This window comes from Phragmites australis, chromosome 19 (genome assembly GCF_958298935.1).
Source record: "Phragmites australis chromosome 19, lpPhrAust1.1, whole genome shotgun sequence".
Lineage (NCBI taxonomy): Eukaryota > Viridiplantae > Streptophyta > Magnoliopsida > Poales > Poaceae > Phragmites > Phragmites australis.
Window position 1 is genome coordinate 4752294 of NC_084939.1, and position 71752 is coordinate 4824045.

General features: G+C 51.2%; 2 protein-coding genes across 2 annotated transcripts; one reads left to right on the plus strand and one right to left on the minus strand.

The window, feature by feature from the left end:
• The first annotated feature begins 23979 nt into the window (after nucleotides 1-23979).
• On the plus strand, nucleotides 23980-25854 carry LOC133899915 (probable glycosyltransferase 6). Its single transcript, XM_062340949.1, has one exon. The coding sequence runs from the start codon at nucleotides 24194-24196 to the stop codon at nucleotides 25622-25624; it is 1431 nt and encodes a 476-aa protein (XP_062196933.1). The 5' UTR covers nucleotides 23980-24193; the 3' UTR covers nucleotides 25625-25854.
• Nucleotides 25855-50187: 24333 nt separating this feature from the next.
• LOC133900779 (uncharacterized) lies at nucleotides 50188-54537 on the minus strand. Its single transcript, XM_062342014.1, has 5 exons — nucleotides 54256-54537; nucleotides 52437-53373; nucleotides 51966-52061; nucleotides 50788-50924; nucleotides 50188-50600 (listed from the first exon to the last, which is right to left on the minus strand). Exons 1-5 carry the CDS (start codon nucleotides 54459-54461, stop codon nucleotides 50432-50434), a joined length of 1545 nt encoding a protein of 514 aa, XP_062197998.1. The 5' UTR covers nucleotides 54462-54537; the 3' UTR covers nucleotides 50188-50431.
• Nucleotides 54538-71752: the final 17215 nt, after the last annotated feature.

A 71752-nucleotide genomic window follows, 5' to 3' on the forward strand; every position in this document is an offset into this window, starting at 1 on the left:
CAAGGCTTGGTACCCACAGGCTCAGAAATTGCTGTACGCCATCATGATAACCTCTCACAAGCTCCGACACTACTTCTAGGCTCACAAGGTCAAGGTGATCTTCTCATTCCTAATTAGGGAAATTCTCCATAATAGAGATGCAATAGGGAGAATAGCAAAGTGGGCAGTAGAGCTCAGGGGATTCAATCTCCAGTTCATCCCCCAAACTTCTATCAAGTCCCAGGTGCTGGCTGATTTCGTAGCCGAATGGTCGTCCTTTGAGCCCGAGCAGGTGCAGCGACCAGAGGCGGACGAGCACTGGACCATGCATTTCGACGGGTCATTCATGCTAAAGGGAGCCATAGCTAGGGTGGTTCTGACCTCACCCACTGGTGACATCCTCAAGTACGTCGTTCAATTGTATTTTCCAGCGACTAATAATACTACTGAATATGAGGACCTCTTGTCTGGAATGCGAGCAGCCTCCACACTTGGGATTAAACGACTGTTAGTGATAGGGGACTCGCTACTAGTTGTAAACCAGGTGCAAAAGGAGTTTCAGTGCTCTGACCTGACAATGGCAGCATACCTCACCGAAGTGAGAAAACTAGAGTGACGCTTCATCAGCTTTGAGGTCAAGCACATCCCTCGCAAGGACAACTTCCTGGCCGATGAGCTGGCCCGTCTAGATTCTTCTCGAGAATCTTTCCCAGTCAGAATCTTTGAAGAAATACTCTCACGACCATCCACTGCAGTCTCGGGCCAAGGTGAAGGGGATGCTCTGCTCGAAAACAGAGCACCCGAGGCAACACCTCCATCGGTGCCGTCGACCTCAGGCGACCATCATGTGGTCGCCCTGGTCAGTTCGGGTATGACCTGGATGGATCAGATCTTGGACTACCTTCAGAACCGAGCAGTCCCTGACGATGATGTGTCAGCAGAAAAGGTCTCGCGATAAGTCCGTAGATACTCCCTGGTAGAGGGACGCCTCTACCGCCGAGGGAGCAACGGCCTCTTACTGAAATGCATCACTCAAGAAGAGGGGACGGCAGTGCTCTCTGATATCCATAGAGGCATATGTGGTAGCCACGCTTTATACCGCACTCTGGTCAGAAAAGCATTTCGGCAAGGATTTTATTGGCCCACTGCCCTCCAGGATGCCTGCAAGCTGGTGAAACAGTGCGAGTCGTGTCAGTACCACGGCCAAAATATCAACCTACCAGCCCAGGCACTGCAAATCATACCACTCTCTTGGCCTTTCGCTGTCTCAGGGCTTGATATCGTGGGACCATTCCCTAAAGCCCCAAGCGGTTTTGAGTTTCTATTCGTGGCAATCGACAAGTTCACTAAGTGGATCGAGGCCGAGCCTGTCAGGAAGATCACCACCACAGCAGCGATTAAGTTCATACGAGGACTGGTAGTGCGGTTTGGTAGTCCAAACCGCATAATCACGGACAACGGAACTCAATTCGCCAGTAGTGCTTTCCAAGACTACTGTGAGGAAATCGGGACCAAGGTTTGCTATGCATCTGTGGCTCACCCCCAAAGCAACGGATAAGTCGAGAGGGGAAATGGGATGATACTGCAAGGGATCAAAACCCGGGTCTTTGATCGGCTTAAAAGCTATTCAAGACATTGGGTGGACGAACTCCCCACAGTACTTTGGTCGCTACGGACGACCCCCAGCTGGGCCACAGCCGAAACCCCTTTCTTCTTGGTCTTTGGCACGGAAGCCATGCTCCCCTTCGAAATCGCCCTCCAGTCACCCCGAGTCAGCAACTACTCGGATAACGACTAAGTGGCGCAACGAGAGGACGACATAAACCTGATCGAAGAGTTCCACGATCGTGCTTTGATTCGAGCCGCCTGGTATCAGCAGAGCCTCAAATGCTACCACGACTGAAGGGTACGACAATGAACACTGGTCGTAGGTGATCTCGTCCTTAGGTAAATTCAGAATAAGGCCGGTCGGAATAAACTCTCCCCCAAATGGGAGGGACCCTACAAGGTGGTCGATGTCACCCGACCTGGTGCGGTCAAGTTAACCATGGAGGATGGCCATGAATTACACAACTCCTGGAACATTGCCCTGTTGTGCAAGTTTTATGTGTAGGGTCGCTCGAAAATGGGCATGTTTTTTCTATTTTGTAGGACCTTCTGGACAAGCATGGAATACGACCTGTAAGTTCTCAAATTAAAAAATCGGACTCCCTATTTTGCAGGACCTCCCGACCAAAAACGGACTCCCAGCAAATTGGTCCTCCCACCACAGCGCCCGACCACAGCGCCCAAACACGCTTGACGACCACTACTAAACCTGGTGACCAGGGCGACAAACAACAAAGTGGCCACAGACTCCCGAAGAGGGCAAAGCCCCATCCTGTATGATCACGCGAATACAGGGGTACGGGCGGCCAAAAAAACGATGACTGGGCCACGAGTCCTCACTCGGGTCGAGCGCTGGTTGCCACCGACAGACTTGTCGAGCTATGGCCGTTCTACCCGCCAAAAGCCCCACTAGCGAGCAGGATGGGACAAGCTGAGCCAATTTTCCGCATCGACACCGAGAAAGTTTTCCAAAAAGACTCCAAGCAGTGGTCAAGGCCAATCCATCCGAGAAACTGCGGAACTCCATTTTTATCCTCCGACCATTGGCAAGGGTCAGGAAGGGGGCTGGAAGGAAGACGGACACCATATGACCCTGGTGAATTCCATTAATGAGGAGGATAGGTTATGAGCCGACTAGTTACACCCACTCGGGCTAGCTATCCCAATACTTACGTGCCCCATCCTCCCTAATTCTAGTGACCAGCGCGAGATTGGCATGTAAAACCCGCCGGACACTCGCCCCCTATCTGCCCCTGAACGAGTCAAGAAACCTCTTATACTCCTCCTTGGGACGGCAGCTCACCATTCTGGGGATCAGACGGTGACCAGCGTAAGGGCCAGGATGCGCGGCTGACGCAAAGGCCCTGCTGGAGCTGTTGACCAGCTCCAGCGCGCCCCGAAGACCTCCCTTCCGCTTCTCCAACTCTTCCTCTTCATCGATCTCCTTCTCCAGAAGGCTCCAGTCAATCCCCTACTCGTCATCAGGAATATCAATAACATCAGCCGGGGGAACCGCCCGGGTAGGAGAGCAGGATGGCCCTGCAAAGGACGGCTTTCTGTAGAATGGCATAAGCTTGCTGGTCGTGAGCGCCATTCGAGCAAGTATCAGCTTTGATCTTGCAATCACAACCGTGACAGAAGCCTTGACCGGAAGCACCGCGACAGGAGGATCCTGGGTGGGAAGTAAATCCCCCTCCGCCGGTTCATCCAAAATCATCAACCTCTCCGGTAAGAAGGGAGGGGAGCACGCCATGACCTCTGGGTCTGTCTACACTACAAAGCTGAGTGCGAGATAGGATAAAGAAACTGGACTCTGGGCACAAAAGGGCTTGAAGGAAAGAAAGAATGCAAAAGGAGGACTCGAATGACCCTCAAACACCCATCCTTTAAAAAGACTACAGCGGCATCCCAACCAACACAACATTCAAACTGCTCGAAACCCGAGGGGGCAAGAAGAAAGAGCCAAGAGTCCTTTAGGTTCAACAGCGATAAATGTGCCTCCCCCTTTCTTCTCTCCCAGGGCACTTGAAACCTCCCCCTGTGATGCGAAACTCAAAAGTTGAACTTTGAGGACGGACGGCGTCAATAACCACTCCTGGGGCGAACTACGTTTGGCCTGGGACCCAAGTGGTAGGATCAGACCGAACTGCGATCACGAGTGAGCTTGGGGGCTACTGTCGGTGTATCAAGCAAAGAGGTATCCCGGCTAACAAGCCCTACAAAGGGTGCAAACAACCAGGGGATCATCTTCTAAAAACACTAATCGGTCGATGAGCTATCCCGACCAGTGCAAGGCCTCCAGCGACCAATCTCGCTACGCCTTCACACAAACCCACGACCAGCCCCCCTGGTCGCGAGATTGGATTGGATACTCGCCCGAACGCTTCTCTTCACCAGGCACCGGCCCTGATGGATAAGGTCGTGGGCGGTGCAGGGGGTGTTGTCCCATTCCGTAGCATTAAAGGCTACGGAGTGAGACTCTACAGGCCGACGTAGCGCCACACGACAGATGGGATGTTGTCAGCCATCCGGCAGGGCAAGTGGACGGAGATGGCGCAAAGAGGCAAGTGGATGGAGATGGCGCAGAGAGGCAAGTGGAAGGGGACGACGCAGAGGCAAGTCGACGGGGACGGCACGGAGAGGCAAGCGGACGGGGACGGTGCAGAAGGGCACCGTTCCGTCCCGTCGCATTAAATGCAGCAAGATAAGGCTCTACGGGCTAAGCAAAGACGGCGCGCAGCAGCACGATATACAATGCCGTCAGAGCAAGTTGCATGCCTGGTACTCCGTAATGATGATTTAAGTTATATATTAGAATGAGCAGAGGCCATCTGCGTAGAGCCCGCATGTAAGTGCTCCCTCTCTGTCAGTGTATCAGGAACCGGGGGTCCTCGAATCCCGAGGCCAGGCCAGCAATCCGCCACATGGCGCCATCCCGCGGAGTCTCCTCCGCAAGGTAAAAAAGATTAAGTCCCGGAAGAGGGCGCTCGGGGCCACAGTCGGTGGTCCCCGGGTACCCCAGTTCCCTGATGATCCACGAAATCTAAGTGCCGGGAAGAAAGTGCTCGGGAAGGTGTACGGTGACCCCCGAGCACCCGAGTCCCCCGACGACCAGGAAGGCTAAGTACCGGGAGAAGTGTGCCCGGGGCCGCGAGCAGTGGCTCCCTGGGCGCCCAAGTATCCCGAGGACCCACGAAGGAAGTTCCGGGAGAGAGTGCTCGGGGCTGTGTGCAGCTGCCCCCGAGCACTCGGTCCCCCGAGGATCCGTACCAGTGTGCCCGGGAGAGAGTGCTCGAGGAGGTGAACAGTACCCCCGAGCACTTGGTTCCCCGAGGATCAAGAAAGGGCATTCTCGGGAGAGAGTGCTCGGGGAGGTGTACAGTGACCCCCGAGCACTCGGTTCCCCGACGACCCAGAGAGCCCCCTGACAGTGGCCCCCGAGGGGCCCACCGATGAAGTGTCAGCCAGTCAAAGGCCCAAGACCGCATTTAAAGAGCGTGTGTGGCCTGTCACCTCCAACTGCTCCCGCCACGCTCGGTGTCAGTTCCTGCCACATTCTGGCAGAAGGGCGTGGGGTCATTGAATGCACGGGTCCCATCCCGTGCCATCCGGCCCGTCTCGGGATAATGTCGTAAGGGTCGAGGCGTTCCGTCTGCCGCGCTGCTGTGGCAGGGGAACAAGACAGGATGGGCACGCCGGGCCACTCTGCAGCTGCCCGGTGGGCCCTCTCCACGGTGCCCGTTGCCAGTGCATTTATGGTGACGGACGACCGGGCGTGGGACGCATTTTCCACCCCCGGTCACTTCGCCCAGAGGTAATAATGACGCCCTTTCCATTTATGGTGTCTTGGAACTCATGCCCCCCTCCCGTTCGGGGCACGATGCTGCCGACAGATATTTAAAGCAGCTGGCGGCACAGAAGAAAGCAAGTGTGGGAAAAAAGAAAAGAAAGAAGAAGAGAAAGAAACAATTGCTCACAAGCAGAGAAGAAAAGATCGAGAGCACCCAAAGCCGGCGGCTACACGTAGACCGAAGAACAAGGAGCCCCAGGCTCTAAGATAGTTAGACATTCTTGTAACTAGCAACATCCTTGAGGGACTTTCTCAGGGCATTTATAGTATCCATACAGGAGTAGGGTGTTACGCCCCCGTGCGGCCCGAACCTGTCTAAACGCCGGTGCATTTACTCCGTTCTGCATTAGATCGTTCCACCCTACCGGCCATCGCATTCATACCCATTTATTTCTCCGGCGAACATATTCAGGATCATCCCCCCGGTCGAATCTATAAAAAGGGGTCCCTCAGGATCCCTGCGACAGGAGTTAATCCTCCGATACTCTCCCTACTATATAAAGGGATGAGAACCCCGTCTGTATCAAGATAGATCAATTCTGGCAAACTGCTAGAATACCGTTGTAACCAAGTAAGATCTATTATAATACACACAGGACGTAGGGTTGTTATCCTTCACGAGATCTGAACCTGTATAACCCTTGGTGTCCCCGAATCCTTTATCTACACACAGACACACTCAATCCCTGAAACACCATTCACGCACTCACTGTCCGACATACCCCGAAAGCACTGTCAAGAATTTACCCTCGATATGTCTATTATCCGTTTACTAAGATAATAGATAAATGTCTACAAAACACTGGAATTGCTGCATTGTTACGTGTTGGATCATCATGCTTCAAATCCTAAATTCCTAGTCGGATATAACTAAAAAAGATGTCTATAAATACGAGCCAACTCTTATACTTCTAACATGTACTATTAATAATAAGTTTGTCTCCCATGTTTTATTAACTCCACATTAAAAGGTTTTTCCATGTAAAAATATTGTGCCTATCGCGTCCATCTAATTCCTAGCAGTACGCTTGTTCCTTCCTTCAATACTGGGAATGCCTTGGCAATGAAGAACACAAGCAGACGCTCTCTGATGGCGCGACGACTCTGCAAGAGGCGGCGGCGCTGAGTTTCCATCCTTGCGCCAGATCCTTAGGTCCACAAGGAGATGCAGATGCTAGAGCAGCGCTTGAATAGCTGAAGACCCAGAGGAAACGGAAGCAGAGGGGGGAGGATCAACAACGGGTTCGCTGATGTCTTCTGCGGCGATTACTGAAGTTGCTGATGATGGGGTATTATTCAACTAGTGTTGTTCAGTACTCTGTAAAAAAAGAAGCGCTGATTCAGTCATTCAGTGTAAATATAGCTCCTGATGTCGTTTAGAACTGCAGCCCTATGTGCTGCGCTATGTTCAGCTTGCATTTTTCTTGTTTTTTCGTTCAGTTTCACTTAATGTCAGAAGTGAAAACACAAACACTGTGATTTCGTTGCTTTCGGTAATGAAATTAGGGAGTAGCCCTTTATGGAAAAATAGACTGAATCTAATGAGTAAAACTAGCCATAAGGTCGATATCTTGAAATCTTGATGTCTAAATTTGGCTAATACGAGTACCACGTGTGGCCTGCTATAGCCGATCATGAAAGGTCAAGCAATGTGTCTTAAATAATTGTACTCCACAATTCAGGGAATTCATTTAATTACTTCCCTTATTACGTCCCATGAAGATAGCTTAAGAATCCAATCTAATTCCTTGATCACGGTTGCAATTAGAACCAGTGTCATTTGTATATTCCAAACTTCATATAAAACTTTGGGTTGTACAAAAGCTTTAGCATACTAATGACACATTAGAATATATATATATATATATATATATATATATATATATATATATATATATATATATATATATATATATATATATATATTCATATTATAATTAACGGGACGGCCCGCGCAATTACACGGCTAGAATCAAGAATCCAATTGTGCATGTATCGTTGCATCACTCTGGTTTTATTATCAATTTATATTTTACCTTACCATCACTCTTCCTTTTGTCGCTATCGCAACTATACCTGCTCATTGATAGACATAATAAGAACATGTGCCTACAATAATAAATTTTTCATCTGTACGGGTACTATATCGTCATCTCTTTGGTCTATTTCATGCAGATTATACTTTCGAGGTACTTATTCTTGTTTTGCTATTCCAATCTAATAGCTTTTTTTTGGGTTGGTAGGTCAAGATTCATCATCTGCACGGTTTGTGGACTGCGCCTTTGCCTGTTGCCTTATTAACATTGTGGCCTTCAGCTATATGATTAAAGCCTAGTGCAGCGGAGCCAGTATCCTCTTATGCCGATTCACTCCCGTATCATTCTCTGCAGATCAATGGCTTCGCTGGTGTCCTTGTTGCTGGCAGAGGTTGCAATTCCACTATTAGCAATTTGCGGGCTACATCTTGCTCTACCGCTGGCTGATTCCCGATTTGAGCTATAGGTCCAAGCTAGATGCAGCAGTGTTTGTATCCTCCCCAACCAAATCTTATCTCCATTGATGTCGATAGACATATAGGACGTTGGGCTTCCCTTTTTCCTTGCATCCACCTCCGGTCATTTGGCGCTAGATATGTAGTCTGAGATCGTCTTCCATTTCAATATCACTACGTTTTATGACATCTTTAGGGTAAACATCTTCTCGCTTGACATTGCATTCATCCCTTTCGCTGTAGAGCGGGCAACAACATTTGCTAGTCAAACCACTAGCTCGTCGACGTTGTCTCTGAGTCAAACCTGTTCAATCATATGCTGCTTTGTTCCCATGTACATGACTAAAGAGGTGATGCTAGAGAAAAAAGACATTACGGCGTCACTTCATAACACATATAATTTTCAACTAATATTCTACTAACTATGGATTAGTAATAGTATTATTTCTTTTAGAGTCTAGTGTACGTGCACCAGAGTAGCTCACCTTGGCTTCGCCCACGGCTATTCGCGATTTGAATTTTAGATTCTTTGCGTTTTCTGCGGTCTAGTTTGCTGGTGCTGCGATGCGAACCAGTCCTATCTGCTTCCTTTTCATGATATATTCATATGAATAAAATATGTAGATACTTACCATGTAGCTATAGACCAAAAAGAAATTTTGACCATGCAGCCTTCCTGTGTGCATTGGTTGTTTCGCGGATTAGCTAGTTTAATTTAAGGCCATTGAATCTTGCTATCTTTAAGTTGGGTGCATATCTAGTGAAAACTAGGTATAAGTTGGAAACTTGAAAACCCCATTAAAACACGTAACTTGCAAGATTTGATCGTACGGTATGTATGGGAGTAGTTAGAGTTCGAGTCGGAGTCGGATTGTGGGATGACAAGATTCGTGTTAAGGATTCGGAGTTAGTAGGTCGCTATAAATATAAATTGTAATCTCTAATTTTTTTAAGCAAGACACAGAGTCGTGCAAGTCACAAGTTAATAAAGTCGAAAATTCCTCTAAAGAGCCTCACGTGTTTTTGTTCCTGTTGATTTTCATTCTCGCCGAGTAATACGCGACTCAGGCGTTGCTGGTCGATCGGTGTGATCGAGAGCAGCACGTACACAGCGGATAGCCAGACTAGTCATGGTCGAGCACGTACGACTGGTCGCTCGGGTGGTCGAGAAGCATGGTCACTTACGTTGTCGCAAATCCGGAGTGATCGCGCTCGTGATCTAGTAGTCGGACCCAACAGCTATGCTCCTTGACCTCGAGCCCTTGGAGAGACTCCGTCTGCGACATCAAGCTATTGTTTTGGCATGCGAGACTCGAACATGTCAACTTCATTACTATGAAGCTGCTCATCGACAAGGGGATGGCGGCAGGAGTGCCGCCGATCACACACCCGAATGAGTTATGTCATGGGTGTTTGCTGGCAAAGCAGGCGAGGCAGCCGTTCCCAGCAACGGCAAATTTCAAAGCGGAGAAGCCACTGGAGCTGCTACATGCTGACCTTTGCGGGCCGATCACAACTTCGACTCTCGTCGGTAACAGTTACTTCATGTTAATTATTGATGATTACTCACGGCGGATGTGGGTGTTCATGATCAAGTCAAAGGACCAAGCTTGCTCCGTGTTCAAAAAGTTCAAGTTGCAGGCCGAGAACACGAGCGGACAATGCATCAAGATGTTGAAGACTTATCGCGGTGGGGAATTCCTCTCTGCTAAGTTCACCCGGTTATGCGAGGAGGCCGGGATCAAATGGCACCTCACCGCGCCATACACGCCACAACAAAACGGTGTGGTGGAGCAGAGGAATAGGACTGTGATGGCGATGGCGAGGTCCCTCCTCAAAAGCATGAACGTGCCTGGAAGGTTTTGGGGGGAGGCGGTGCGGCACGTGGTGTATCTACTGAACCGCTTGCCGACGAAGGCGCTGGATGAACGCACACCATTCGAGGCTTGGAACGGAAGGAAGCCGCATTTGGCGCACCTTCGTGTGTTCGGTTGCACTGCACACGCGAAGGTGACACCACCACTTTTGAAGAAGCTCAACGACCGAAGCTAGCCGATGGTGTATCTTGACGTCAAGGACAGCTGCAAGGCGCATCGTCTCTTTGATCCAAGGCGCGGGAAAATTCATGTAAGCCGAGATGTTAAATTCAATGGAAGCATGGAGTGGAGCTGGTGTATAAGAACAAGTGGCGGAGAGCCGTTTGATTTCAATGTTGAGGAGGCGATTAGCACTGAGCCGGCGGTGGGTGGTTCTGTGCCACTCGCAGGTGGTCTAGCAGGTGTGCCAACGTCTGGGGCACATGATGATCAAGCTCCTTCATCGATTCCGCTGGCCGGCGAGGTGACGCTGGAAAGGCCAGCAACCAGGACACGCGCTACGATACGCAAAGGAAAATTGCCAAATTTGTGGAGTAGTCCCTCATTTAATTGAAAATGTTCTTTCAATTCTTCAATATGCGGATGACATAATTCTTTTCATGGGTTATGATCTTGAACAGGCAAAAAATATGAAGCTCCTGCTCTATGCGTTTGAGCAATTATCAGGTATGAAGATTAATTTTCATAAAAATAAAGTATTTTGCTATGGAGAAGCCAAAGACTGTAATGATCAATATATACAAATCTTCGGATGTCAACTTGGGGATTATCCATTTAGGTATCTGGGAATTCCAATGCACCATAGACGCATAAGTAATAAGGACTGAAAAATGATAGAAGATAGATTCGAGAAGAAATTGAGTAGTTGGAAAGGAAAACATCTATCTTATGGGGAAAGGCTAGTTCTTATTAACTCAGTTTTGAGTAGCCTTGCCATGTTCATGCTATCCTTCTTTGAGATACCGAGGGGTGTTCTCAAGAAATTAGATTATTATCAGTCTAGATTTTTCTGGCAAGGCGATGACCATAAGAAGAAATATAGGCTGGCAAAGTAGAGCATACTATGTAGACCGAAGGATCAGGGTGGTTTGGGTATTCAAGACCTTAACATCCAAAACAAATATCTACTAAGCAAATGACTCTTTAAGTTAATTAATGAGGATGGGATATGGCAACAATTGATTAGAAAAAATATTTAGGTAATAAAACAATTGCTCAAGTGGTTAAAAAACCTGGTGACTCACAATTCTGATCAGAATTAACGAATGTCAAAGATTTATTCCTAAGCTTTGGGAATTTTCGATTGAGGAGTGACACTCAGATTAGATTTTGGGAAGATAAATAGCTAGGGACAACCACTTTAAAAGAGTAATACCCAACTTCATACAACATTGCCTATAGAAAGCAAGAGTCTTTTTCGGAAGCTCTTCATTATGATCCCCCTAATATATCTTTTCGTAGAACTTTAGTGGGGGATAAGCTACAGGCATGGCATGATCTTGTAGCTAATATTATTGATGTTGATTTAACTGAGCCTGACTTGTTTATATGGTCTTTACATCAAATGGTCAATTCTCAGTAAAGTCAATGTATAGGGCAGTGCTAGATAGCAACATAATATACAACAACTGTTGATTGTGGAATTTGAAACTTCCATTGAAAATCAAGATATTCATGTGGCACCGGTACAAAGGAGTGATTTTAACTAAAGATAATTTATTAAGAAGAAATTAACATGGGAATGAAAATTGTTGTTATTGTGGTCGCAATGAGACTATTCAACATCTTTTCTTTAATTGTAATTTTACCAAATTCATTTGGAGAATAGTTCAAGTTTATTTTGGATTAGTTCCTCCTATTAGTGTATCTAACATGTTTGGTTCATGGTTAAGTGGAATAGATATGGAGCTAAAGAAACAAATTTTGGTGGGAATCGTAGCTTTTTGTTGGGCAATTTAGCTTAGCCAAAATGATATAATTTTTGATAAGGACAACATATTTACTCCTATACAGGTTGTCTACAAGGCTACACACTGGATTTGTTTTTGGGCTCTACTTGAGAGGAAGGAGGACCAAGAGAATATGAGGGCAAGATATTGTCAATTGGAGATCACAACGATAGATATCTTCGTCAGGTTTGGGTGGAGGTTTAGCAATATGTTAAGTGTTTAAAATGAACATGTGCTATTTGTTAAAGTTTCAAGAATCTTATGGTGTTTGCTGCTTAGGTGGTAGACGGAGTCTACCTTTTGGGTTTGTCTTTTGTAATAATGAGAGGCCAAATACATCTTATGATATAGAGGCTGGGACAATTTCATTGGTTAGATGAAATAAAACTACCATTATCTAAAACATTCATGCCACAGTTGGCCCAAAAGAAGAAACAAGCCTTGACTTGGATGGTGAGTGAAGTTGGTTGTACCCCTAACAGCTAGGGATAAAACCTCTGTTTTGCTCTTTGCGTATCTTATTAACGTATAATTTTCTTTCAATGGTAGGTAACATACCATCAACAGCGATCTTCGGTAGGCTCTGTATGAGTATATGTGTGGTAATGTGAGTATATACGTACGTGTATGAATTGTACAATGTATCTAAAAAGATAGCTGGCCCGAAATCTGACGACCTAGTGGGCAGCTCATTTCTCCCCACCAGCTAGGGATGAAAACGGTTGGGAAAACCCCCTAACTGTTTTCATTTCACATTTTCTTTCGAAAACGGGAAAGCCGAAAATAGGTACGAACTCGGGAATGTCAGGATATAAAAAATGAACCAATTCGAACAGAAATACGTTGTTATCTGTTAGAAATAGATAATTCAAACCGAGAACACCAGCTCGTAGAACTATAACTTCAAGCATCGATGCGACACATAATTAATTCACACTAACAAAAGTAATTCATACCATACACAAATGGACCATGTAATAATATAAGTCTCAACTGAAAAACAACCACTATGTCGTAACTCGAGTAATCGACATAACATACAATCACACAAATAATATGGTTGGAGATGGCGTAGGAGCTTGAACAACATTGGTAGGTCTACAACCGACTGAGACTGGACCACCGGGGTCTGGGTGAAGTTTGGGATAAGGGTGATGTTTGGGCTGGCCGGCTGGGCTTCGCCTGTGGGCTACATTGTGATTTGTGAAGTTTGGTCTCAATTGGAAAAAATAGAAAATTCCTGATTAAAAACAGAAAATCTAAAAACGGTCAGGAAAACAACAAAACCGTTTTCATCTTATTTCTGTGTAAGTCCCGTAAATCTGAAAATGACCAGAAAAAATGTAGAAAACAGATCAAAACGGGACGGGATTTATACCGTCCGTTTTCATCCCTACCACCAGCCCACATGAGCTTGTGGAGTGGCCCGTGAGTGGAGGTGTTTTTCTTTTCTTTTCTTTTCATCTCTGTTTTTAATCCTTATAATTAATTAATTTACAGTGGTTTAAATTTATGGTCACGTGTGCAAAGCCTAATTCAACAATGCGGAAATATATATTCAATATAAAATACATGATTTCTTGATATTTGAATTATTGAAGTAATATTGAATTGTCTAGTAATTTAAGAAGATATATAAAAAATATTGATCCTATTTTGTTGTATTACTAAAAACATCATGATTCAAACCGCTTTCAAAATATACGCATGATTTGACCGAAAATATGTTTTGAAACCAAAATTCAAAAACACCTTCCCACCCACCTAGCATCCTCCCGGGCTAGTCACGCAGTGTTACACGCCTGTGATCTTAAAGAAAAGAAATCGGAACTGTTCTTTTTATGGCCATCGGAAGGTTCTTCCTCCTGTGAACGGGTTTGACTCAGAGCGGATGAGGCTAAGTGTTCACGTGGTACCAGCTCAGCGGGAATGGCAACGAAGCCGCCAGCGTGGCGCCAAGCACTATACCCGCCTGTTAGGGGCTTTATTCCGCGATTAACCTCCATGAGGAAACTGAGCGGAGCGAAGTTCGAGTGGCTTCCCCTTTCTTTGAATTCATTCGTAAAACTTTCAATACACACCGAAAACTTTGAATCAAGACCGAACACTTTCGATTCAAGCCAAAAAGAACTTTCTATTCGAGGAACAAAACTTTGCTTCTAGGCCAAAAAGCTTTTGATCTTGTGGGAAAAAAACTTTCAATTTGAGGGAGAAACTTTTGATTTCGAGGAAAAACCTCTGACTCGGCGGAAAAAACTAAGGGTTCAAGCCATAAACTTCCGATTTTGACTAGGAAATTTCTGATTGAGGGGGCAAGCTCGCTAGGCCTTGCCATGGCAGGTGGCGCGATAGCTCGTCGTGGTTCAAGGTCGGGTTAGAGTCTCGCCATAGTTTGGAGAACCGGTGTGAAGGAGACAGAGAGGAAAGGAAGATGACGCATGTGACAAGGTCAGCCATGTTCTCTCTATCCCTAAGTGCACCACATGTTTGTGACCTTCGCGGTGGCAACGTGTCACGCAGGGAATGGTGACCGTGAGATGAGTTGATAGAGGGCAACCTCAAATAAGAAATCCGAAGCCCTTAATTGTTCATGCATGTGACAGTTAGCCCAAAAGGAGAACCAAGCCTTAACTTGAATTATTAGTGAAGATGATTGTACCTTCTACTCATTAAGATTAAACTCAAATTTGTTTATTGCATGTTTTATTAACGTGAAATTTTCTTTCAGTGGTAGACAACGTACCGTCGACAGTGGTCTTCCGTAGACGTTGTATGAGTACATGTATGATAACGTGAGTGTGCGTGTACACTTACAAGTTGTACGAGTATTTCTCACGCATCCCATTTCTCCCCACCATCCCACATGCGTGTGTGGAGTGGCCAGTGAGGGAGGTGTTTTTCTTTTCTTTTCATCCCATCTCTGTTTTTTTAATCCTTATAATTAATTCACAGTGGTTTGAATTTATGGTATGGTGTACAAAGCCTAATTCAACAATGTGGAAATATATATTCAATAGGCAAAAATACGAATTTATACAATATACTTGAGCGTATTTATTAAAATAGACAATATTTTTCTGTATTCACCAATCTAGCATCTATATTCGGCACACGGTGTGCCAAAAATCACTTTTTGGTACACGGTGTATCAAAAAAGGCATTTTCGGCACATCGTGTGCTAAAAATCACCTGTATTTGGCACACCGTGTGCCGAATATAGCGAAGTGTGTATCATTAATCATCTCAAGATGGCGGCGGAAAGTGACGACGTACATTAGCGAAAGAATGCCAGTTGTGTCAGTCAAGGCTATCAGGGTAAGATGGTTGTCGTCTTCGATGTGGTGGTTGAAAGTTAGGAGGACGGGTACAAGGAAATCCAACATCATCTTCACGGTCATCACGGTCCTCTGGAGATGGAGGCCTCGGAGGGATGGGTTGAGGTGGCATGAAATCGTCGTTGCTGTCGTCTTGAGGTATCACGGTAGGAGCATGCCCTATTTCGTTGTTGGTTGGACACCATGTCAATGTGGTGTGTGAACGGCCTTTTGTAGTGTTCGTTGAACCTTCTCCTATATGGCTGGTGGAACGTCGAGGCATTGGTGGCATGAAATCATCATCAGCATCGACATCGTCATGTTCAGGTAGAATAGTAGAGGGCGCTCTTGTACCCTTTAGGTTCGCTGATCTTTGTCGTCTTCTACGCGAACCAGGTACCACACCCTCGCTGAAGAGCATATGCATTGCCAAGAAGTGTGGGATTTCTTTGTTGATAAACTCTGTGTCTTCTAGGAACGCCTAACGCAGAAGAGGAGCATTCAAATCAATTACTTTAACACTGCAATGCATAAGGCACAGCATAGATGAGTACATAATATAGTGAATAACACATAGTACAGATGAGTACACATAATAGATGAGTACACAATATACTGCACTGGCTCATTAACGACGCCGACGCCGCAAGCAATCCCCAGGAGTGTAAGCGTCTGGTGGGTGTGTAGCCCTCATCCCAGCGGCCTGAGCTGGCCCCTGCCACGTGTGCCCTTGCTCATCATCTTCATCGTTATATTGTGTTGCAACTCCATCGAATGTGTATGCAGAATCGCTAACTCGACCCTGCATATACTACGATGTAGGATCGTCATGAGGGAGTGTGGATGCCGGTAGTACGTGCTAGGATGGAGTTCGAAATGCTGAAGTCTCAGCATGCTGGTACCACTGTGAACCCCAGGTGCATCGGGATATTGGGGGTACTTCGGTGAAGCTGCCCACCTACAATGCAGCAGTCCAGTCAAAATCTTGTGTGCCGCTCTAGGTTGGCATCTGCTGCGTGCAGTCAATGACGTCCTCGTGATGAGTTGATAATACTGGTGGAACTGTCTGCGTAGCCTGAGTAGGTTGTGTCCACTGAGGTGGTTGGGAACCCAATGTACACTGCTCAGGAACAGGAGCCTCCGTGACCTCCTCGGCTTCAGCACAAGAACGTGTCACATGATGGGCCACAGACGAAGGTGCCTCCCGTGATTGTGCCTCACGAGCACTGGACGAGCGTCTGCTGTGGGAGGCACGGGAAGGGTCCATGGCGGGTACGTCGTACCCCATTGAACGCGGGGCATAACCACCTAGACCACTGCTCGGGAACAGGAGCCTCCGTGACCTCCTCGGCTTCAGCACAAGAACGTGTCACATGATGGGACGCAGACAAAGGTGCCTCCCGTGATTGTGCCTCACGAGCACTGGACGAGCGTCTGCTGTGGGAGGCACGGGAAGGGTCTATGGCGGGTACGTCGTACCCCCTTAAACGCGGGGCATAACCACCTAGACCACGTATCGCGGACAACAAGCGAGATCCTCTCGTCCTGATGTAGTCCCGGAGAGGGTTCTAATCCCTTCGTGTGAATGACCCACTTGCTTCCCCACATGCTTGCTCCGCATGCGTATGCATTTCGTACCCCGCTTCGGTCTGTATTTGTTGAGGGTTATGTCAGTAATACGGATCTATAACTAATGAAAATCGTTATAAGTACAACATCATTTACCACCATATGAAGAAGCCAGACACGATACTTGGGGAAGGGTCTGGGGGCTGGCGGTACGTTACCGCTGAGTAAGGTGACACGCGTGCGTGAACGGTACCACGAAACGTACTCCCAGTACGTGCTGTCGTCGTACTGTCTCGCAGGAACGACGACATCCACTGGGCCTGACTCCATCCACCTGGTTATGTGCTCTACATTAATCTTCGACCAGTCATGTGTGCCTGCATTCCCCTGTGCGCTCCTCCTGTACGTAACATAAACAATTATAATTTCGTAACATGGATCACCTAACATAATAATGGTACCTACAATAACACACTTACTCATACACCCAACCAGCGTCTCGTGGGAGAGGTACTGGCACAACTGTTGATGACCGAACTGCCTCTGTACACGGTCAGGAGAATACACTTTCCACATTGTTCATGTACATCAAGAAGCATCTGGTCATCCATAAGTCCGAGCCACAAAAACAAGAGGATGCGATGAGGCCTCCGATCGTAATTTTCGGCCACTCGTTCCATACGCCATGGATCCCACTCCACGAGATCGGCGCTGAGGACGTCAAGGTCACTGATCACCCGAGAGTAGTTTTCATAGTCTTGATGGTGAGTCCATCGCAGCCTGGTATGAATCCACCGATACCCCATCATAGGCCTCATGTCGTCGGCAACGCCATCGGAGATGGAAACTGGATAGTAGGTCTTGCTCACACACGATCGACAAACTGGGAGATACTCCCAGCTCTAGAGCTGTAGAAAGTGTAGGCAGCCAGAAATAGATCCTATCTTCGTTGACCGCTGGGTAGCGGCACACAATCCTTTGTACGTAGCGACCAACACAGCAGATCCCCAACTGTAAGGTATTAGCTCGTACGTACGTAACGCGAGTTGACCCGCTAACCATACAATATGAGGAAGTACATAATCGTCTGTCGTGTTGTATAACATAATACCTCCCAACAAGATGTACAAGTACACCTCGTAATGCTGCATAACTGTAGCCTCGTCCGCATTCGGTGGGCAAGGACCGAACTGTGGTAGCCCATGAATCCATGACATGGAGAGCCCAACATCCTTCATGTCATATTGCACATTAAACCTACAAGATGCAGAGACTCAATGAAGCACGAACAACACTGCAACATATGAAGTGTTTTATGTAACAAATAATTACCTGCCCTGAATATAACCCTTCCACTGCTCCTTTGTTGGTCGTGAAAGTACTAACAGGGTACCCCTTATCGGCAGCCCGGTCAGCATGGCCACATCCCGCAAAGTTACGGTCATCTCTCCACAAGGAAAGTGGAACGTGTGCGTCTCAGGACGCCAGCGGTCCACGAGGCCTATGAGCAGTGACACCTCGATCGGCGGTAGGGGAGTCCTGCCACCGCCCTCCATGGGAGCTCCGGCCATCATAAGAGCGAACTATAGTAGTCCTACCTGTGCGAGTGGCTCGTGGAATCAAGGGTCTAACTCCTTAAGCTTGCGCACACTCCTGGAACGCAACGGGACCAACTGCAAAGGTATGCAATACATTTATTGAGTAAGTACCAAGTTACCAGAGCAATTGAAATTCACGTATTATCGTTGTACCTGTTGCCCTGCAAAAATTATCCTTCCCCTGTGGTTCTCGTCGTACCGAGCTGAAGAAGCTCGGGAAGGTGAACGTGTGTCATGCCAATGATTTCAAGCCTCATGGTTCGATTACAAAACAACGTAAGACAACAACTATTACAAAATAGGTACAACAACTAATAGGTGCATAACAAATTACAATAAAACCTATGTTTGCAATTAACTTCATAAAACAAACTCAATGGCAACAAATCTAATACATTCCAGTTCGATCATAGCCTAATAGTTTATCGCTGGGTCGGATAAGTCCTCTTGTCATGGCCAGATTGTTTGCATATTTTGCACCTACGTAGTCCATCAACAACATCTGCTGCATCCATGTCACCTTGCAGCCTCGTGGCTCTAGGCTTTCCAGGATCCATACGTCGAGCTCTGGGATAAGGTACCCACTTAGACCCCTCGATTGCTTTGTAGCTGCTTCCGATGTTGAAGGAACACATCTTTGGAAGCTATGTGCTCCTCAGTGCATCGATCGTGAAATAGGGTGATACGTATTGTGATCCGTCGTTGCCGCCCATATCCCTGCAAGCGGCGAAGACATGGGAGCATGGGATATGGTGCAGTTTTGGCTTATTGCATGTGTACTTCACCTTGTGAGGACCAATTTGATATTGTTGCACGGGGTCCCCCGCGCTATATCCTGTAGTGTACCGACAACGACACATGACCTCGAATTCATTGTTGGCCCGGTCGTAGATCCTAGTCCGATAAAAGTGTGCCTTACTCCTCCTTCTGGATATGATTTCATCCACCTTAGGTGCAAACCGCGTGCTGCAGTCCATTGCAGCTATACCACGGTCTCAAAAGTAGTCAGCCATTCTATAGAATGTGAGCTCAATGATGGCACACAACGAGAGGCCGCGTACACCCTTTAGGACATTGTTGAACGCCTCCGCTATGTTCGTTGTCATGATCGTATACCTAATATGAGATACAATAATTTTACATGGGATATTTTCGTAACCAAAAGTAAAATATGATCTTTCAAACGCTATGTTCTAACCTGGACCCGTGAGTGTCATGTATTAGGGCCCAACGCTCCGCTAGCTTTCCCTCTATCCACTGGCTAAACGTAGCACGTGAACGGCTAATGATGGTTTGGCCCCCATCATTTGCGTCTGCAGATGGTCCTCCTGTGCTTCCTGCTCTGCCATCATCTTGTGAGTGGTCTCATTTAACTCTCGCCATATCCCGTTGAACTTCGTCTGCTGGTTATGAAGACACAACCCTTTGAACTTCTTTACAAGACCCTTGTTGTGGTACCTTGAGTACAAGTTCGCACCTAAGTGTTGCATGCACCACCTTCTCTCCACATCAGGCCATGTAATGGAGTGGTTTGTGCTGTCATGCAGCACTTCCAACGCATGCAAGAGGTCCTTGTTGCGATCTGAGATGATGCAGACTTATTCCCTATTGCCGACGACACGTGTCCTCACCAAGGTGAGGAACCACAACCAACTATCATTGTTCTCACTCTCAACCATTGCATACGCGAGAGGAATGATCTGATTATTTGCATCTGCCGCCATCGCTGTCATTAGGTTACCATGGTACTTGCCGCTAAGAAATGTGGCATCCATACATACCACCGGCTTGCAATGTCTGAAAGCTTCGATGCATTGGGCAAAGGACCAGAAAAAACCTAATAAGGTATCGGTCGGTGCTGCTGTATGACCTATCCTCCAGCCTGATCGGCTCAGCCATGGCCCACTGGGTCCCTAGATTGGTCATGGCAATCGCATAGTGGTAAGACTCTTCGAAACTTCAAACAACATCTTCAATGCCTTCTGCTTCGCTCACCACGCGGTGTGGTAATTGATCAGCATACTCGTCTTAGTCTGCACCTCCTCCATAATAGATTTCGGTGACAAACATATGTTCGTGCCAACAAGGGTGATGAGGAGTTGGGCTATGAACCTCGCATCAATAGCATGGTTCACATTCCTAACAGCCTCTTCGCTGCATGTATGTGGGGTGTGTCTACTCAGCACAAAATAGTTCTCATATTTTGGCTTATGTGCTCGTACGAAGTAAGGACAATTCGGGTGCTTGATACACCTGACCTCATACTCCGCAAGGTTAGATCGGACGCACTTGTGGTCCCTTCTTATGATTACAGCATAGTTACTGATAAAGTGGATGACCTCCTCCCTGTTTCGAAACTGTTGTCCCACCTGGATGTCTCTATTCTGGTATCCCCAGTTGGATAGGGTGTTATAGTCGATGGTACAATCTGGCAGCCCAGCACCATGAAAGTACTGGATCGCCGGCATCGGGTCATTGTTGTCAGCACCTTCTTCATCCCCGCTACCACCGGCTTCATCATCCATGCATCCTACATCTACCTCACCATGGTCCACTTCAGGTCCCTCTGTACCGGAAGTGCTCTCCCCGACATGACCTCCCTCCTCATCATGCATCACATGATGGTCTGATCCTTCCACGCTAGGCACCGCTTCACCTTGCACCAGTCGTGATACTATGTTTATGTACACTCCCATTTCAAAGTTCTCTAATGTCTTGCGTGAGTACAAAGCTCATGCGTCATTCCTTCTCAAATCGAACAACGTATGGACAATGATCGAGCTATTTGCCACAAGCTGTGGCCGCACACCCTCTAGGACAACATTGTAGGACTGCTGGTTCACACGCAAAAGGCTCATAACATGTGATTTTAAGCCTTCTAGATCAATAGGTAGCTCAACCGTATTCTCTACGTGCTGGCAGTTCTGAATTGATACGAGCCTTCCATGCAAAACAGCGGGACGTTCTCCTTAATAAATATGGATAGTTATAGTATCTCTGCTAAATAAATGTAAATGGGCAAATAACTACTTAGATGTATGTACTATACCTACTCTATTTTATCAACTTAATACCATTTAACCAATGTATTCGAACGGAATAAATAATCTACTTCCTCTAATTACATTTTCTAATCTAAATATTAAGTACATACATAATCTACGTATAAAATTACTGTTACACTATAGTAGATTCTGTTACGAGATCATAAAATATGCAAATATTATACCTACTCTATTTTATCAACTTAATACCATTTAACCAATGTATTCGAACAGAATAAATAATCTACTTCCTCTAATTACATTTTCTAATCTAAATATTAAGTACATACATAATCTACGTACAAAATCACTGTTACACTATAGTAAATTCTGTTACGAGATCATAAAATATGCAAATATTATACCTACTCTATTTTATTAACTTAATACCATTTAACCAATGTATTCGAACATAATAAATACTCTACTTTCTCTAATTACATTTTCTAATCTAAATATTAAGTACATACATAATCTAGGATCAAAATTACTGTCACACTATAGAAGATTCTGTTACGACATCATAAAATAGCAAATATTATACATACTCTATTTTATCAACTTAATACCATTTAACCAATGTATTCGAACGGAATAAATACTCTACTTACTCTAATTACATTTTCCAATCTAAATATTACGTACATACATAATCTACGTACTTACTATTACGAAAGACTGTCCTTTTCACGTGCTGGTGCTCTACTCCTGCTCGCGCTCGACTGCTGCTGCACTACGCCTCCTCGCGCTCGATTGCTGCTTCAAATGCTACTCGCGCTCGCGCTCACCTGCTGCTCTGCTCACGCAGCCAACTCGCTCTGCTCGAATGCAGAAGATGGAGGGGAGGGAGCCATTTTATAGCCGCGCGCGATGAAAATTGGTAGGAAGCCGACCGGTCGACAGCATAAAGCAAAAAAGCAAAAGCGAAAAAAAGAAAAAGTAAAGCGTGACGCGACGGCACACGGTTATCAAAAAAGTGTATTTCGGCACACCGTGTGCCGAATACACATTGTTCCCTGTATTCGGTATACGGTGTACCAAAAATCACTTTTTCGGTAAAACGATTTTCGGCACGCCGTGTGCCGAATACAGATGCTAGATTCGTGAATACAGCAATTTGTTGTCTATTTCAATAAATACGCTAATGTATATTGCACAAATTCATATTTTTGCCATATTCAATATAAAATACGTGATTTCTTGATATTTGAATTATTGAAGTAATATATTTGAATTGTTGAGTAATTTAAGAAGATGTATAAAAAAATTATCCTATTTTGTTGCATTACCTATAAACATCATGATTCAAACAATTTTCAAAATATACGCATGATTTGACAGAAAATATGTTTCGAAATCAAAATTCAAAAACACCTTCCCACCCACCTAGCATCCTCCGGGGCCAGTCACGCAGCAGCACACGCCCGTGATCTTAAAGAAAAGAAATCGGAATTTCAGATATACAATGCAGCCGTGATCTCTGAAACAGAGAAGGAAATCGGATCCATAGATTATAGTTTGTGGGACGTAATAAAGAAAGTAAATTAATTCCTTGATTCGTGAAGTACACTTGTTTAAGCTTCCTTGTCTTGGACATTTTGATGACTGGCTATAGTAGGCCATTTGTGGTACTAGCTAAATTTAGGCATCAAGATTCAAGGATTGATGGTCGTACCCACTAGATCCAATATGTCAACCTCTGCAATTTGCATACATTTTTCTATCGACGTTTCGTCCCATCATTTCTTCAACCTTCACCAAACCAAGTCCGAGGGAGTGCCATGTCCTCTTGCCATTTTGCCAACTGACAACAACCCCTTGCACCTGTGCGTCGCGCCTTTAGGACACCACGTGCATACAAAGATGACGTACGCTGCGGTGCTGTGCTGCACACTAGGCCGATGTTTCCTACGCCAACGGAACAAATCGCGCGGCATCAGCAAGTCAGTATGCGGCGAACGTGCTCATCCCGAACCTCGCGCCGGCCTTCAACCCAAAAAAACCCCAGGAAAACCACCAGATTTTATCCTTACGAAATAAGAGAAAAATAGTAACCTACGAGTAGAGCTATATGATTGATTTTTTTTTTCTTACTTACCTAGTCTTGTTAGTGAAATCAGAAAAAAAAAATAGTAACTTACGAGTAGAGCTATAGGGTATATTTGTTTTTTTTTTTCACTTACCTAGCTTTGTCTTAGTAAGGTTAGAGTATAAGAAAATATATTTAATTATTTTATCTGATTTGAATTTAAGGTAAATTAGAATTTTCTTCGTCCTCAGAGGAGAGTAAAATGACCCCATATCAAGTTTGTCTTGCCAAAACTTGTCACGCAAAATAAGTGATAACGAAACTATACATGGTCTAACTTATAGTTGGTACTGTAGCAATTTAACTGTTCTTAAATTACTGTGACAGTTATACTGTTCGCAAAATATTGTAGTGTCGAATGTTACCTTACATTACATTTAAGATTGAACGGCTCACGACGTTACGAAGTCACTGTGACTCCAATTCTATGAAGCGAGGATCTCAATTGCCACCCCCACATCTACACGGCCGCGGCCGACGCCCACTTCACCCAACCCTAGCCCGCGCCGCGTGCCCGGACCCGAGGCCGACGCCGAGTATTCCTCACGCGACCCCGCGGCCTTCTCCGCTCTCTCGGCACTCGGCAGCTGCCGCACCCCGCCCGGCCGCCCCGGCCGAACCCTCCAGTTTCCGCCTCCTCTCGTCACACTCACGCCACAGTGCGACGCCAGTCTCCCCGTCTCCCGCGTCAGAAAAAGCCACCTCGCGACGCGCGACGCCTTTGGCTTTTGCCCCTTTTCCCCGCCTAAAACCACGCAGGGGCGCGCGGCGTCCGGCTCCTGGCACTGCTGCCTCTTGGGGGTTTCCCGCGCGACCCACGCGAGCATGGCATCATCGGAGGCCGCGGCGTTCTGCGTCTCGGCGTCCGCGGGCAAGGGCGGCGCCGCCGCGGGGGCGCCGAGGCCGCACGGGCGCCTCGTGCTCCCGGCCGGGCGCGCGCGCGAGGCGCTGGCGTTCGCGGCGGGCGCCGTGGGGGCCGCGATCCTGCTCCTGGCTTCCGCGTCCGTCCTCGCGCCCGCGCCCGTGCCCAACCTCGTCGCCTTCCCCTCCCCCGCCTCGTCCTTTTCCGCCGCCGCCGCCGCCGCGCGCGACGCCGTCGGCGTCGTCGGCGTGGGGAAGGGGCCTAGCACGTTCTACGACGACCCGGCGGTGTCCTACGCCGTCAACCGCCGCGTCACGGGTTGGGACGCCAAGCGCGCGGCGTGGCTGCGCTCGCGCGGGCTCGACGGCGCTGCGGTCGCGGGGCGCGTGGTGATGGTATCCGGGTCGCAGGCGGAGCCGTGCCGCGGCTCCGGCGGCGACCACCTCCTGCTCCGGTTCCTCAAGAACAAGCTCGACTACTGCCGGCTCCACGGGATCGAGCTCCTCTACAACACGGCGCTGCTGGAGCCGTCCATGGTGGCGTACTGGGCCAAGATCCCGGCGGTCCGCGCAGCGATGCTGGCCCACCCGGAGGCGGAGTGGGTCTGGTGGGTCGACGCCGACGCCGTGCTCACCGACATGGATTTCTCCCTCCCGCTTGACAAGTACAGCGGCCACAACCTCGTCGTCTACGGCTGGGAGAAGGAGGTGTACGAGGCGCGGTCGTGGGTGGGGCTCAACGCCGGTGTGTTCCTCATCCGCAACTGCCAGTGGTCACTCGACCTCATGGAGGCGTGGGCGCGGATGGGTCCCGCCTCGCCGGAGTACACCGAGTGGGGGAAGACGCTGAGGGAGACACTCGCCGGCAAGGCCAACGACGAGTCCGACGACCAGTCGGCGCTCGTGTACCTGCTCCTCAAGCACCGGGACCGGTGGGGGAACCAGACCTACCTCGAGACGGGGTACTACTTCCAGGGATACTGGGCCGAGATCGTGGACCGGCTCGGTGGCGTGGCCGCGCGGTACGAGGCCGTCGAGCGGGGCCGCGGCGTCGCCCGCGACGCGGCGAGGGGGCTCCGGCGTCGGCACGCGGAGCGGGAGCACCTGCGGTACGCGGCGGCGAGGAACGCGGCGGTGAGGCGCGCCGGGGTCCCGGGGCCGGACGGTGGCGGGCAGTCCGGGTGGCGGCGGCCGTTCATCACGCACTTCACGGGGTGCCAGCCCTGCGGCGGGAGACCCAACATGATGTACTCCCGCAAGCGGTGCGCCGACGGGATCCGCCGCGCGCTGGGGTTCGCGGACGACCAGGTGCTCCGCGCGTACGGGTTCCGCCACGCGGGCCCGCTCAGCGACAGCGTGCGGCCGCTGCCGTTCGGCTACCCGGCCGCGCGGTGATCGCTGACGCTCGACGGCGCGGCTCGTGACTCCTCAGCGGAAGGCGCTGGAGTTCGCTGCGACCGCGACAGGTGATCAGGAGCGGCAAAGACAAGATTAGAGTTCGCTGCATATGGATAAGACATCAAACTGCAAAATGTGTTCGTAAATGTCGACAGATTTGGGCCTTGTTCCCATCGGTTTGGACACTTCCGTTTGATCGGTTTACCTCCCCTCCGCTTTACACCCGACACGCACTCGGATTTAGATGTCTGAATTGGACACGTGAAATATCAACTTATCAGAATTCGACTCGGATTCGAAATATCCGATTTAACAAAAAAAAAATTGAAGATGAGTGTCCAGTTAACAATGCTTTTCACCGCGTTTTGATACTTCCGTTCGTTTGATGGTCCGGGCTTGTTTGGAATTCCAAGATGGTCTAATTTTCTCTATGTTGATTTTGTAGACTCTTGTATCTTTTTGATATAATGATAAGAGATAATAAAATTTTCTTTGAGAAAAAATGTAGACTCCTATGATTTGTGAGTTTCTTCCGCGCCACGAACAAGTTCCTAATCCTTGGAGAACGAAGAGTGCGTGGATGTGTTGGTGCCGTGGCTCTTGCGTCGGCGGGGTTCATGTCGTCCCCTCCCCATCTTTCATTTTCACTTCCGAGGGCTGCGGTAAGAGCAGGAACCAGAACAGCTCCTGCCGATGAGCTCTGGCGACCGACGATTCTATCGTCGCTGGAGGAAAAGCACCATGCCACCATCCCATTCCCAATTTCCCATCCCCACCTGTCATGCCTGCGGGACGAACAGGGGAGCAGGGCAAAGCCGGGCACTGGATCTCGATCGGGATCGACGTCACGATGGGCAGGTCAGCCATGAGGGAAGTCAACCTGCGAGAAGAGGATCCATTGGATTGCGAAGTCAACTGTGGATCTGGGGAGAGCACGAGCCACGGGATGTAGGAGGAGCAGGATCCTAGACGGGGAGGGAGCGCGCCATCGTAACTGACTGCTCCTCCTACGCACGTGATCACTGGTCAGACGTTAGAGCTTCAGAAGCAAGAATGGGAAGCGATGGCTGGGCCATCAGCAATGGGGTCCACGTCCACACACCGTTGGGGACGAGCGAGTGAGACTTTTTTATTTTTATAATTTTTTAATGCAATAATTTGCAAATATATACAGCTACTTTAAAAAAAATTACATCTTGCCTCTTGCCCGCTCGTTGAAAGGCCGACACGTCCTGCCAGCATGGATAGGCCATGTAGCTTGTCGCTCTCTGAAAAGGTAAACGTTTCTGCCCATTTTTATTAAATGAAATAAGGATTGATTTGGGTTAGGTTTTATAATTGTTGCAGATGATCCAGAAGTCGATAATTTGATTCGCAAAGTTAAATGTCTACGACGAATAAAAAGTTAGCGGTATATGGTTGTAAATGTTACAATGCAAGTGATAAAACATGAGTTCTACTGCGTGGATCCGAGATTTTCCCCCTTATCTTATGTGCCGATTCACACTCCTCATCTTCTTAGCGCCACATTAGAGCTTGACGCATGCAAAGAAGTTCCTCAAGCCTCTAAAGTTTGACCTCCTACCTTATTAAAATATCTTCCCAAAGACGATGTTCCTCTTCTTGCCTTTGAAGGTCATGCTTGGGTTCCTGTTATCGCCGCTAAAGATGACCAAATGGGCCAATCGGGCCAGCCCGGCATGGGCCCAACTTGGCACGGCCCGATTGGCCCATTTACTGTTACGGGCCGTGCCGTGCCGACTCGCGTGCCGAGTCGTCGGCCCACGGCACGGCCCAACTGTCACCATGCCGTGCCGGACCGGCCCACGGCCCGGCCGGCACGATAGGCCCGGTCGGCACGATGGGCCCGTTCGGCACGATGGGCCCAATCGGCACGGTGGAGGCACGACGGGCCCGTTTGGCACGACGGGCCCGACCGGCACGGTGGAGGCACGACGGGGCCAGGTCGGCACGGGAAGGCACGACGGGCCCGACCAGCACAGTGGAGGCACGTTCGGCCCGTCAGCACTCCGAAAAATAGGAAAAAATCAAAAATAATAGCTAAAAAGATCCAAAAAAATATATATAGAAAATAAATACATAAGATCTTTATTGATTGGTTGCCTCGTTAAAAACCTTTCTACTCGAAGGAAAAAAGAGTACAACCTACGATTATGCTCCGAAAATTACATGGTTTCATTAGAAACCCCAGAATTTTGCTTGCAATATTTAATATGCTTCCTCAAGTGTCCCGTTCCATTTGGAGATCTGGCACATATTTCTTTGCTGCATATATTACACTTAGCAAATCTTACCTGTTCCCCGTTAATTTCTCTGAAGACCTTTTCAAAATGTTGCCACACCCATGACCATGCACGTGAGTTCTCGGCGTCTTGATCCATGAATTGAAATATGGAATTGGTTTCTTGATGTGAAGTGGCTACTGGCTACTTGGCTAGCAACTAGGAAAAGAGAGATGGGTGGCCGATGAGATTACATGGAGTTTGAGATGGAATAGATGGTATTTATAGGCCACGATGAGAGGAGAGGTGGGTGGGGGTGGGGCCGTGGGGGTTATTTAAAAAAAAAAATAACATGAATAAAATAAAAAAAACTTAGAAATAATAGGGGCACATGATTAATTCTAAAAATGAGCTTTATTGATAGGTTGCCTCGTTAAAAACCTTTCTAGCAAAGGAAAAAAGAGTACAACCTAGCTCAGAAAATTTGAAATTACACGTTCTCATCAGCATCTGATACAAATTTTGGAATGATTCTTCAAGCTCAGTATTTTCTGCAGTGTGTTGCATTCGTGCTTCAGCTTGTTCCCAATCCTTTACTATGGTGAGTATTTCAACCATCTTATTTGACAGATTTGTTCTTCTCTCTTCGATTATCCTTCCTGTAAGACTGAAGGCAGTCTCAGAAGAAACTGTAGATACAGGAACCGTTAACAAATCTCGCGCTAACAGTGAAAGCACTGGATAATTCGTCTTGTGCTCATGCCACCATTACAGTATGTTGAAGTTTTCTTGTTCGTGGCTGATAACGTCACTGTCGATGAAGGTAGTTAGCTCCCCTCCGGATGTTGAAATTCCGGTGCCCATAGACGATCGTGACGAAGAGTCTGAACTTCTTAATGAAGAACCTGCACCAAATATTTTTCCCCACGTTGTCGTCTTCTTACTTGTTGTGGGTGCTAGTGGAGGTCGTTGCAGGCGAACTCCGCCATACTTTGTTTCATATTTACTATAAACTTCGAATAACTTAGAATGAACATTAGTATAATAATTAGAATAATCATGGCCAAGAGCATCAACTAGAATTGCGAGAACTCTACAGAAAGCTGCAATTTTAGCTCTAGGATCTAAAATAAAGGCAAAGGCGTACAACAAAAGAATTTCTTTCCAATACTTTAAGAATTTAGATTTCATAGGAACTACACAATCTCTTAAAAGATTGTCATTTTCATAGTTATTTAAATGAGTAGCAATTTCAACAATATTATGCACTACTAAACAAGATGTTGGATAATAAACTCCTGATAAACTCACAATTGAATCATAAAAAAATTCAAGAAACTCCAGTATCCTTTCAGCAACATACCAATGCGCTTCCGTGAGTAAAGTTTGACCCCATGCTGATGGTAATGTGTATGAATAAACACACCAAATGTGCTCTTATATGGTATAATATTTTTAAGCATCAAGAAAGTAGAGTTCCATCTCACCGGTATATCCAGAGCAAACTTACGTGGACACACACCCATTGCAACACAATACTGTTTATATGCTGCAATTCGTTGGTTAGAGGAGTTCACAAAAGATATTGCAGTACGAAAATCGTCTAAGTATCGCGACAACCTTTTCAAACCGGATTTTACTATAAGATTGATAATATGACAAGCACAACGTTGATGTAACAAGAAAGATTCAACATAAGTACTAAACAACGGAGTAAGAATATCTATTGCTCTAGAATTTGCACCGGCATTATCTAAAGTGATAGAAAATATTTTATTCGTGAGACCAAAGTCTGCAACTACTTGAGATATTTTTTCAGCAATATTTTCACCGGTATGCGCGTTGTCAATCAAACGAAAACCTATTATTCTCTTTTCTAATTCCCAATCATTATTAACAAAATGAGCAACCACACTAAGATAATCCTCTCTAGCCCTACCTGCCCATATGTCCGAGGTCAAAGCAACTGAAAATGTACATGTTTGCAACATTTCTTTAAGCTTGCTACGACACGTATTGTAGTATTTTACCATATCCCTACTAGTTGTCTGTCTAGAAACATGCGCGAACCTAAGATTATGAGCTTGCTTAATGTAATCTTCAAATGCAGCAGACTCACTGATATTGAGTGGTAGATCCGCTCTTGCAATGAAGCGACATAGCTCTTTTCGAGCATTGGCAGAGTCATACTCCCAATGATGAACAGAGCCGTCGGGGTTGTACTGCAACACCGTCTGCTTCATGGCTGCTCCACTCTTTCGCTTGCAACTTGTGTCGTGCCTCTTCAAGTGCCCCGTTCCACCCGAGGGCTTTGCAGATAATTCATTTTTACAAATATAACACCTAGCATACCTGACACTTACCCCATCTTCCTCTTTGTAGAACCTTTCAAAGTCTTGCCAAACTTCGGAAGTACCGGCTCTTGATCTTTTAGACCCGGTGCTTGCTAATGTGTGCGCACTTGTAGAGCCTGATGATGGAACTGCTGCTGCATCACCTGGATGTGAACCAACCGGAGGTTCACCGTCGGGTCCATCATCACCTGCAGCACTGGTATCAAAGGGGCCGTAGTCCCCTGTGAGTCCTTGGAGATAAAAATCATGATCTATGGATGTATCATGATCACCGGCATCCATGATCAATGTCGAATGACACTACAAAAATTGCAAATATTCAGAGTTAGAAATAATCAAGTAATAAAACTAATAATAAAATAAGACTCAACAACGATGCAAAAAAATCACCAAGATTTCTTCAACTTCAAGATAGCAAGTCAGCAGGATGACGATTTTAGAATTGCTCGGATTTTTTTGCAACAATTCAAACTAATTTTGCCAAATTATCGCTAATTCTCAGGAACTTTGAGACAAGAATGAGAGGAGGAAACAAGAGAGAAAATGGTGTTGCTAGTGTGGAATGGAAGGGCAAGGTGCTCCTCTATTTATAGGTGAAAAATGGTGATTTTTGCAATTTGTTTTGAATTTTTTGGAGCTCAAACGGTCACAAAACGGCTATAAAATTCAAAAATATCGGGTTAACGGGTTAAACGGGCCGTTCCCGACCCGTTTAACCCATTAACTCGCGTGCCCCCGCCGGCCCACCGTGCCCCCACGTGCCGGCCGGGCCGTGGCCTCCGCTGTGGGCCGTGTCGTGCCGTGCCAGCCCGGCCGTGCCGTGGGCCGCCACGTGCCGAGCCGGCGCGGTGGGCCGTGCCGTGCCCGGGCCGTGTCGTGCCGTGCCGGCCCGGCCGTGCCCGAGCCGGGCCATGCCCGTGCCGGCCCGACTCGGCCGGGCCGTGCCGTGCTGGTCCGTCGTGCCGCGCGCTCGGCCCAGGCACAGCCCGTGGCCTCGTGCAGTGCCGGCCCGGCCCATCTCGACTCGGGCCGAGCCGTGCCTAGGCCGTGCCTCGGGCCGGCCCAGTAGGCACGGCCCATTTGGACTTCTTTAATCGCCGCTCTCGCAAGGGCGCCAACCGACGACGCAGAAAATCCGCCACCACCATGACTGAGGTCAGCCCGCCCTCGCGCAGTTCCAGAATGCGCTCCAGCACCGGCTTCAGTCTCGCATCTTCTGGTGGCGGTGCCTCCCACGTTGACCGCCGAGGTTCCGCCGCCTTCTCTGGCAATTCGAGGCGCTCGTGGGGGTCGATGTCGACGAAGAACCAGTCCCGTCGCCATTCCTCCCATTTGCTGCGCATCACCTGGGGAATGTAATGGTCCCCCAGGCCTTCACGGAGCCGAAGGTTGCAGCACCCCGCGACGTCCACCGTGGAGTGCCCCCTCTTCTTCCCCACCGGCCGAAGGACGAAGAAGTGGCGAAGCAGCGTCGCCGACGGCATCACCCCCACGAACATTTCGCAGAGATGCGCGAAGACCGCCAACGCCACGACGGAATTGGGGCTTAGGTGCACCATTTGAATGCCGTACGTCTCCAGCACTTGCAGAAAGAAGGCGGAGAACGGCGGCACTAGCCCTGCCGCCACGAAAGAGGTGAAGAGGACGGTCCGCCCAGGGACGGTCGTCGCCGGCGTCAGAGTCGCCGGCCTCACCACCACGGCACCTTCCTGACCCTCCGGTACCAACAGCTTCCTAATCTTATCCGCCGCCTCCTCGTTCCTCAGACGAGACTCCGGCAAGATGCTGTCCGAAGCCTTGTCCCGGCGACCTCCTCCAACCCTCGTCATTTCGTCAGGATAGAGGGTGTTTTTTGGTGGTGAAGAGAGAGAGAAGGGAGAACGCTCCGGTCGCCTGAGAGTTTCCTGAGGGCTTCGGAGCACAAAGAAGGCAGGAGTGCAAGTGCGAGAGAGCGTAAAAAAGGGGAATGGTCCGATCCATTCCCCCTTTTTATAGCTCAAAATTCAAAAACTGCCGCCCCAGACGGTTCGCTCGGCGAAGCGTCGCCTCGATCGACGCAACTGTCAGGCGAATCTCCCGCCGATCGCGCGATGTCAGCGGTTGCCAGGCGTATTTTCCTCGATCTACGCGGCGACCGCGCGTGCCGCCCGTATGGTTATCATGCCCTTCGGAAGTTGTGTGGACACGCGTCCACTCATTCTCCCGTTGGAACGTACTTGAGGTCTAGGTCCACAAGGGCCACCTCATGGCGTCCGCGCCAGCCTTGGCCTCGGTCGCGACGAAGGGCCCATTCGCAGTCTCCGTCCCATCGGCTACCAACGGGCCCGGGGGCTACTGTCGGTGTATTTAGAACCAGGGGTCCCTAAGTCCCGAGGCCAGGCCGGCCATCCACCACATGTCACCACCCTGCAAGATAGGTAGAAGCTAAGTCCCGGGAGAAGGTGCTCGGGGTCGCCGCTTCTGGTTCCCGAGCACCCTAGTTCCCCGATGATCCGCAGAGCCCAAATACCAAAAAGGAAGTGCTCGGGAGAGAGTGCTCGGGGCTGCACGTGGCAGCCCCCGAGGACTCGGTGCCCCGAAGGTCCCACCGAAGTGCTCGGGAGAGAGTGCTCGGGGCTGCACGTGGCAGCCCCCGAGGACTCGGTGCCCCGAAGGTCCCACCGAAGTGCTCGGGAGAGAGTGCTCGGGGCTGCACGTGGCAGCCCCCGAGGACTCGGTGCCCCGAAGGTCTCACCGAAGTGCTCGGGAGAGAGTGCTCGGGGCTGCACGTGGCAGCCCCCGAGGACTCGGTGCCCCGAAGGTCTCACCGAAGTGCTCGGGAGAGAGTGCTCGGGGCTGCACGTGGCAGCCCCCGAGGACTCGGTGCCCCGAAGGTCCCACTGAAGTGCTCGGGAGAGAGTGCTCGGGGCTGCACGTGGCAGCCCCCGAGGACTCGGTGCCCCGAAGGTCCCCACCGAAGTGCTCGGGAGAGAGTGCTCGGGGCTGCACGTGGCAGCCCCCGAGGACTCGGTGCCCCGAAGGTCCCACCAAAGTGCTCGGGAGGGAGTGCTCGGGGCTGCGCGTGGCAGCCCCCGAGGACTCGGTGCCCCGAAGGTTCGCGCAAGATCATTCAACGACCCGAAGGGTCCCGTCGTCAGGGTGTCATCCAGTCAAAGGCCCAATGCCGCATTTAATAGGCACGCGCGGTCTGACATCCTGACATCCTGACATTCTCAGCTGCCCACGCCCCAGTGTCAGACCCTGCCATGCACTAGCAGGGGGCCGTGGGTCCATTAAATGCATGGGTCCCGTCCCGTTTCATCCAGGTGCCTCGGGATAACGTTGCCAGAATCGAAGCGCTCCGCCTGCCACCCTGCCCTGGCAGAAGAACAAGACAGGGTGGGCGCACTGGGCACCTCTGAGGCTGACCGGTGGGCCCCTTTTAGGGCGCCCCGAGGCTTCCGCAGCGGCTGGTGGTCGAATGCGCGCCGCATTTCTCCACCGCCCCTGTCACTTCGCCAAGATGAAATGATTACGCCTTTCTCCGTGGCACCTTGGCATTCGCGTCCCCTCTTTCCCATTCAGGATATGTTGAGGTCGGCGCGCCTATAAAAGGAAAGGATGGAGAACACTAAAAGAAGAGAGCAAGAGCCCCCGACCACCAGACAACCAACAATCCCCGACGAACCAGGCAAAAGATAGATCGACGGACATTCGAACCAGCTCAAGTTAAGTTAGAACATAAGAGCCTCAAGCTCTTTGTAAACAGTTCTCCCTTTAGAACCAGATACCCCCTTGAAGAATCTCCTTCAAGGATAAATATAGCACTCATACAGGAGTAGGGTGTTACGCCTCCGTGCGGCCCGAACCTGTCTAACACCCGGCGTACCCCCTTTTTTCTTGCATTAGGGTGATCGTCTCCCACTAGCCATCGCATTTATTTCCGTTCCTGCTTATTTCCCAAACAAGCTTTCCCAGGATCATCCCCCCGGCCGAATCTCTAAAAAGGGGTCTCTCGGGATCCCTGCGACAGGAGTTCACTCTCCGACAGCTGGCGCGCCAGGTAGGGGGGAGTATCCCTGGATTGTTTGTTTCACTTTTTTCTCCACAGGAAAAGATGGCCGGTGGGCACCGTCTCCAGCGTTCCGGCTCCACTTCCAGTAACGGAACGCTGCCCCACGAAGAAAGCCCCGTCGCTGCTGCGTACCCGCGGCAGCCGCCATCCACGCGTGCGGTTTTTCCCGCCCAAGGGGATCAAGGCGCTGGGCCCATCAGCGCCGCCGCCGCTACCAACGTACTTTCCGACCCCCAGCAGGTGGTCGGGACCCCGGCCGCCAGGTCTGCCTCTGGACCACGTCGGGTGCCGCCTCGGCGCAGGCTCGCTTTCAGTGAGGCCAGCCCAGGGAGCGCGTTGCTTGCAGCACAAGCTCTCCTCAGACACCCGCCCATTCAGGCCACGCCAAACACTCCGGAAGGCCGGTGGATGCAAGATGTCGTCGCTTTGGTCGGCACTGCTCGTCGCCAGGTGCAGGCCGGGAGTCCTCGCGCCACTTCTCAGCATGGTGCTGCCAGAGCCGGCTCCTCAGCGGGCAACACCCGCACGGGCCGAGGGGTCTCCAGGCGGAGTGCCGTCCCCCTGGCCATGTCCGGAGCCCGGGACCTTCGTTTGCACCTTGACGAGCAGAGGGGCCACGAAGATGCCCGAGTCACTCTCGAACGTCAGCGGGAGACCCGGCAGGGGGTTGGGGCAGAGGACCAGGCTTCCTCTCTCCCGGCCCACGACCACCGGGGATCCCCGGCTCGCCGCTTCTCGCCACCAAGAACCCCCGCTCGTGCTGCGGGGTACGGCACCGGTTGCCGTGCCTTCACCACCGAGCTCCGCCGGGTGAGGTGGCCTTCCAAGTTCCGCCCCGAGCTACCGGAGAAGTACGACGGGTCCATCGACCCCGTCGAGTTCCTCCAGATCTACACGACGGCCGTCCAAGCGGCCGGAGGCAGCGAAAAGGATCCATCAGCTCCTGGGATGACCTGTGCCACCAATTCGTGGCCAACTTTCAGGGCACGTTCGCGCGTCCCGGTTTGGAGTGCGACCTCCACGCCGTCCAACAGCAGGAAGGGGAGACGCTACGGCGATTTATACAGCGTTTCAGCCAGGTTCGCAACACTATTCCGCGAGTGGCCCCCCATGCTGTTATTGTTGCTTTCCGGCAGGGCGTCCGTGATGAGCGGATGCTCGAGAAGCTAGGTACACACGAGATTGAGACCCCTGCGGAACTTTTCGCACTGGCCGATAAGTGCGCTAAGGCTGCGGAGGCCAGGGCGTGGCATGCTCCTCGCCCCGCTTCCGACCAGCCAAGTTCTTCCCGCTCTGATAAGCGGGAAAAGAAAAAGAGAAGGAAGCGCGAGGCAGCTCCCGTCGAGCCAGCCCAAGTCCCCGCTCACAGGGTACGGCAAGAGCGTCAGCCGGGTGTCGATCGGCGCCCCGGCAAGGCCCCTGCTCGGGCTCCTCCTCGGGCCTCTATGCCCGCGAGGGCCCCGGCACCGGCTAGGGCGCCAGCTCCAGCAAGAGCCCCGGCCCCTGGCCGAGCTCCTATTCCAGCAAGGGCCCCCGCTCCCGCGGGGCCCGAGCCAGGTAAATGGTGTCCCATACACCTGACCAGATGGCACGACCTCACAGAGTGTCGTACGGTCAAAGGACTCGTGGAGCAGCGCCAGAGAGAGCGCGACGAGTCCCGCACAGGAGGCGATACCGAGGTCATCCCCAACAACGCCGAGCTCGGCTTCCAGGAGCCCGAGCATGCGGTCGCCTTCATCGACGGGGGCGCTTACACACCCTGCTCGCGCCGTGGCATCAAGGTCATGCGGCGCGAAGTGTGCTCGGCAACCCCGAGCGAGGAGGCCACAAGACCCCTGAGGTGGTCGGATGCTCCGATCACGTTCAGCATGGCAGATCACCCCGTCAGTACTGCGGCCGTGGGACGGTTACCTCTGGTTGTGTCTCCCACTATCTGCAATGTTAAGGTCGGCAGAGTGCTGATCGACGGTGGTGCCGGCCTCAACCTCCTTTCCAAGGAGGCTTTTGAGAAGCTGCAAGTATCTTCCCGACGCCTAAAGCCGTCACTCCCCTTCTGTGGAGTAACTCCCGGGCACTCCCTGCCCCTCGGGCAGGTTGAGTTGCCTGTCACATTTGGGAGCCGGGACAACTTCCGCACGGAGTGCGTCCTCTTCGATGTTGCGGAGCTCCCTCTCCCCTACAACGCCATCCTCGGGCGTCCGGCGCTTGCCAAGTTTATGATGGCCGTGCATTATGCATACCTTACGGTTAAGATGCCCAGCCCCGCAGGCTCTATTTCCGTGATCGCAGTCCCCCGGGCAGGTTCTTTCAGGTTGGCGACGGAGGAAGGACAGCCACTCCCGAATCCGTGGAACATCGAGCATCTTCGACGCTTCTACCCGTAGATGGTCGTGCTCGCGGTTCAGGTTAGTAAGGCCGGGGGCTTCTCCCCGCCCGAGCAGTCTGAAGGCTTCGCCCCGTGGGGTAAGTCGATGTCACCCAACCTTGTAAATATTGCACATCAAGTTTTTCAATAAGCAATCGCTATATCAAAATACTTTTTCTGGATTCCGTATGTTTAATCTGTCTGGTGAGGAGCTCGGTTGTGCGAGAAAAAGTTCGCTCTCTCTCTTTTTTTTCCCGGCTGACAAAAGAATCCCGAATCGGTATGCACGCGAGCAGTCGCCGCTGGCCTACGTCCAGCATGGTAGGCTGTGGTGTTCGGTGTCGTGACAGGCTCCCGGGCACTACCAAGTTTCGGGGTGCTCTGGGTAATCCAATCGCTCGAGCTGCTCGAGTAGTCCGGAGCTCGGGCCCCCGGAGCGGGCTGTCGGTGCTCGGTCTGGTCTGTCATACCCGGACGCCACCGAACCATAGGACCTCTAGGTTATGCCTCTGTCCGCTCTTGTCCGCCGGTTTGGGTATTCGAGAGGTCTCGGGTCAAAAACGAGAGCAGTCTATAGCAAGTACCGCAGTAACAGAGCGCACCAGACAAAGAAATTCTATATTCTCTCTTAAGTCACAGGCTGGCAATCACGAGCAGTTTGGCCGCGAGGGCTTCAATGCCCCGGTCCCTGGTCGGCCCCAAGGGTCCTCGGGTGGTCCTACCACTTAGGCTTGGGAGGTCGAGATCACCCAACCTTAGGAGCCTCGTATGCCTCTGGGCACTCGGGCGCTCCGTTGAAAGAATCAAGTCCCCGGGCACCCGAGCTCGGAAGCACATCCCTCCTGGATCGATGAGCCAGAAGGCCGACAGCTGTCCGGTGAGTGGTTATGTTCAGATAAGTCTGCTTTAAGTAAATTTACGTCCTCGAGCCACTCTCGGGGGCTCTCGCGGTTTAATCTGTTCGGCGAGGTGGTCTCCTCGCACGCAAAAACCCTGCCGCGTGTCTACTTTTTCCCAGAACGACAGAGCGGTTTGCAGAAAAGAGTAGCGTGCTTGCGATAATGTCTGACCGAAGCCCTTCGTGGTCGTCGTGGTGTTCGGTCCGCTTTTATGGACCCCGAGCACTACCGAGTCCTCGGGTACCCTGGGTAATCCTATCGCTCGAGCTACTCGGGTAGTCCGGAGCTCAGGTCTCGGGGGCAGGCTGTCAGTGCTCGGTCCGGCCCGTTTCAAGCCCGGGCACCACCGGACCGCGAGGACTCTTGGTCACATTCTCGCCCGCACACGTCTCCCTTCTACTAACTGAGTGGTCGCAAAGTGAAAAAGTGTTCGTTAGGCACGGCGTGTTCCGAGCAGGATCGATCTATCTCCCGGGCAAGGGAGTCTGTGTCTTCGTTTCTTAACCTAGGCAGTGCGGACTCGCGAAAGCTCGAGGGCTGGCCGCGCCAACGTCAGCAATCGGAACAACTTCACTTCTCGGGGATGGGAAGGTCGGGAACGGCCCGACTAAGTACTCCCCGGGACTTCCAGGCAGAATACCAAAAGAAACATCAAACACACAGAGAAATTGGAGTTGCGAGCCCAAGGAAAAGCTGCCATTATGTTCACAAGACATATACAAGGCGTTTTTCTAAGGGTTCACTCCTAATATTCACTCCTACATCTACAACAATAGAAAAGAGGGCACAGAAGGCCTAGTCGGTGGCAGAGGCGTCGGCTGAATCCTCCGAGTCGTCCCCGGGGGCTGGCGGTGGCGGCACCTCTCGCCTGAAGCCGGCCGCCACCACCGAGGCGGTACTCCTAACCGCTGCCCGGGCGGTCTCCTCCTCAGCCTCGACTACTCCCTCTCGCGCCGGCTCCAATGGGAAGTTCGGGTCCCTGCTTCGGTAACAGGCCAGGACGTGCTCGGTCACGGCGCGTGCCAAGCCACGTCCCTCCCGGGCGGCAAGTTCCTGAACTGCCCAGGGCAGGGTCTCGAGGCGCTCGCAGACCTGCTGCAGCCCCAACACTTGTCGTGCGGTGCCGTCGCCCTTCATGTCGTCAACAAGCCGTCCGAGACCACCCTTCTCCACGGCCCGTCGCATCCGCCGGAGTATATCCTCCAGCATATGCTCGAGGTTGACCCGCGAGACAAAGGCGGTCTCGAGCTTCTCCCTGGCGGCCCGCAGCTGTGCCTCGAGTCCCTGGTCCCCTGCCGGACCGGAAGAACCGCCAGCCACGGTGGAGGCGGCAGCCTGCTTCGTCTTGGCCACCATCTCGGACAAGGCGCGTTCGCGCTCGGCCAGTTCCGCCTCGTGCTTCGCGTTCTCCTCCGCCCTGGTAGCCGCGGCGGCCGCCGCAGCAGCAGCTTCGCCCTCTCGGCGACTCAGTTCGCCTTCTCGGTGACTCAGCTCATCCTCCCGCCGGGCCAACACATCCTCCTGCTGGACCACCGAATCCTCCCGGGCACCGAGTTCAGACGCCGATAGCTCGTTGTCTACTTCCCGGATGGAGACTTCCTCTTCCCAGCGCTTGATTTCTTCTCTGATCTTCCGGAGGTCGTCTTCCCAGCGCTGGAGGTCGGCGCGTGTCTTCTCGGCCGCGCCCTCCCGGCGGGCCAGCTCGGCTTGCCGCTCCTCCGCAGCCTGCTCCCGGGCTGCGACTGCCACCTCCCTCTCCTGCGCCTGCCCCATCCTGGCAAGGGCCTCGGCAGCTTGCTGCCTCGACGCCTCGGCCAAGCGGGCGGCGTCTTCTCGTTCCCGCGCGGCTTCTGCCCGCGCGGCCTTCAGAGTTTCTCGTTCCCGCGCGGCTTCCGCACGGATGTCTTCTAGGAGCTTCTGCTCCCGCGCGGCTGTCACACGGGCCTCCTCCTGGGCGCCCGCCAGCTGTGCCTTCTCCAGAGCCAGGCGGGCGCGCTCGGCCTCGAGCTCCCCCTCCTTGGCGTCCACCACTGCGCCCAGCCGCCCAACCGCTACTTGAACGCCTTCAATGGCGGCCAGGAAAAGATCGGCGGGCTGACCGGGCACCGGTGGGGCCCAGGCTTCTCCGCAGAGTGCCTCCAGGGGGGCCGAGCTCTCCGCAGGGCCTTGCACCGCCATCCGCCCCGGGCTCTGCCTGCCCGGGGTAGGCTCCGCCGGAGCCAAGGTCTCGGACGGCGGCCGCATTCCCGCATCGGCCGCCCTGTCCACCGGCCCCGGCAGAACATCCGCCTCCACCGTTATCCGCCCCGGGCTCTCCGCGCCCGGGGTAGGCTCCGCCGGCGCCCTTCTCTTGGTCGCCGCCTCCGCCTCTCTCCCAGAGGCCGCCACGTCAATCGGCGCCTCCGCCGTTCCTATGCCGGCCTCCGTTGGCGCAGCGGGCGGGCTCGGCTCTGGCCCCGGCGCCTGTTCTCTCTCTGTCGCAGCAACGCCTGCGGCCGGCCTACGGGAGACAAGTGAAAATTGTCAAAACTTAGTTCGGGCCGGAAATGCCCATGGAAAAGCAAGAAAGAAGACTCACCGATACCGCCATTTGGCCGCTGGGAGCCTGATGTCCGGGTCCGGCGCCGTCGGTCCGGACCCCTCCCGCCGCCTCTTCCGCTGGGGGCTCGGCTGAGCCGCTGCACGGGCCACGGGCGCCGTCGTGTGGGCCTCGGGTGCCGCCGCACGGGTCTCGGTCTCCGCCGTGCTGATCGCGGGCGCCGGCGCAGGCCCCATCCGCACCAGGCGCGGCTCCAGCACCGGAAATACCGCCGCTGCCATCGGCGACGGCGGAGAGTCTGGCACTAGGATCAAGGCCCGGGGACGCTTTCCCCGGTCTCCCGGCGCCAACTCCCCAACGACTTCAGTGGCGCCCTCCTCTCCGGCACGGCGGCTGCTGCTTGCGGCGGCCCCGTCGCCAGCCCGCGCCGAGCTACCAGCGACCTCCTCGCCAAGTAGTTCCTCCAGCCCGGGGAGGTCGGAGGCCTCGGGACTCCGGCTTCGTGGCCGGTCCACGGGCCCCTGGGCATCGAACTCCGGCAGCCCCGCCATGATGGCCACCCGGTTGGGATTGGCGCAGAGCGCCATCTCCGTCCACGGGAGCTCCGCCCGGCTCATGTCCTCCGTCCCGGTGATCACTCGGGTCATCCCTCGTAGCTCCGCCTGCCCCAGATCCCAGCTCGCGCCAATCTGGGTCCTGGTGATGTCCTCCGGCCCGGTGTAGAACCAGCTTGGTCGGGCCCGCTCTCGCAAGGGCGCCAACCGACGACGCAGAAAATCCGCCACCACCATGACTGAGGTCAGCCCGCCCTCGCGCAGTTCCAGAATGCGCTCCAGCACCGGCTTCAGTCTCGCATCTTCTGGTGGCGGTGCCTCCCACGTTGACCGCCGAGGTTCCGCCGCCTTCTCTGGCAATTCGAGGCACTCGTGGGGGTCGATGTCGACGAAGAACCAGTCCCGTCGCCATTCCTCCCATTTGCTGCGCATCACCTGGGGAATGTAATGGTCCCCCAGGCCTTCACGGAGCCGAAGGTTGCAGCACCCCGCGACGTCCACCGTGGAGTGCCCCCTCTTCTTCCCCACCGGCCGAAGGACGAAAAAGTGGCGAAGCAGCGTCGCCGACGGCATCACCCCCACGAACATTTCGCAGAGATGCGCGAAGACCGCCAACGCCACGACGGAATTGGGGCTTAGGTGCACCATTTGAATGCCGTACGTCTCCAGCACTTGCAGAAAGAAGGCGGAGAACGGCGGCACTAGCCCTGCCGCCACGAAAGAGGTGAAGAGGACGGTCCGCCCAGGGACGGTCGTCGCCGGCGTCAGAGTCGCCGGCCTCACCACCACGGCACCTTCCTGACCCTCCGGTACCAACAGCTTCCTAATCTTATCCGCCGCCTCCTCGTTCCTCAGACGAGACTCCGGCAAGATGCTGTCCGAAGCCTTGTCCCGGCGACCTCCTCCAACCCTCGTCATTTCGTCAGGATAGAGGGTGTTTTTTGGTGGTGAAGAGAGAGAGAAGGGAGAACGCTCCGGTCGCCTGAGAGTTTCCTGAGGGCTTCGGAGCACAAAGAAGGCAGGAGTGCAAGTGCGAGAGAGCGTAAAAAAGGGGAATGGTCCGATCCATTCCCCCTTTTTATAGCTCAAAATTCAAAAACTGCCGCCCCAGACGGTTCGCTCGGCGAAGCGTCGCCTCGATCGACGCAACTGTCAGGCGAATCTCCCGCCGATCGCGCGATGTCAGCGGTTGCCAGGCGTATTTTCCTCGATCTACGCGGCGACCGCGCGTGCCGCCCGTATGGTTATCATGCCCTTCGGAAGTTGTGTGGACACGCGTCCACTCATTCTCCCGTTGGAACGTACTTGAGGTCTAGGTCCACAAGGGCCACCTCATGGCGTCCGCGCCAGCCTTGGCCTCGGTCGCGACGAAGGGCCCATTCGCAGTCTCCGTCCCATCGGCTACCAACGGGCCCGGGGGCTACTGTCGGTGTATTTAGAACCAGGGGTCCCTAAGTCCCGAGGCCAGGCCGGCCATCCACCACATGTCACCACCCTGCAAGATAGGTAGAAGCTAAGTCCCGGGAGAAGGTGCTCGGGGTCGCCGCTTCTGGTTCCCGAGCACCCTAGTTCCCCGATGATCCGCAGAGCCCAAATACCAAAAAGGAAGTGCTCGGGAGAGAGTGCTCGGGGCTGCACGTGGCAGCCCCCGAGGACTCGGTGCCCCGAAGGTCCCACCGAAGTGCTCGGGAGAGAGTGCTCGGGGCTGCACGTGGCAGCCCCCGAGGACTCGGTGCCCCGAAGGTCTCACCGAAGTGCTCGGGAGAGAGTGCTCGGGGCTGCACGTGGCAGCCTCCGAGGACTCGGTGCCCCGAAGGTCTCACTGAAGTGCTCGGGAGAGAGTGCTCGGGGCTGCACGTGGCAGCCCCCGAGGACTCGGTGCCCCGAAGGTCTCACCGAAGTGCTCGGGAGAGAGTGCTCGGGGCTGCACGTGGCAGCCCCCGAGGACTCGGTGCCCCGAAGGTCCCACTGAAGTGCTCGGGAGAGAGTGCTCGGGGCTGCACGTGGCAGCCCCCGAGGACTCGGTGCCCCGAAGGTCCCCACCGAAGTGCTCGGGAGAGAGTGCTCGGGGCTGCACGTGGCAGCCCCCGAGGACTCGGTGCCCCGAAGGTCCCACCAAAGTGCTCGGGAGGGAGTGCTCGGGGCTGCGCGTGGCAGCCCCCGAGGACTCGGTGCCCCGAAGGTTCGCGCAAGATCATTCAACGACCCGAAGGGTCCCGTCGTCAGGGTGTCATCCAGTCAAAGGCCCAATGCCGCATTTAATAGGCACGCGCGGTCTGACATCCTGACATCCTGACATTCTCAGCTGCCCACGCCCCAGTGTCAGACCCTGCCATGCACTAGCAGGGGGCCGTGGGTCCATTAAATGCATGGGTCCCGTCCCGTTTCATCCAGGTGCCTCGGGATAACGTTGCCAGAATCGAAGCGCTCCGCCTGCCACCCTGCCCTGGCAGAAGAACAAGACAGGGTGGGCGCACTGGGCACCTCTGAGGCTGACCGGTGGGCCCCTTTTAGGGCGCCCCGAGGCTTCCGCAGCGGCTGGTGGTCGAATGCGCGCCGCATTTCTCCACCGCCCCTGTCACTTCGCCAAGATGAAATGATTACGCCTTTCTCCGTGGCACCTTGGCATTCGCGTCCCCTCTTTCCCATTCAGGATATGTTGAGGTCGGCGCGCCTATAAAAGGAAAGGATGGAGAACACTAAAAGAAGAGAGCAAGAGCCCCCGACCACCAGACAACCAACAATCCCCGACGAACCAGGCAAAAGATAGATCGACGGACATTCGAACCAGCTCAAGTTAAGTTAGAACATAAGAGCCTCAAGCTCTTTGTAAACAGTTCTCCCTTTAGAACCAGATACCCCCTTGAAGAATCTCCTTCAAGGATAAATATAGCACTCATACAGGAGTAGGGTGTTACGCCTCCGTGCGGCCCGAACCTGTCTAACACCCGGCGTACCCCCTTTTTTCTTGCATTAGGGTGATCGTCTCCCACTAGCCATCGCATTTATTTCCGTTCCTGCTTATTTCCCAAACAAGCTTTCCCAGGATCATCCCCCCGGCCGAATCTCTAAAAAGGGGTCTCTCGGGATCCCTGCGACAGGAGTTCACTCTCCGACAATGTGCCACCTACCTCTATCGTGGTTCCTCCATTCTAGTTGCATACTCCCTTTTCGTTTCGGCCTCTCTATTCCAACCCTCATTGAACGACAGTCTAACCATGTGGATCCATTCCTTGAAGCGATATGGCTGTTTAACAAGTAAAGGTTGCGTTACAAGTGTAATTCGCAATATGGATTTAACAGGTGTGGAAGGGCGGGAAAGATGGCCATACCTTGAAATTGAGGTCGAGTTCGGGGCATACAAAGAACCTCCTACAAAAGGTCTCCACATCGAAGGATGTTGACATATGTGTTCGTTCACCACATAAGCACAACGTACGCTCATACCAGTATGACACTCCAAATGGGTATGTCCACCAAGAATCCATGGCACCCTGGTAAGATGTAACATTAGAAAATAATTAAACATAACATAATTTACAATAAGTCATTAACAAGTATGCATCCTAACATGAACTCAAAATTGCATAATATTACAATATCAACACAATTCATTACATAATTAGTCATTACAACATGAAAATAACAAGTCCGACAACATGAATTACGCATAGCAATGTTCGGTACAACATGACCACAATCGGTCACAGAACTCCATAATGTGTAGATGAAGAAGATGAACAATGAGGTCGGGGATGTCTCCCACTAGAACCTGAGTCAGAAGGATCTGCTTCACCGTCATTGTAACATCCTGAGTTTTAGCATATTAACTAATAGCAAATTTTACTCCAAATTAAAAAAATTATAATTAATTAAACCAAATAAAATCAAAGAAATATGTATATGAATATATATACTAGTATGTTTATATTCATATATATTAAATTGACTAAGTATTCCAAAATGCACTACCTTAATTTCTAAGCTTCTTCGTGCATTAATTGATTCGTGTACATTTGGTTTATAATTTTTATGGTTATTTAAGTGGAGATTTGAATTGAATGTCTCTCAATTTTAAATCTATTTTTAGTTCCTTTCAGCTCAAATCTAAATTAAATTCAAATATTTTCGATTCAACTCGTGTTCCAAATCTCGGAGCTTTGTTACTTTGCATAATTCAAATATACTTGTTTGAATTTATGCCAAGTCTAAAGTCAAATCCAAATTCAAAAACTCCATTTGAAATTAAACCCAAATCCTTTTCCTCTTTCCTTTTTCTTCCGGGCCTAATCTCCTCTCCTTCTAGCCGAGCGGCCGCCGCCTGGGCTTCTCTCCAAATGAGTCCACACGTGGCCCATCCGTCGGTTCCCCGCCACTGCGTTGTCTCCCTCCTCCAGTGCGATGGCCTCGCACTGTCTGCACAGAGCCACCGCAATGGTCAGCGCAATGAGTGCGCTGACAACTTGCTCACCACCTCTCTCTCTCTCTCTCTCTCTCTCTCTCTCCCGTCGCTCGAGCGTCTGACAACCGCTACTTCCACGACCGTGCACATGCTGGCCGCGCAAGGCCCGATGGTAGGCGCTGCCATCAAGCCGTTCCACACCTTCTCATCCCTTACCGCCTTACCGCTGGGCCCCTCCCTCTATAAATAACGCATCCGACCCTCCATTTCTCTGTTCCCCCACCTAGCCGCCACCACTACCTCACCGACGCGCCATTGCTCGCCATCGCATTCTTGCCATCGCTATTCTTCCCCTGCGAGCTGCCAAGGGGAACCAGAAGGTCGCCACCATCCCCGTGCCACCCTCCCTCGCCCAAAACCCGATGGGAGTGCGTCCGAGCCCAAGCCTAGCAGTCGTCACCGCTGAAGCTCCGCACTACCGACTGCTGCCTCTTATTCAACTCCGGTCGCCTCCTCGCCCTTCCCAGCCTCGGTGAGCTTCCCCTCGCCATCCTCTTTCGATTGCATGCGTCGTTTTTCCCTTGGCCCAACACCGGCGCACCACTCCGCGATGATCGAGTGTTGTCATACCTCACCCGCACGTCGCTGGTCGGGCCATGGTCCGGCCATCAGCCCTTGAAATCCCTGGTCGAGCTCCCCGCATCACGCCGCACCCGTAGGCACCTTTAGCTAGCCAACCCCTTCCCTTTCCTCTTCTTCACCGACGACCAAGCCTCCGCCGCCTCAGCTTTGCTCCGGCTACCGTCTGACGCTGCTCCAGTCACAACCTGCTATCAACGAACCCCTAGATGGGTTCCCCGTAGCGCGTAGGTGGCCGGCGTTTGCATCTCATCGTGGGACCTCGGCGGAAATCCGACTCCAACGAGCCCTCCGGCATGGCTTCACCGCGATTTCCCATTGTCGGCTCGATCCCCTTTGCTGCTTCACTCTGTCGCAAGCCGGCGCGTGGGTAGCTGGGCCGCTCGCGCATTGCGCAGCCCGGCCGAGCAGGCCGTGGCTCAGCCCACGCATTGCCAGCCTGTTAAGCTAGCCGAGTCGCCTTGAGCCTTCCCCAGTGGCTGACCCAGCTTCCATAGCCCGCAAATGCAAGCGACCTGGTGCACTAGGACGACTACTGTGCAGCCCAGCCCAATCCGAGCCCATTTCGGCCCAAACCCGGCACTGTGCAGTGGGTCCCATCGAGTACTATTTAGTGGGCCTCGGGTTACTATTCAATGGCCCCAACCATGGGTCCCATCTATGAATAGTACAATTTTGTATTTTCCTGATTTATTTTGGAATAAATATTTCGGGAGTCATAACTTCTCTGTTCTAGCTTTGATTTCAGCAATTCTTTCGCCAAAATTCATCTAAATTCGAGATCTATGTATCTATTATAGTGTGATATCCATTAGGGCTCATTTGGATTTTCATTTGATGTTATTTGATTCTTCTATAATATAGTTCATTATTGATCATAGTCGCATTTACAGAACTAGCGAAGTTTTGTGAGTGCTGTGCAAGAAGCATCAGGAGCAAGGAAGATCCTGATTATGGCCAAAGCTTAGAGGAGAACGTCAGAGAAGGCAAGTCATATCTCCTTGATCATATTGAACCTATATTTTTAAATAATCTATATGATCAACTAAAAACTGAACTTATTATCTCATGTACTATGGATTGTGCTTTTCAACTGCTTATACTAGTTAATCCTATCCAACAATTGCCATGCTTTAATTGTTATCATCCAGAATACATATCACCCTAGAATTTACCTATCGTTATCTATATTAACGTCAGGCGATGCCTTGATATCTAGCATGCTTAGGATTAAATATGTCTCCACGGAGACGTCGCTTTCAAAATACATCTCTTTGGAGACATCGCTTGATCGTTATCAATGTTAACTCATATACCATGAATCCTTGATAGTTATGAATTTCGTGATGGTGGTGAGATCCTTAATGTCATGTGGGATATGGCAGGTGGTGTGTAAAAATGGGTGAAAACTGTTTTGGCAGGGGCAGGTAGAGTAGTACTCTGAACGAGAATGCTCTTGGGGGCTTGAGTTACCTTTGCGGTATTCATTGTCAAAAGATGCATGTCCTGGCCACTTAAGGACCGAGTCATTTTACCGCCATGCTTAAGCTATCTCAGAGCAACCATACGTCCTGTATGGGAAAGACTTGACTTTTCTATCATCGGACTGGATTGGGCATCATACTAGAAGACGAAGAGCAACGAAAAGTCAAGTGACTATCTGTCCCTCTGTTTGAATGTGCAGAGATCAGCAAGTGCTTAAAAATAGAACCTGACATTTAGTACAAGGCCCTTAGTACGGAAAGGTGATTGAAGTGTCTCGGTATGATTCGCTCCTCCGCTTGCAATGGCTGGAGACTCAGCATATCATGTGGGTACAATGTACAACCTCTGCAGAGTGTAAACCTATTCGAATAGCCGTGTCCACGGTCATGGACATGCAAAGGCAGAACCTTTTTGACTAGACTCAGGGTGTGTATGTGTCTTGATGAGTAAGTGTGTGGACTAGATATCCATGAGATGAGGTTGCTGGCTAAATCTGCCAGGATCTGCGTGGTACTAGAGGTACAACAGATGTGATGATAGGGACGCGGAGTGAGGTGTAGCCCCTCCTACGATCGAAAAACCCCTAGATAGGACTTGTTACCTAGTTTTGAACTACTCTAAACTTTTTTTAAGGTTAACAATAGAGATTACAACTGAGTCCCTGCATAAACTGTTTTGCGCTTAAAACTAAACCGTAAAGCCTTATCCTTAAATTACCTTTATGCATCTATCAAACTCTTTAAGTAGTATAGGGCTTACTGAGTACCTTCCATACTCACTCTTGCTGTCATTAAGATGAGGAAACTGAAGCCGACTTTGCTGGAGGAGAAGGCGATGATGAAGAGTAGACTTAGAGTCGCGTTCACTCCCTAGCTGCTTGTGACTTCGGGTCGTTGTCTTCCGCTGTGCTTTTGTTAGCCGTTAGGCTAGGTTTGTAATATACAATATGGTTTATAACCTTCTGTACTTTGTAATCTTAATGTTTATGTACGAAGTTTGACTATGATACTACAATTGTTGTACTATATTTATCAGCTACCTGATCCAAGGACTGATACTAGAGCCACAGGAGATCTTGGGAAATTGGGGTCTTACAGTCATTGTCACCTCCTTGAACTTGGGTGCACTTCTTGAAAGTGTGTCCAGTTTTGTTACACTTGCTGCACTATTTGACACGATGCCCGGCTTTGAATTCATCTATGTCATTATGAATCATTGTGGCGTTACGTCGTCCCTTATTCTGCTTCATGTTATCGGAATTTGGGACACACAATTTGTTTGGCCCAGGGTTTGTTGTGAATGAGTCCGCAATCTTGAACCCATATAGCTCATGGTTTCACGTTTGGTAGACAATTTCCTTCATAAAATAGCTGGAGACATACCTCTGAGTCCGCATATCATGGATACCACAAGTAGTAATGACATAAAAGTGAGGCTTTTGCAATAAAATCTTGGCTTCTGGCAGGTGCAACTACAGCTTTCAATAGTGAGCATACACTCATGAGTGGCTCTTTCACGGCTGCCCCCTCCCCCTCCGACCTTTGTTCCTACACAGAATTTCATATCAATGATGCGGAATCCCTTGGACTTCACCTAGTGCATCTGTGATTTCTTCGTCTTATCAGCTATGTACTGAATCAACTTGGTGCTATAGATCAACTGATTATCATTCATTATGGCTGATGCTATTGCATATCAGTCCATAAAATACATGCTATTGCCCAAGGACGTGGAGGTGGAGTGGTTGCACTAGCAGCTCACCAGCCCCGGGTTCAGCTTCTCCGCCGTGGAGCTGCTCATTCCCTACCACCTTGGCGTCGCGCAGTGCCTCATGGACCGGGACTACATCACCGTACGCGTCTTCCCCCGCACCCCCGTCTGGGCCTCGCCTGCTCCGCGTGGGCCGTCATGCTTGTACTGCGCTTGGGTCCCCCTACCTCCTTCCAGGCTAAGCCGGCCTGCTCCCATAAGCCGCTGAGCCACGCTACAAACCAGGTCAAGCTCACCAGGGCTGGACATCCTTGTGCTCTACTGTACCGAGCTAGCATAGTACTAACCCTTTTCCTTTTTCTTTTCTCTTTATTCCATATGCACACACAACTCATGTGTCAATGGAACAAATACTTCCGCGCCATATGTCACACGATCCTCCGCACTATAGACTATACAATTCCAGTGTATGTCTCGTGATGCAATCCATCTCTATCATGCCATAGCACGTACATCTCTCGGTGTGATCATATTCGCGTGCACCATTTTGTACCCCTGAATGTCTCGTGTGACTTCTGACCGCCTTGACCTTAGTTCATCTCTGAACTTAGTCCCGGTCCCTGTCACCGATCGTGACTGCTATTAGAACATATACATATGAACAAAATCAACAACCAGTTACAAGCATAAGTTCTCACAAACTTGACTCACGTGAATCCGCACAATACAACACACATGAGTATATTACATATATAAAACTACAAATATAATTATGCTACTACGAGCGTATCAAACAACATAGTAACAACACATTCACATTAACACACGCATATCATCTAAATCACATTGTTAAATCAATTTGTATTTTTGCCAATTTTATAATAACACCAATTTTTTAGCATTTATGATTTCACAATTTGTAAATGCTAGTGCCGACGATACGATGACCATGTTGACGAAGTGATGTGGAAACTAAGTGGCTCAGTGGCTAGAGACCTAGGGCGGTGACACTCCATTAGGATTGCACAAAAGACCACTCCAAGTTAATGACGTGTTTATATCCATTGGTTTTTTCAATGGTGTGACTTGGCCTGAGGGCTCTTTTTGTAATAGTGCAGGGAAGAGATGTTTGAGCAGCAGCCAACACCCCAAATGCCTATTTTTATAGTCTCAACATGGTACATGCCATTATATGTTTATATTCAATTTTTTCCGTGGCAATTGATCTACAGTAGACAGGGTCCAACTTTGTCATTCTTGAAACCGATCTGTCAAAACTCGGTCCACCAGTTTGGTGGTGCATCAGACTGCACAACTGGCAAATAAAACCGATATGTACATTGTTATAAATAATACGCATCGTCTCAGCCTATGTGAAGTCTACATCAAACTCGAACCATCACCCTCGCGGGAATGGATATAATCGCGCACTTCTACAATAGAACTTGTGTAACCCTGGAACAGAAGGGCATTGAACCACCAAAAGGAGGAGAGAAAAAAGAAGTAATCTTGGAACATTCTTGCTCCAAAAAATCACTAGGTATAAGGAACAAGAAAAGATTATTCCCGCTTGTCCTCCTCAGTCTCATCTTCCATGCTGAAAGCATGGCTACCACCAGCATTTCTGTCCTTATCAATCTTGATCATCCCTACATCACCATCTGTTCCCTTAGTAAGAGATTGAGCTTCCTCATCATCGTCGTCAGCAGCTTCACCTGAATATGCATATCTGGACAGAGGAATCGCAGTTAACTACAGAGTGGTTCCTAGACGTATAGAAGAACTGCTATTTTCTTATGATGGGGTAGGCAACTCTTGGAACTTTATGGATGGTACGTTGGTGAAGTAGCAACTAGCAAACAGCTAGATTACGCATTTTTCAAGGTCCAAGGCCATTAAAGAGGGAAGAGAGCTACCTTTGTGAGCTTTGGGACGGTGCCCACAGATAACAAATCACAACAAGCAACACAAATGCAAGGACATCCCAGAAGGCAGTTATGATCCAGGCGCTCTGCCACCTCTCACTAAAGGGGTCTGTCGCTTTGAAATAGACCTGCAAAATGAAGCCACAGTAACACAACAGGTTATAAAATCTGAAAGGTTCTAAGACTGAAGATTCTCTGAAAAATAAGCTTCGGATGAATTAAGCCAGCTTAAATGATTATATATCAGTGAGGAAACTATGATATCTTAATGTACGAGAAACTAGGATATATTCATGTACGAGAAAGATATTTTGATCACAGAGACTCACGAATCAGAATATCTTCAGCCAACTTATCAGCCCATGAATAACATATACACACGCATGGGATCAAAATCAGTTTCATGCCTTTGGTGGTGGTCGTAATAAGCCCATATTTATTTTGTGAGAAAGTTCACTATCGCACATGTTGGTTAAAAAGAGGGTCCTCAGCTACAGCAGATTTCATCGAGACAAATAAGATAAGTAAAATCAATATTATCACCAACGAGAAATGTTGACACATTGATAATATTTTTCACAATCTCATATTTCTCGTGCACAGTTTGATCCAGTGTGATAAGACTAACGACATCTGACACTTGTTATTGCAAATTTACAATCATTGCGGACAAAGTAAATATCTTTGAAGCACAATCATTAGTTTAGGAAAGTTGATGTTCAGAATTGAAATCTAAGTAAGTCTTCTGAAAGTAATTTGGATTTTCCATAGAAGGTGTTGTATCAAAAGGGTGACAACAGTGGGGTGCAACAAAAACATGTTGATGGTGCTATTTCCTTAAGAAAAGGCAGATGCATTTCTTTGAGAATATATTTAAAACAATCACACATAAACCGGTATTTTAGAAAACAGTGAATTAATACAATCAGATGTGTCCCAATACATGAATAAGAAAAGAGCTCATTTCCACTAACCGAGTCCTTTTTTATATTTTAAAGGTAAAATTTCAAAACCTTATAAAGATAATGAAAAACTTGGATCTTCATAAATCTTACAGAAAAATTGACCAAAAGGCAGCAAGATGATCTCATGCAATTAGAAGATATGCAGCACATTTTCTTGTATATGCAAAATATTCACTATGGATGTATATAGAGAAATTTACATACCTCATAACCAATCCAGGCAACTGAAGCTATCACAGAAACTGCCAATGCATTTGTAAACTTTCTGTATATATCCAACTTCACAGAACTCCTCCTTGCCTGATGAATGAGAAAAGCAACATGTTAAGAAGCAACACAAACATAATTCTACATCAAGGATTCAACAGGCTTGGTAATAAATTCTATTCTAACTACTCAGAAACCTATCCTACTTGCCTTCTTTCTGAACACATGAACCTGTGCGCTTTTGCGCCTAATGCCGCTATACCACTATTAGGGATTTCTAGCATACTAATCACTCCAACAGATCTAAAACAACCACATTCTGAAACAATAGCTCCACAACATCTAACTAGTGGCAGTACGTCGATTTGCAAAAACCCACAAAATAAATATCAGATCATATTTACATAAAGTAAGGAAACAACTGTTAGAAAGGCTTGTACATGAGAAGTTACACTAAATTTAGCTTACCTGTAGCTTCTCAAGAGTGCGGGAAAGAGAGGTGAAAATCCAAAGTATGAGAAAAGCATCCAAAAACGCATCAGGAAGGACCAGGAAAAGCCTTGCTTTGCCTGATATATCATTAATTGTTCCAACATTTTCTGCGATGTCCAGCAATTCAGATGCCAGGAAATATGTAAGTCCAAGGAGCAACACCTTGGAAGTGAGACCTCCCAAAGTTGGGCGAACAACACCATATCCCATTGAGATAGAAAGAATCAGTAGACGGGAAACTGTTTTTCTGATGGCTCCAACAGTGACCACCCAAGTTGTGATTCCAATTGGTCGTACACCACTACTGTTAAAGTTTAAGTATTCAAAGTACCATAGTGTCATCTCAAACAGACCAAGGGCAATGACTAGCGTGATCCAATTCTGGATTGGCAATATATCCCTCCAAAACCTTATATACTGGCTAAACCAAACAACCATGACCAATAGATATGCCAGGGACATGAGAACATAAAATTTCATCAGAGGTGCCATTCTTCCTGGTAGATACCCACCAGGATTCCTCCAGATAGTCTTCCCACTCATAGTAAGGCCTCTCAATTTTGGATCGCAAGAAATGAAGAACAAGTTGTACATGCCTGTCTTTGTAATGTGCACTTGATCATCTTCTAAGTTCACTGAAAGGTAATTCGTGCTGAAGTGTGTGTCTAGCACAACGGGCCAATCTGGATCATCGGAGGATGGCCTTCTGATTACTTCTCCTTGCTTGCAGCCCTCTAGTTTTGCAAGGTCAGGGGTACAACATATGGACCTTTGTCCACCATATGCTGATCCCCCGATATTATCCCGGTCTGCTGCTTCGAATAGAATAGCTTGTACCAGGCCTGTGCTATGAGCCATTTTTGCGTGTGATTCTGCTGCCTCTGTGGTTCTCCAGAAAGTAACATTCACAAACCTGGCACAGGAGGCCACCATCTAGTTAATACCTAGTTCTAGACCACGCCAAGCCATGTAACTTCTATAGAAGCCACTAACTAGTAAAGTCACATGTACAAACTTAAGAGCAGTATAAGTCTACTTACATTCTGTAAAAAAAAATACTACAGGAATGTATTGAAATGCTCCAATTCCGTGGAAAACGAAACTGAAATTGATTATCCTGAAACCTGTACTGGTTTAAGGTGGTGCAACCACACTCACTCTGAGAACGATAAACCGAGTAGGAACTGAGCCTAGCTCAATTGGTTGAGGGTACGAATGCACGCCTAGACCACCCAAGTACGAGTCCTCTTTGCTTGAATTTGGGTGTCTATTTTTTCTTATTTACAATGCCACTTAGTTCCTCCTAGGTTGGTCAAGTTTTTTTAGAACAATAAACCGACAAACTAAGAAGCTAGTCATATAAAACAAGAAAATCAACTGATTTAATGCAAGTTGAACACATAAACAACTGAAGAACCTCACTCTGAGAAGAATGTGGGCAGAGCTACTAGCACTCTAAAATTCCGAAATTGTTTTAGAATTAGAATTTCCAAAATTTTTGGGTGCAGCTAAGCAGCCGAATCCATATTCTGCCCGAAGTTCGAGCAGCACGAGCCACCATTTTTCTATTTCACTACGAATCACACACTGATCATGGCCCAGGAGCAAAAGCCTCCAACTAATTGCCACCAAGCAAGCAGGCACCGCCACCTCCAGCCTAGCCCATTCTCGATTCCAGCACCAAAAGCCAACTCCCCCGAGACTCGAATCGAGCAACAAACGATCCTCACCCCGTAACAGCTTCTAGACGAGGAGGGAGGGGAAGGCGGGCTTGGGGTCGAGAGGGAGTGCTTACTTGATGAAGGACAAGGCGGGGGCGGCGGGGTCGGCCCCGTCGGTGACGATGCCTTCGCTGCCGCCGGAGAGGAGGAACGCGTTGCCCACCTCGCGGAAGGGCTCCCGTTCGTAGGTGTGGATCGACGCCTCCGCGCCGCGGCCCCACCACCCGCCGCCAGAGAGGGCGAGCACGGCCACGAGCACCGCGAGGCGGAGGAGATCCATGGGGAGTGGAGGCGGAGGCGACGGAGATCTCGCGGGAGGCGTGGGGCGGGGAGGGTGGGGGTGAAAACGAGTATCCGATACTATTCAATACTGTTCGATTTCATATAAAAAAATACAGGACGACTAATATCTATTTAAAATATCTTGATATTAGGTGTTTTGAAAAAAACCTATTTTGATTTCATTTAAAAATACAATAGTATGTAATGGATTATCACACATTCGTAGATAGATAATAGTGAATACTCTTATTTTCACATCTCAACAATCATCGTCTCTACGATCACTTTAATTGCACCAATATATTATTTAATATACTGTAAAGAGATGCAAATAAAGTAAAAAAATTTACATATATTCGACTAACCAAAAGCTTGCGGTACTCTCCACTCTGACTTCGAGAAAAAAATGTGCAGTAGGATATATGATGAAAAAATAATTATTTAGCACTATCGGTGTCTGGTTCTACTCCGAGAGAAAAAAATATACGATATGATACAGAATGAACTATATCCATATGTATCCGATCTGATTACACCTTAGGAGGGTGAGTGGGTGGGTGGGGGTAGATCGGTCACTCACTTGTCATTGGAAACGGTGGAGGGGCTCCTTAGCTAGTGGCGGTGGTGCGAGCAGGTGAGACATGATGGGTGCATTAGCGCATTGGAGGCAGGCAGGGAAGAGAATGTCTTTGCCATGCCGCATTCGTAATCATTATGACATTATGTTTATACGTATTCGTTTGATAACTTGAGTTTAAACATATTTTAAAAGTACTTAGAGGTAGTTTATGGCCATTTAGGAAAACCCTAAATGCCTTGAAAATGAAAAAGATAGAAAAGGATAATAGAATCAAGTTTTTAGCACATGACTGCTCTCGCGATCTGATCAGAATTCCTCACAGTCTGACCGCCAGGGGGCAGCCACGTAGGATTGCCACGTGGCCTTCCCGTGATCTGATCGCCACAGCGCAAAGGCTCCACTTTAGGAAATCGGTCAACTCTCACACACACTCTCACTCTCACTTACTCCTTCATCCACACCAAGAGAGAGGGAAAGATCACCTTGACATCCATAACGACCGGAGATCGACAGAGAGAACTTCCTCGAGCTCCCCGAAGCCTTCCTCGAGCTCGTACCTTTCATAATCTTCGTCGGAGTGATCCCCTCTAATAGAAGGCTTCTCTACGCTAAGATGAGACATCCCCTACTATTTTCCTATCGTTCTCGAGCTCTAATTGATCCCCATTCTATTTAGGCTCAAGTCTAATCCGAACCTAGGGACTATCCATGGGGTATTTTGAGTTTAGCTCAGTGAATATTATCCAAATCACTTTAGAAGCACTTCACTAGTCTTATAGAGCATTTTTATACCCTTCGTGGTCGAAGGTTTCACCGGAGCCTTCGCTAGTGGCTTCATAAAGTGGCACCGATAGGATCTCGCAGTCAGACTGTCACTAGAGCCGGTCTGACAGCCAGGCACCAAAACCTTCTGTAGGTCGATGGTCAGACCGCCACCTCCATGTCAGTCTGACCGCCAGCCATGTAAGACTGTGTGTACTTAGGTTACCTTATTTGGGGTTTCAATCTTCGAAACCATAATCATTTGGTGGTTTTTTACAAATGTTTCAAACCATGATGCTCTACTAATATTCAAGTATGTATCATGTATGCACACTTTTCCACCATTTGGTTGTTTGCGCAATGCATTCTTGATTCATTTAGAGTGTATTACGCCAACAATCCAAGCGAGTGAAGGTGACAGCAATCTACTGGAGTTCTGTGAGTGTTGCACGGAGAGTATCACGTAACCGCGAGAGCATCAAGGTAAGCATATAAGCATACTCAACCTACTACTTTGGATCTCGTATTGTATAACTTGATAAATTACGCTTTATGTATGTTTGCATGAGTAGTGGATCCATTGTCGGGTTTAGATGGGTAGAACCTATATTGATTTGCATTACCTTTACCTTGAGTTGTTGATGATCCATATCCTTGTAGCCTTGATAACCTTGTTGATGTTTAACTTAAGAGCTATTTAAAATACTTAGCAAATGCATAGGTTCTTGGTAGAAGTCAAGCAATGGTTCAACTATTGTTCGCGAGCTTAGGGTTTACTTATTATTTACAAACACAATGACAATGATGTGAGTTGTATGAGATGTGAGGATGATGCGATATGTAGGCGGCGCTAGGGATATGTCGGGAGAGGAGCACGAATGCCATAGACCTTTTGCACTATTTAAGCATCGTTTGTTAGTGTCGTTGGCTTTAGCACTTTATGTACAACCACATTCGGATAATGGATGAATGTGCTGAGTATCATACGTCGTGCTGATGCTTACCTTGCGGCCTTATAACACGTAAGAAAAATAAAGGAGAAGCAAGGTGATGGGGAGCCGAAGGTGTCCGGGACACACTCACGGTAACCTCGGTGCCATAAGCACATGTGCAAGTGGGTAGTTCTGGGTATGAGAAAGGTTATCTCAGAGGCCAAGAGGATGGACCCAAGTCATGTGGGTAAAGTTGTACCCCTGTAGGATATAATTAATTCGAATTGCTACACTCTCGGTCATGAGCATGTTTATATCCATCTGCATCGGTCATAGAGTCACGAATATGGGATGGTGTGGCATGTCATATTGGGTTATGGTTGAGATTGTTCTGTTTACAGATATGCTTATTATGGTTCTAGTTACATATGTTCTTGTGGTGATTATAGAATAGAATGGTACCTGTGGTTATGTATAGATGCTCACATGTGTATGTCAAGTTGTATTTTGCTTATAAAAGTTACTTAACCATGTGGCTGATTCCTTGCTAATACCTCAATGCATTCTCCTTGAAGTCGAGTTATTTATATGAACCCATTATAGATTAAGTCTTGCGAGTACCTTCGTACTCATGCTGCTCTTTCAGGTTCTACTGGTGAGGAGGAGCTCATGTTTGGCTACTTCACGCCCGCTGATGTAGGTGGCAAGAATGAGTAGTGCAAACTACTCGTGGGACGAGGCTTTTGGGTGGAGCCTAAGGGCATATGGCTTCACCTAGTTTTTGTTGATTCATAGATATTAATCTTTCGCTACGTAGTTCAAGTTTTGGTTAGAAGGTGAACTGTTATTTATCCTCCTAGCTTTCTTTTATTGTAAAATGTGTAAATGGTTAATTGCTTCAGAACTTGTAATATAATTTAATTACTCGCTCTTTCTTAAGCTTTGTTGTGATGTAATATGTTAGAAAGACATGTGTTCTGATCTTGGGTATAAAACATATTCTGGGCTACTGGGATGGTATTCCAGTTAATTATCGTGGTCATGATTAAGCAAATGATCGTCATGATGATTAATTGGAATACTATTTGGTCGGTTTCTCACAGCGTGGCATTAGAGCTTGGTTTAATGAAGTAGCCTGAAAACACTTAACACGTGGGTTGGTAAAGGGTGTCAATATCACTAAGCAACCTACTAAAGTTTCTTTTTACCTCTTCATGCTAATATGTATGTGTCGGAGGATGAACTCCTGTCGCAGGGATCCCGAGAGACCCCTTTTTAGAGATTCGGCCGGGGGGATGATCCTGAACGAGCTTGTCGGGGAAATAAATGGGAACGGAAATAAATGCAGTGGCTGGTGGTGGGAGATGATCGACCTAGTGCAAGAAAGATGGGTGCACCGGGGTTTAGACAGGTTCGGGCCGCACGGAGGCGTAACACCCTACTCCTGTGTGAGTGCTATACCTTTCCTTGAAGGGAATTCTTCAAGGATGTATCTGGTTACAGGGGTGAGCTGCTTACAGAGAGCTTGAGGCTCTCTGTTCTAGCTTGGCTTGAGCTTGTTTGTGATGTTCTTCGCCTTTTGATCTGGGCTTCCTTGCCTTGTTCACCTTGTTTTTCCATCTGTCTCCTCCTCCGTCCTCGTCCTGTCTCGCTTTTTTTTATAGGCGCGCCGACCTCGACTTATCCAGAATGGGAAAGAGGGGGCGCAAATACCAAGGCGCCACGGAGAAAGGCGTCATCATTACGTCTTAGCGAAGTGACAGGGGCGGTGAAAAATTGCGGCGTGCATCCGACCACCCGCCACTGCGGAGGTCCTCCGGCGCCATTAAGAGGGCCCACCGGGCAGCCGCAGAGATGCCTGGTGCGCCCACCCTGTCTTGTCCTTCTGCCGGGGCAGGGTGGCAGGCGGAGCGCTTCGATTCTGGCAATGTTATCCCGAGGCACTCGGGTGAAACCGGACGAGACCCGTGCATTTAATGGACCCACGCCCCCCAGCCAGAGCATGACAGGGTCTGACACTAGGGCGTGGGCTGCTGAGATTGTCAGGATGTCAGGATGTCAGGTCGCGCGTGCCTATTAAATGCGGCATTGGGCCCTTGACCGGCTGACACCCCGACGACGGGACCCTTCGGGTCGTCGGACAATCTTGCGCGAACCTTCGGGTTACCGAGTCCTCGGGGGCTGCCACGTGCAGCCCCGAGCACTCTCTCCCGAGCACTGGGGGAAACCTTCGGGGAACCGAGTCCTCAAGGGCTGCCACGTGCAGCCCCGAGCACTCTCTCCCGAGCACTAGGGGAAACCTTCGGGGAACCGAGTCCTCGGGGGTTGCCACGTGCAGCCCCGAGCACTCTCTCCCGAGCACTGGGGGAAACCTTCGGGGAACCGAGTCCTCGGGGGCTGCCACGTGCAGCCTCGAGCACTCTCTCCCGAGCACTGGGGGAAACCTTCGGGGAACCGAGTCCTCGGGGGCTGCCACGTGCAGTCCCGAGCACTCTCTCCCGAGCACTGGGGGAAACCTTCGGGGAACCGAGTCCTCAGGGGCTGCCACGTGCAGCCCCGAGCACTCTCTCCCGAGCACTTCCTTCCCAGTATTTGGACTCTGCGGATCATCGGGGAACTGGGGTGCTCGGGAACCATAGGCGGCGGCCCCGAGCACCTTCTCCCGGGACTTAGCTTCTTCTTATCTCGCAGTGCGGACCTCGCGGGATGGTGACGCGTGGCGGATGGCCGGCCCAGTCTCGGGACTCAGGGACCCCTGGTTCCTGATACACCGACAGTAGCCCCCGGGCCCATTGGTAGGCGACGGGACGGAGACGGTGGATGGGCCCTTCGTCGCGGCCGAGGCCGAGGCTAGTGCAGACGCCATGTGGCAGGCTTTCGAGAGGTGGTTTTTACGGACCCAGACCTCAAGTATCTCCCAACGGGAAAATGAATGGACGCGTGTCCACACAACTTCCGAGCGAACCATTTGGGCGGCAGTTTTTGAACTTTCGAGATATAAAAGGGGGATACGATCGGTCCGTCCCCCTCTTTACGCTTTCTTGCTCTTGCGCTCTTGCCTTCTGTGTGCTCCGAAGCCCTTAGGAAATTCTCAGGCAACCGGAGCACTCTTCCTTCCCTCTCTTTCCACCGCCAAAACACCTTTCATTCTTGTCGAGATGACGAGGGTTGGAGGAGGACGCCGGGACAAGGCTTCGGACAGCATCTTGCCGGAGTCTCGTCTGAGGAACGAGGAGGCGGCGGACAAGATCAGGAAACTACTGGTGCCGGAGGGGCAAGAAGGTGTTGTGGTGGTGACGCCGGCGAGCCTGACGCCGACGACGACCGTCCCAGGGTGGATCGTCCTCTTCACCTCCTTTGTGGCGGCGGGGTTGGTGCCGCCGTTCTCTACCTTCTTCCTGCAAGTGCTGGAGACATACGGCATTCAACTGGTGCACCTAAGCCCCAACTCCGTGGTGGTATTGGTGGTCTTCGTGCATCTCTGCGAAATGTTTGTGAGGGTGGCGCCGTCGGCGTCTCTGCTTCGCTATTTCTTCGTCCTTCGGCCGGTGGGGAAGAAGAGGGGGCACTCCACGGCGGACGTCGCGGGGTGCTGCAACCTTCGGCTCCGGGACGGCCTGGGGGATCATTACATTCCCCAGGTGCTGCGCAGCAAGTGGGAGGAGTGGCGACGGGACTGGTTCTTCGTCGACGTCGACCCCCACGAGCGCCTCGAGCTGCCAGAGGTGGCGGCGGAACCTCGGCGATCGACGTGGGAGGCGCCGCCGCCAGAAGACTCGAGGCTGGAGCCGGTGTTGGAGCGCATCCTGGAACTGCGCGAGGCCGGGCTGACCTCCGTCATGGTGGTCATGGACTTCCTGCGCCGTCGGCTGGCGCCTCTGCGAGAGCGGGCCCGGCCGAGCTGGTTCTACACCGGGTCGGAGGACATCACCAGGACCCAGATCGGCGCGAGCTGGGATCTGGGGCCGGCGGAACTGCGGGGGATGACAAGGGTGATCACCGGAACGGAGGACATGGGCCGGGCGGAACTCCCGTGGCCGGAGATGGCACTCTGCGCCAACCCCGACCGGGTGGCCATCATGGCGAGGCTGCCGGAATTCGACGCCCAGGGGCCCGTGGACCAGCCGAGGAGCCGGAGTCCCGAAGCCTCCGAACTCCCCGGATTGGAGGAGCTGCTCGGCGAGGAGGCAACAAACAGCTCGGCGGGGGCTGGCGACGGGGCCGCCGCATGCAGCAGTCGCCGTGCCAGAGAGGAGGGCGCCTCCAAAATTGCCGTGGAGGTGGCGCCGGGAGACCGGGGAAAGCGTCCCCGGGCCCTGATTCTAGTGCCGGACTCTCCGCCATCGCCAACGGCAGCGGCGGCATTCCCGGTGCTGGAGCCGCGGCTGGTGCGGATGGGGCCTGCGCCGGCCCCCGCGACCCGCGCGGCGGTACCTGAGACCCGCGCAGCGGCACCCGAGGCCCGCGCAGCGGCACCCGAGGCCCGCGCAGCGGCCCCGCTGAGCCCCCAGCGGAAGAGGCGGCGGGAGGAATCCGGACCGACGGCGCTGGACCCGGACTTCAGGCTCCCAGCGGCCAAGTGGCAGTATCGGTGAGTCTCCTTTCTTGCTTTTTCCTGGGTATTTCTGGCCCGAACTAAGCTTTGACATTTTTCATCTGTCTCCCGTAGGCCGGCCGCGGGCGCCACTACGACGGAGAAGGCGCGGGTGCCAAGGCCAGGGCCGAGCCCACCGGCTGCGTCGACGGAGGCGGGCACAGGGACGGCGGAGGCGCCAATTGTCGTGGCGGCCACTGGGAGAGGAGGACGGAGCAACCGTCCGAATCCTTGGCGCCGGCGGAACCTACCCCGGGCGAGGAGAGCCCGGGGTGGAAGACGGTGGAGGTGGATATTTTGCCGAGGCCGGCGGACAGGGCGGCCGATGCGGGAACGCGGCCGCCGTCCGAGTCTTCGACGCCGGCGGAGCCTACCCCGGGCGCGGAGAGCCCGGGGCGGATGACGGTAGAGGGCCCTACAGAGAGCTCGAACCCCCCAGAGGCACTCTGCGGAGAGGCCTGGGCCCCACCGGCGCCCGGCCAGCCCGCCGACCCCTTCCTGGCCGCCATTGAAGGCGTCCAGGTAGCGGTCGGGCGGCTGGGCGCAGCGGTGAACGCCAAGGAGGGGGAGCTCGAGGCCGAGCGCGCCCGCCTGGTATTGGAGAAGGCGCAGCTGGCGGGCGCCCAGGAGGAGGCCCGTGCGGCGGCCGCGCGGGAGCAGAAGCTCCTAGAAGACATCCGTGCGGAAGCCGCGCGGGAACAAGAAATTTTGAAGACCGCGCGGGAACGAGAAGACGCCGCCCGCCTGGCTGAGGCGTCGAAGCAGCAAGCTGCCGAGGCCCTTGCCAGGATGGGGCAGGCATAGGAGAGGGAGGTAGCAGTCGCAGCTCGGGAGCAGGCGGCGGAGGAGCGGCAAGCCGAACTGACCCGCCGGGAGGGCGCGGCCGAGAAGACGCGCGCCGACCTCCAGCGCTGGGAAGACGACCTCCGGAAGATCAGGGAAGAGATCCACCGCTGGGAGGAGGACGTCTCCCTTCGGGAGGTGGACAATGAATTATCGGCGTCGGAGCTCGGTGTTCGGGAGGATTCGGTGGCCCAGCAGGAGGATGTGCTGGCCCGGCGGGAGGGCGAGCTGAATCACCGAGAAGACGAACTGAGTCGCCGAGAGGGCGAGGCTACCGCGGCGGCAGCGGCCACTGCTACCAGGGCGGAGGAGAACGCGAAGCACGAGGCGGAACTAACCGCCCGTGAACGCGTCTTATCCGAGATGGTGGCCAAGACGAAGCAGGCTGCCGGCTCCGCAGCAGTCGGCGGTTCTTCCGGTCCGGTCGGGGACCAGGGACTTGAGGCGCAGCTGCGGGCCGCCAAGGAGAAGCTCGAGATCGCTTTTGTCTCGCGGGTCAACCTAGAGCATATGCTGGAAGACATACTCCGGTGGATGCGGCGGGCCGTAGAGAAGGGTGGTCTCGGATGGCTCGTTGAAGACAAGAAGGGCGACGGCCCCGCACGACAAGTGTTGGGGCTGCAGCAGGTCTTCGAGCGCCTCAAGGCCCTGCCTTGGGCAGTCCAGGAACTTGCCGCCCGGGAGGGACGTGGCTTGGCACATGCAGTGGCCGAGCACGTCCTGGCCTGCTACCGAAGCAGGGACCCGAACTTCCTGCTGGAGCCGGCGCGGGAGGGAGTGGTCGAGGCTGAGGGAGAGGCCGCCCGGGTAGCGGTCCGGAGTACCGCCGCCGTGGTGGCGGCCGGCTTCAGGCGAGAGGTGCCGCCGCCGCCAGGCCCCGGGGACGACTCAGAGGATTCAGCCGACGCCTCCGCCGCTGACTAGGTCTTTTGTAGCTTTTTTCTTTCTTTTGTCGTCTTGATGAATGTAAATATAGGAGTGAACCCTTAGGAAATGCCTTGTATATGTCTTGTGAACATAATGGCAGCTTTTCCTTGGGCTAGCAACTCCAATTTCTCTGAGTGCTTGATGTTTCTTCTGATGTTTTGCCTGGAAGTCCTGGGGAGTACTCAGTCGGGCCGTTCCCGACCTTCCCGTCCCCGAGAACGAAGTTGTCCTGATCGCTGTTGCCGGCGTAGTCGGCCTTCGAGCTCTCGCGAGTCCGCATTGCCTAAGTTAAGAAACAAAGACGCAGACTTCCTTGCCCGGGAGATAGATCGATCCCGCTAGGAACATGCCGTGCCTAGTGAACACTTTTTCACTTTGCAACCACTCAGTCAGTAGAAGGGAGATGCGTGCGGGCGAGAATGTGACCAAGAGCCCTCATGGTCCGGTGGTGCCCGGGCTTAAAACGGGCCGAACCGAGCACTGACAGCCCGCCCCCGAGGCCTGAGCTCCGGACTACTCGAGCAGCTCGAGCGATAGGATTACCCAGAACACCCGAGGGCTCGGTAGTGCTCGGGGTCCTTAAAAGCGGACCGAACACCACGACCACCACGAAGGGCTTCGGTCAGACATTAACGCACGCGCGGTACTCCTTTCTACAAACCGCTCTGTCGTTCTGGGAAAAAGTAGACACGCGGCAGGGTTTTTGCGTGCGAGGAGACCACCTCTCCGAACAGATTAAAGCGCGAGAGCCCCCGAGAATGACTCGGGAACATAAATTTACTGAAAGCAGACTTGTCTGAATATAACTACTCACCGGACAGCTGTCGGCCTTCTAGCCAACCGATCCAGGAGGGGTGTGCTTCCGAGCTCGGGTGCCCGGGGACTTGGTTCTTTCAACGGAGCGCCCGAGTGCCCAGAGGTATACGAGGTTCCCGGGGTCGGGTGATCTCGACCACTCACGCCTAAGTGGTAGGACCACCCGAGGACCCTTGGGGCCGGCCAGAGACCGGGGCATTTACGCCCCTGCGGCCGAACTACTCGTGATTGCAAGCCTGTGACTTAAGAGAGAATATAGAATTTCTTTGTCTGGTGCGCTCTGTTAGTGCAGTACTTGCTATAGACTGCTCTCGTTTTCGACCCGAGACCTCTTGAATACCCGAACCGGCGGGCAAGAGCGGACAGAGGCATAACCCAGAGGTCCTATGGTTCGGTGGCGCCCGGGTATGACAGACCAGACCGAGCACCGACAGCCCGCTCCGGGGGCCCGAGCTCCGAACTACTCGAGCAGCTCGAGCGATGGGATTACCCAGAGCACCCCGAAAACTTGGTAGTGCCCGGGAGCCTGTCACGATACCGAACACCACAGCCTACCATGCCGGACGTAAGTCAGCGGCGACTGCTCGCATGCATACCGATTGGGATTCTTTTATCAGCGGGGAAAGAGAGAGAGCGAACTTTTTCTCGCATAACCGAGCACCTCACCAGACAGATTAAACATATGGAATCCAGAAAAAATATCTCGACACAGCGATTGCTTATTGAAATACCGAATGTACAATATTTACAAGGTTGGGCGATAGCGACTTACCCTAAGGGGCGGAGCCCTTGGACTGCTTGGACGGGGAGAAGCCCCCGGCCTTGCTGACCTGAGCTGGGAGCACGACCATCTATGGGTAGAAGCGTCGGAGATGCTCCATGTTCCATGGATTCGGGAGTGGCTGTCCTTCCTGCTGTTGGATGGCGTGGAGGTCGCACTCCAAACCGGGGCGCGTAAACGTGCCCTTTTCGCTGCCTCCGGCCGCTTGGACGGCCGTCGTGTAGATCTGGAGGAACTCAACGGGGTCGATGGACCCGTCGTACTTCTCCGGCAGCTCGGGGCGGAACTTGGAAGGCCACCTGATCCGGCGGAGCTCGGCGGTGAAGGCACAGCAGTCGGTGCCGTACCCCGTAGCGCGAGCGGGGGTCCTCGGTGGCGAGTGGCGGCGAGCCGGGGATTCCCGGTGGCCTTGGGCCGGGAGAGAGGAAGCCTGGTCCTCTGCCCGACCCCCTGTCGGGTCTCCCGCTGGCGCTCGAGAGTAACTCGGGCATCCTCGTGGCCCCTCCGCTCGTCAAGGCGCAAGCGGAGGTCCCGGGCTTCGGACACGGCCAGGGGGACGGCACTCCGCCTGGAGGCCCCTCGGCCCGTGCGGGCGTTACCCGTTGAGGAGCCGGCTCTGGCGGCACCACGCTGAGAGGTGGTGCGAGGACTCCCGGCCTGCACCTGGCGACGGGCAGTGCCAACCAAAGCGACGACATCTTGGATCCACCGGCCTTCCGGAATGTTTGGCGTGGCCTGAACGGGCAGGTGCCTGATGAGAGCATGTGTTGCAAGCAGCGCGCTCCCCGGGCCGGCCTCGCTGAATGCGAGCCTGCGCCGGGATGGCACCCGACGTGGTCTAGAGGCGGACCTGGCGGCCGGGGTCCCGTCCTCTCGCTGGGGGTCGGAAAGTGCATCAGCAGCAGCGGCGGCGGCCCTGCTGGGCCCAGCGCCTTGATCCCCTTGAGGGGGAAAAACCGCGCACGTGGATAGCGGCTGCTGATGGAACGCAGCAGCGACTGGGCTCTCCTGAGCGTCGGGCAGCACTCCGTCACTGGAAGTGGAGCCGGAACGCTGGAGACGGTGCCCACCAGCCATCTTTTCCTATGGAAAAAAGCGAAACAAACAAATCCAGGGATATTCCCCCCTACCTGGCGCTCCAGCTGTCGGAGGATGAACTCCTGTCGCAGGGATCCCGAGAGACCCCTTTTTAGAGATTCGGCCAGGTGGATGATCCTGAACGAGCTTGTCGGGGAAATAAATGGGAACGAAAATAAATGCAGTGGCTGGTGGTGGGAGATGATCGACCTAGTGCAAGAAAGATGGGTGCACCGGGGTTTAGACAGGTTCGGGCCGCACGGAGGCGTAACACCCTACTCCTGTGTGAGTGCTATACCTTTCCTTGAAGGGAATTCTTCAAGGATGTATCTGGTTACAGGGGTGAGCTGCTTACAGAGAGCTTGAGGCTCTCTGTTCTAGCTTGGCTTGAGCTTGTTTGTGATGTTCTTCGCCTTTTGATCTGGGCTTCCTTGCCTTCTTCACCTTGTTTTTCCGTCTGTCTCCTCCTCCGTCCTCGTCCTGTCTCGCTTTTTTATATAGGCGCGCCGACCTCGACTTATCCAGAATGGGAAAGAGGGGGCGCAAATACCAAGGCACCACGGAGAAAGGCGTCATCATTACGTCTTGGCGAAGTGACAGGGGCGGTGGAAAATTGCGGCGTGCATCCGACCACTCGTCACTGCGGAGGTCCTCCGGCGCCATTAAGAGGGCCCACCGGGCAGCCGCAGAGATGCCTGGTGCGCCCACCCTGTCTTATTCTTCTGCCGGGGCAGGGTGGCAGGCGGAGCGCTTCGATTCTGGCAATGTTATCCCGAGACACCCGGGTGAAACCGGACGGGACCCGTGCATTTAATGGACCCACGCCCCCCTGCCAGAGCATGGCAGGGTCTGACACTAGGGCGTGGGCAGCTGAGATTGTCAGGATGTCAAGATGTCAGGCCGTGCATGCCTATTAAATGCGGCATTGGGCCCTTGACTGGCTGACACCCCGACGACGGGACCCTTCGGGTCGTCGGACGATCTTGCGCGAACCTTCGGGGAACCGAGTCCTCGGGGGCTGCCACGTGCAGCCCCGAGCACTCTCTCCTGAGCACTGAGGGAAACCTTCGGGGAACCGAGTCCTCGGGGGCTGCCACGTGCAGCCCCGAGCACTCTCTCCCGAGCACTGGGGGAAACCTTCGGGGAATCGAGTCCTCGGGGGTTGCCACGTGCAGCCCCGAGCACTCTCTCCCTAGCACTGGGGGAAACCTTCGGGGAACCGTGTCCTTGGGGGCTGCCACGTGCAGCCCCGAGCACTCTCTCCCGAGCACTGGGGGAAACCTTTGGGGAACCGAGTCCTCGGGGGCTGCCACGTGCAGCCCCGAGCACTCTCTCCCGAGAACTGGGGGAAATCTTCGGGGAACCGAGTCCTCGGGGGCTGCCACGTGCAGCCCCGAGCACTCTCTCCCGAGCACTTCCTTCCCGGTATTTGGACTCCGCGGATCATCGGGGAACTGGGGTGCTCGGGAACCAGAGGCGGCGGCCCCGAGCACCTTCTCCCGGGACTTAGCTTCTTCTTATCTCGCAGGGCGGACCTCGCGAGATGGTGACGCGTGGCGGATGGCCGGCCCGGTCTCGGGACTCAGGGACCCCTGGTTCCTGATACACCGACAGTATGAACTTTCTATATTATACCCCTAAGTATAACGAACTATTATTCATTTCCGCGTGGTGATGTCTTTATGGATCTTGTTGCATCGACAAAAGGGGTAAGGAATGCATCCCAATGGCGGTTAATATTCGAGGCTCAACCAGTGCGAGGCAAGATCCTGGTGTGCCCCGTACAGCGATGGTACGGGAAGTGAATACGTTATCAATAACGTATGAATATCCACCATACGTATAGTTATGGTTGTCTACCTATGTGGCGATTACATGGGGTGTCCCATAAGGTGACGGCACGAGAAGTGAATACGTTGGCAGCAATGTATGAAATGTTGCTTGTGCGGCAAGATGCACAAGTACAGTTCATGTGAGAAAGAAGAAATAGCGCGAAGGGTGATGATTGGTAGTCGTGGTATGTATGAATGCATGTGATCTTAATGTTTGTTGCGGAGAGGTATGCTCGAGAAAGAAACGTGTAGATAAGAATCGAGTCATTTCCGCTGTTGAGAAGCTCATCGTGTGTAGAAAGCAGCGGCAAAACTGCTGCTGGCGTCAGACTCCCTACGGTCTGAGTGCCAGGTATGCAGCGGTCTGACTGCCACATTGCCTGCGGTCTGACTGCCAGGCAGCTGTCCGATTGCTGGCATTGTGTAGAAAAAGTTGCGAGGGTGAGCTAGGCTATGTTCTTGCATATGTTGCATTACACTTTTGATCATGCATTACACTTTTGATCATGCATTCTCCTTATATTACAATGCTCTAGTGTGTATCATTTGCCTTGGTTCGATCGGTGCTATTTCCATCGAGTCGAAGTTTAACCTTTCGCCATTTTTCTTTCTGCTGCCTCTAATAGGATGAGAACCCGCCAAAGTTTGGGAGATCTTCCTGAGGGTTCTAATGAGAACGATCATGTGTCACCTCCATCGTCGAGTATGGAGGATGTCTTAATGCAAATTGAATAAAACTGTCAAGCTCAAACAGCCCTCCTCAAAGCTCTCGTGTGTAACACAGCCCCTCACGGAGGAGGTGGAGCCGGATGCTATGACAACTTCTTTGATTTCCTTAAGACTCAGCCGCCCACCTTCACAAGGGCTGAGGATCCTCTTGATGCCGACCACTGGCTCCGAACCATCGAGCAGAAGCTCGCACTTATCTGGTGTGGGGACCACAAGAAAGCTCTCCTCATCGCCCATCAGTGTAACACCCTAATTTTTCTCTAATTCCAAATTTTGTTCTTAATGGTTATTAAGGTTCAAATGAATTTAATTTTTTTTTATTCTTAAAGAGAGAAAACCCTATTTTATAGGAAAGAAAAGGAAAATGACATAGGATATAAGTGAATATTGTGCATTCATGCTGAATTAGGCAAATAGTATTTTATTTGAATTTTTGATGAACTTATTTGAAGAGATTTTGTCTGGATTTTTGAATTTGGAATTGGATTTGAATTCATAGGAAAAAGGAAAAAAAGAATAAAACTTCTTTCGGGCTGCCTTTCTCCTTTTCGGCCCAACTCCTCGGCCTCGGCCCAGCCGCCCCGGCTTTCCTCTCCCACCTGGGCCTCAAGCCAGCCTCGGCCCAGTCGCGCACGCGCCAGCCCACGCGCCAAGCCGCCCACACCGAGTCGTCGACAGACGGGTCCCACTCGTCAGACCTTTCTTCCTCCTCAGTCGGATTCCGACGCAGAGACGGGAACGCGCCAGCCGCCGATTTCCGTTCGAATCCGAGGCCAAACCAAAACCGAAAGCTTTTGTAGAGATGCCAAATCAAACCCCTGGGATCCCCTCTATCTCTAACCTACCATATCCCTAAGGATTCCGCGTTTAAACGGGGAAACCGAGCTCGGATTTGGTCCTCCGCCGCTGTGTCCGAGTCAAACGCGTTGCGCCGTCGCCCTGGACACCCCGAGCCTCCTATATAAGTAGAGCCTCCCTCCCCGAACGCATCCCATCTGCAAAACGCCGAAAACCGAGCCCTAATCATCGGATTCGAAGCTCGCCGAGCCGCCCTCGCCGCCGCTTCTGCCGAGCTCGCCGCCACGCCGTTCCAGAGCAACACAGAGCATCCCGAGCCCACCATCGCGAGTGCCTGTCACCACAGAAGCTTGTCCCATCGTCGATTTGATCTCTACGCCACCGGAGAGCCTTCTCCGACGAGTTCCCGAAGCCGCCGCCGCCCCCTTCCGTCGCCGACCACCTTCTCGTGCCGCGCAGCCTTCGGTAAGCCCCAAAACGAGATCGTCGTTCCTTCCTGATGCTTTTCCGCCGCTTATCGTCGTGATCCGAGGCCGGCAACGAGGTTTGCGCTTGTCTCCGGTGAGTCGCCGCCGTGCCCGAGCTCGGCTCCGTCGAGAACCTCTCCGCCGACCATCCCCTTTGAGCTCAACCGTTGGATCTAACCTCATCGGCCCAGATTAGATCTAATCGTACCCCTTCGGTCAACCAATCAGTAGCTACCACGTGTGGTCACTTAACACAGTCAGCGGTCATGCCATGTCACCCATCCACCTCAGCCGCCACCTCAGCCTTTCTGCTGATGTGTCACCCTTGTCACCATGCCACGTCAGCCTGAGCTACCCAGTCAGTAATTCAAACCTTTTTCAGTATAAAAATAAATCTGTTAATTCCTTTAATTGGTAAATTTGCATTTTAGCCCCTGAACTTTTCTGAAATAACAAAAAGAGCCCTGTCTTTTTACAGTTAGGTCCTTATACTTTTCATATTTACATTTTGGTCCCTCTATTTTTACAAAAAGGCCCCTGGACTTTCTGATAATTCAATTTAAGTCCTTTTTCTTTTTCCAGATTTAACCCTAGACTTGTTTTAGCCCTAACTTTTCCATCGTAACTCCGATTTAAGCGATTCTTGCGTCGATGGATTCGTTTTTCAGTGCTCTTTCTTGTTAGCAAGTTTTTATCTCGTTGTTCTTTTGTTTTCTGCTTTGTTCTTAGTGTATCTTGTTGCTTGTTTGCCGGTAATTGTGCGATTAGCCGACAACGTCCCGGATCAATTTGAAGAACATCAAGACCAGGAGCAAGAATACACTGAGCAGCAGCAAGGAGAAGGCAAGTGTCCTTGATCATATTGAACCTATGTTTTTTTTAATGTTTTGTTTTACAAAACTGCATGCAATGTCTGTCAATATGATGGGTAGTCACCTATGTTAGGGTTTTTCCCTAGATATTCCCTTATTATCCCTTGGAACCTAGATGGTTTATGGTTAGTAGCCTTTTATGAGTAGATTGCTTAGCCTTGCTTTTGGGATATTGGGAAGTGTCATAATTTTGACTAATGAACATATGCAGTAATGATGGTTAATATGATAATGTTTTAGCAACATGGAACCTTAGGCCTTGAGCATAGGGATGTTGGTGATGGTTGTCATGGTTATGACATTGCTTAGGTGTTTGCTCAAATAACCTAAGTAAGGACCGGTTCGTGGAGCGACAACCCAAGAAGTAACGTACCAACCACGAGGCTGATATGGGTAAAGTGTGACATACTGATTAGAGTCTGTCCAGTGTGCGTTGGGTCAGCACAAAAGGGGGCTTCTGGGTAGGAGCTGTTGCTTGCGTAAAGCCTGGCGGTGAAACCTAGTGGGCAAACATGCACTGGATTAGTCTCTGGTTAGTGGAAAGTGTCATACAGTGATTCTTGGCGACACACCACTGGCGTGTGTTAAGTGTCTTGCAAACACGGCAACATGGAATTCACTGACTCGTGGGTAAAGTTGGACAACCTCTACAGAGTGTAAAACTGTTATAACAGCCGTGCTCACGAATATGAGAGACTTGGATCCTTACATGATTAGATGGTGGTTTGGTTTTGACTCTGGTACAGGGAGTACTAGATGTTGTGGTCTTGGTCTTAGTGCGGGGAGCACAAGACAGATGTGATATGCAGGGTGGGGAGCCTTGTATGCTAGTTGATGGATTGTCGGGTTACATTCGTTTAATATATGTCTAATGCTTTTGAGTCCAAATGTGTTATTTTTTTTTTCATTACTCGCATTTACGCAAATAATACCTTGTGTTAGCCTATTCTTGATATAAGCCTGCATGTCATTATTTTCCCACACTTGCTGAGTACATTATGTGCTCATCCTTGCTTTCTCCTACCAAAAACATATGCTGCTCAGTGGAAGACTTTGAGGATTTCCAAGACGACGACCTGGTGTTCTAAGGAGCGTATCTTCCAGTCGATGCCTGTGGAGTCTTGGTCGCCAATGCTTTCTTTCCGCTGCCGTCGTTTAGATGATGTCGTTTAGGTTAAATTTTGAGTTTTGTTTAGGTAAAGTCTTTTATTGTAAGAGGTGAACGTTTAAATAAATAAAGTATTGCTTTTGTTACTTCACCTATGATGTCCTTATGTGT

What these genes read in the sequence shown, in the direction of transcription:
- LOC133899915 (XM_062340949.1), top strand. Translation starts at nt 24,194, where the DNA reads ATGGCATCATCGGAGGCCGCGGCGTTCTGCGTCTCGGCGTCCGCGGGC.
- LOC133900779 (XM_062342014.1), bottom strand. Translation starts at nt 54,461, where the DNA reads ATGGATCTCCTCCGCCTCGCGGTGCTCGTGGCCGTGCTCGCCCTCTCT. An exon ending in CCCGCCTTGTCCTTCATCAA is followed by an intron (nt 53,374 to 54,255) that starts GTAAGCACTCCC and finishes CTCCTGTGCCAG; the next exon opens with GTTTGTGAATGTTACTTTCT. An exon ending in GCACTCTTGAGAAGCTACAG is followed by an intron (nt 52,062 to 52,436) that starts GTAAGCTAAATT and finishes CTCATTCATCAG; the next exon opens with GCAAGGAGGAGTTCTGTGAA.